This window comes from Oenanthe melanoleuca, chromosome 5 (genome assembly GCF_029582105.1).
Source record: "Oenanthe melanoleuca isolate GR-GAL-2019-014 chromosome 5, OMel1.0, whole genome shotgun sequence".
Lineage (NCBI taxonomy): Eukaryota > Metazoa > Chordata > Aves > Passeriformes > Muscicapidae > Oenanthe > Oenanthe melanoleuca.
In genome coordinates this window covers 39,396,320-39,467,086 of record NC_079339.1, presented here as the reverse complement: position 1 = coordinate 39,467,086, position 70,767 = coordinate 39,396,320, and the positions used below count along the sequence as shown (strand labels likewise).

Here is a 70,767-nt window from a genome sequence, read left to right as displayed (position 1 = left end):
AAACAAGATGGCTGTCTATGCATTACTGTTGGGAGGAGGTGACAGCTGCCTTTGTGCATCTGACAAAATGAGTGCCTCCTTTGGGTTTTCTGTGCGCCTATGACTCATTCCTGTAGCAATCCCTGTTACTCTTCCTATTATTTTAGTAGTGCTGTGGGAGTCCTTCTGTACTCTTTACGGAGCAAGCCAGTCCTGACTACACTGGGCTTCCTTTGTAAACAGGCAATTCATTTCCAAACCTTCTCCTAAGAGTGCAGCTCCAGTGTGAAACAGTAGTCACAGACTGCAGAGTTATTTCTGTAAGTTACCCACCTCCAGTGTTGAACCAGGAAATGAGAATTAGTCCCTCCTGGGGACACAGTGCCCTTATTGCACTGTATGAGAAGAAGTCTGATTTCTTTTTGAAAAAAATGGAACAACTAAAGCCACCTGAATCCCTCTCTCTGGAAGAAATTCTGACAGAGACTTGGAAATGGCAGCTACAGTATTCGTTGAAATTACTGAAAGCAAACGGTAATGAGGACCAGCTGGAAAGAATGAAACCTTCCACATGGCTATATGTGCCATCTATACTTGCTCAGATTATATGGCTGTAGCCTGAAAATAAAGATCCCTTACAAGCACCCTTATGTTCCATGCTATTGCTACAGTATGGATTTTTTTAATGCCCCTCAGAGTGCCTTGAGATACGACACAAGGCTGCCTTCCCACAGCATGAGCATGTTGATGTTGATGTTACTGCAGCTCCTAAGAATTAGTGGCTCTCTTGCTGCCAGAGCAGACTTCTCCTCAGGGTCAGCAGCACATGATGCCTTTATTCAAACATTTGTGTAATACTGCAGGTCTTGAACACAGTTGTCTTCCATCTGCATCTGCTTTAAAATATAACACTATGTAAACATGATGTTCCTCTGGCTTTTGAATGGCAAGGCCCAGCACTGTATTGAAAGATCTTCAGGGCAAAACTGAAGCCTCCCCTTAAACCTGTCCAGCTGTGCCTGGGCCTCCTTTGCCTGGAGAAAGTGCCTCAGTCATGATCTGCCATTTGATCTGCTGATTCATTTCAGCATCTTGGACTTAAGGGAGCAGTCAAGGACAAAGAGCAAGGAAGGGTTCACTGCATGGCCTCCAGTGCCATAATGTGACAGAAGTTGACTTTTTGAATAGTTTCTAATCTATGAATTTCTGGGTTTTTTTTTCCAAAACCGCTTGATACCTAAGCTGTTCCCTGGGGTGTGTAGTAAAGTCATCCATAACTACTATGTCGTACTTTGAGAGAGATGCAAAGCTAGGAATGTAATTTGATTGAGTTTTTCTTACTTGCTGTGCCAAATATTTGTAAATACTTAGGAAGTTCAACAAACCATACTGGATTAACTATCTTTAAATTGTTAGAGTTCATACCTAACTCACAGAGACACCACAGCAAAATTGAGCTGAGAAACAGTTTGAAGGATGATGGATTCATGGTATCCTTTCCATAGCAAGAAAGAAGCATATCAATACTTGCCAGAAGGACTCAAAATGGGAAGTGAGAACTGTTTAGAGGAGGGAATAGACAATACAATAAAACAAAACCTTCCTCATGGGGTGAGAGGGCAGTTGGGCTTTCAAATCCAAAGGCAGTTCCTCTTTCTGCCAGGAATTAAATATATTTTTTATATTCAGTTATGCCTTTATGTATGTCTTCTGGGCTCTGAGGAGGAGGAGACCATGGTTGTGATTATTAGTTTGGTTATGCTTTGCAGCATTAATTGGTTATCTTTGGAGTTTGATCTTTCTTCTTAATATCCTGACCTGTCAGAAAGAGCCAGAGCTACCGAGCATAGAGGAATCAGCACCAGGGGACAGCAAGGGCTGGTGGGCCCCTGGGGATGGGGTGTAGGGAACTTCAGGGAAAGCCACAGGGTATCAGGGCATAGCCTGCCAGCCCAGGCCCACCCCACTACCCCAGCCCAGGGCACCAAGGCAGCCCTGGGCATTGGGCACCTCCCTGGGGACGGGGGCAGGTGTAGGCTGAGCTGCCATGTCAGCTTCCTCGTGGAAGTTGGAGACCAGCGTCCTGTGATGTTGCTGGTTAGGGCCTGAAATGGGGTCCTGGGCTGTGGGCAGGGTGATGGGAGGCCCATGTGAGGGTATTGGGACCCTGGCAGTCAGGAATGAAACACTGTGAACTGTTTAAAAACAGCATCAGAAATTCCGTACCATTTTTCTAGTGTTGGGTCACCAAGTGGCTGAGGCTGGATCTGGACTCCATGAGCATGTTTTCACTCTTGCTTTAACCTCAGGGAGCTTGATCTGAGTTAGTTAAATCTTCTATGCACCAGTTCTGTGTGACTTCATTGTCAATCCAAAAGGAATATGGCCTCTTCTAAGATTTCCTGTCGTAAATAAAATGTGCTCCTGGCACCCTTCCAGTAGAAAGCGCCTGTGCTTGGTGCTACCACCAAGCAGTATCATACAGAGGTGCTCCAAATTAGATAAGAGACCTAATTTGGGCCAGGAAATAAATGTATCTGTGTGCAGTGCATACATTTAAAATAGAGGCTAAGGAGCTCAGCTGAGAGCACTACGTTAACATGACTGCATTGCTTTGGGTACTAAGGTTGACTCGGACCTCTCTTAATGGCACCATGTGATGGACACCCCACAGATGCTTCAGTTTATATTTCTAGCTGCCTGCATCCCTCAGGTGGTCTAAAGGCTTCTGATGCAGAAGAAAGATTCCTTGCTGAGTCACCCCTTTTTCCTTCATGGTTTCGCAGCTCTGGTCCCATGTGGGGACACTGGGGGCTGACAGAGGTTCTTTAGCAGTAGCACCCCAGTGGATCACTGCTATGGAAACAGCCAGGAATTTTGTGTATGACATCTGGAGATCTTCCAAAGCGGTAGCTCTAACTATATTCAGGCCAGGCCATGCACATATTTGTAATGTTTCCAGTATCTTCTGCCCAAGTGCCATGTGCCAGTCTGAAATTGTTCGGGCTCCTGTTTTGACAAGAGAAGGCTTAACCAGTTGCAAACTAATAATAGCCAAAATTTAACTGTCAGCATTAAAAAATATATATACACATAAAAAAAATTAACTGCTAGTAGAAGAATGTAAAAAATGGAGCATGTCAGTAAAATATTTTGGCATTTCATTGGTATAAATACCCAGACTCCCTAAGCACTTTCAATACATAATCCAGATTTACTGCCTTTTCGTGATGGCTGAAGTGGTAGATTCTTTAAAGCTTGACATGGCTGACCATAGGCATGAATCCTACAAATCCAGAGTTACAATTTTATGGTCTGTGTGAAAACTTTTCACCAAGTGCGTTAGAGATTTACTGAGGTCCTCAATGTTTGAAATGTTTTTGTGAAGAAAATTAAAATGTCAGTTAAAAATGTGAAAATAACCGATAAATTCTTGTTGGTTTTTGAAGGTCAAAGGAAAAAAATCTGTTGGTTTGCATCTAAAATAAAAGCCCTCCCTCAAAGGAAAATAATTTTCCCCCTCATCTTCTCTGCTATCTTTATAGTTGATTCAACTTGAGGAGGGTTACCAGGCTAAGAACGTTAAACATGGAGAATAAAAAATATCAAAGCTTCATACAGCCAGGAAAATGCAATGTCCTGTAGTGACAGGACAAAATTCCCCTGTTTGCTCTTCCCCAGTGAAAATGTTGATGCTTTCATTCACACAGTTCTCAGCTTCCTAGACTACTGCATAAAGTTAGCTAGTAATTGGATGGAAACCCTCTACCTCTATTCAAGAGAGCATAACAGCTCTCACAGAGCATAACAGTCATCACCTTTCAGTATCAAGAAGACCTGAACTGGTGATTTACACAGAAACCACATCTATATCCTTCTAGTGCAAGGAACCATATTTCAGACTTGACTCAGCTCATCACCTCCCACCTTCATAGCCTCAGATTCATGCTGAGACTGACTGCAGAATGATGAAAATAGCAAGACAAGGCATTTCATGTTCTATTTCTGATCTGTAAAGAAAAGCAAAGAATGAGAAATGTCAGGAGTAAAGCCAGCCTTAGGAGATAACCTCTTTCTAGACAAAAGAGATTTGAAAGTGCAACCGTCTTTATTTTAATGCCTTTCTGAATAAAACCTCTGGATCTCTTGATGCATAGGCCACCACTAATGTGATCAAATCATACTCAGACTGTCTGTGGGTTTCTAAAGTACCTATCACTGCCACAGCTAGGTGACAGATTACAAGAATTAGAAGAGACATCGCTGCAGTTCCATTTATACTGTATTTTCTGTCCCCCCTAAGGCATTTTAAGATGGATTCTCTGCTCTCTGCTAAATTTGCTTTGCACTGGTTATGGAGCATAGAGAGAACTCAAACAGGCAGGAGATTCCCACAGGAAAATTCCCTCAGTACGAGAGGTCCGTGCCAGTTCTATAGCTGTGTCTTCTCTGCTGCACGTCCATCTACTCTCAGCAGGAATAGGATGAAACAAAATGCTGTATTACAACAGATCTTTCTCTTGTATAAGGTCCATTATCTTGTTTGCACTGGTGGTGTAAACTGGAGTATGTGATTTATTGTTATAGCTTCCAGTTGGATAAGACCACTAAGATTTGGACATCTGCCTCTCCAGCATGCATTAGTCAAGGGTCAAGGTCTCTCACATTCTGTTTGCAGGAAAGCCATGGGGAAAGACACCCACTGTCTGTTTGGCAAATGACTTCACAGAAAAGGATTACTGCATGCAGACCATGTATTGGTCTCAGCCTGAGGTCAGACTGAGCTGTTACTTCACTGGAGAACATGACAAGATGTTCTCATGGCTTAAGGTTTTCTGGCTCAGAAGATCTTTTTGCCTCTGAGGATGGCAAAACAAAATTTAAGGGCTTCCTTACCTCAACTGCTCACAGGAAAACCATTCTTTCTTTTCTTCTTTTCTCTTGCCTAGGTTTTCACACAAACAGAACACAGATACTTTTTCCTGCCTGTTGTTCGTAATCTCCTCCTGTTCCCATAAACTTCTCTAAACCAAGCCAGCCAGCCTACTCATTGGAGAGGGTTAGTTTCACTTTCCAGTGTTACCTGCATTTATAATGTCCCTGCTATGCTTTATAGAATCATCATGGAATCATAGAATTGATTTGGGTTGGAAGGGACCTTAAAAATAATCTAATTCCAACCCCCCTTTATTAACTAATAAATTTATTAATTTATCTTGCCTTTCACTGCTATGGGCAGTGATGCCTTCCACTAGACCAGGTTGTTCTGCTAGGGACTGGGCATCCACATCTTCTCGGGGCAACCTGTTCCCTTGCCCCACTACTCTCTTTGGAAAAAGTTTCTTCCTTATAGCCAATCTAAACCTATCCTCTTGCACTTTAAAACTGTTGCCCCTTGTCCTGTCACTACATTCCTTTGTAAAATGTCCCCCTCCATTCTTCTTGGAGGCCCTTTCAGGTACTGAAAGCAGCATGAAGGTGCAGTTAAAATTTCTCAGGTTTTATTAGCCTTCTGTTTTTTCCCACCTTGCTCCTACTGTGCCCTGCAGCTGGTTAGCTAGAACTTATCCTGTACTTACTGCAGCCAGAAATGCCTCAGGACATTCATTCTCGGCTTCCCAAGTCCAGCTCCTTTCCTTGCATAGCCAGCCATTTCATACAACCAGCTGAGGAAATGTGTTTAACTGCTTCTTAAAACCAGCTTGACTTTTGGCCTTACTAAACCCATTCATTTGCCTTCACAGAGCATCAATATGTTCAGCATTAGAAACCTGACAATCCCTAGCCTAAACGCATGCATGGCTACTTCATACCCATTTGTTCTTGTGCCAGCATTGTCCTTTATCTTTAAATAGCTTTTTTGTCCTCTCCATGTGTTCACTCCCTGAAATATTTATTTATAGATTTCAATTATATACCCCTTCACCAGGCTAAACAAGCCAGGCTCCTTAGTTAATTAAGATCTGGTGAATGATGCAAGGCCAAGCATCATGGATCCCCAAAAGCTGCCTTAGTCAGGCTACATTAAGATTGTCAGGAGTCAAAATGGATACACTAAATTTTTACCAGAGTTGATTCTAGCTGCCCTCCTACTTAATGGCAAGTTTTGTAGTTCAGGCTGTGATCAAGTCTTCACTAGGCAGTCCTCCATTTTGTCTTTAAGGTAAGGCAGATGTGGGCCACCTTTGATGCACTCTGGTCCATCCTTCTTGACATAGCCAAGTGGCTGGGTAATCCACACTACCTTGATCACATTGGGGGCTATTTTTAAAGTAGAATTAAGGAGTGAAAAATAAATGAACCTCAGTTGCTTGCTTGTTCTAAACATGCCCAGACAGACACAGGAAATGTATGAGAGGCAACAGTACTGCATCAGCTCTGGGAGATGGGCTGGAGGAGTTAACAGGGCTTTTCCATCTCTCTACTGCAGGACTGTTGCAATTCATCATTTCTATAGCACCATAAATTATATGGCACTTTGCAAGCACAGAGGCAGTTCTTGCTTCCCTGAAGTAGCATGACTCTCAAGACAGGGTGCCTGGCTGAAGCGTGCTCTCCCCTAGAAAGGCTTCCACTATGAATACCATGCCTACAGGACTATGTGACAATACTGCCCCATTGTGCCATCAGGAGTGGGAGTAAAAAAGCTGGGGAAAGCAGAGGGCTTTTTTCCTAACTCCCCCATATCACAGCTGGAGTTCTCATCTCTCCATGGCCTGTTTTAGCATTGCCCGGATGGAGAATAGGCTTTTTGGGGCTTTGATGCAGTCTGGCTGTCCTCCAGCAATATCCACAGTACTCCCTCCCCTCCCATATGCTCTCCATTAATATCCTCCTGTCTGCTGAATAAGGAAAGAATAACTCTCCCAGCCCCAGCCAGAGCCCCTGAGCCAGGGGAGTTCATCAGTCAGACTGGTTTCTCCTGAACCCAGATTAGGCCTCGTTAATGGGCCAGGAGGGGATTTTATTTTGCCTTTCAGCTTGTGGCTGCACTGAGCCAGGAGTAGAGTCAAGTTACTGTGTCCGGGAATCTCAGCTATTCCAAGAGTAGGAGCAAGTGAGCTGCTGACTCAGGAGGTTTCCTAGTGTTTTCAAGCAGAGCTCAGTCCTGTCAAAGCAAACTGAACTGTTGGCCTTGCCTTCTTCTAGCCTCAGGACAGGCATTAACAAAAGTCACAGTTGACTGGAAGAAGCTGGGGAATTGATCTGGAGCAGGACTGTGGCTCATACTTTTTCCTGGCATGAACACAGGTCGTTGCAAAGCCTCATATTAGTTCTTTACCCTTTTTCACTCCTCTCCTTGGAGGGCTATTTAGTATAGTAGATATCCACAAGCTATGAGGCAGCTCAGTTTTATTTGCATCGTTTTTCTAAAAGAGAAGATAAAATCAGAGGGAGAAACAGACTTATGAGACAAAATGTTTCATTTCATAATCAGTGTTAAAGGGTCAAGAATCCCTGCCACCCTGATCTTTGCTGTCACCCAGAGACCACCTTGCTTCTATGTCATGCTTTTTTCTTTGAGGTCATGTTAGTCTTTATTTCTCCACTGCCTAGTATGTAAAAGGCAGTTTTGTGGAAGCTGGTATTTATAAAACAGAAGGTTTCTCCTGCCTGCAGCTATTGGCATGTCTATCCCAGCCACATGGCCTAAGACTAGGATCTGATACAGGGACAAAGGAAGATAAGAACTTCTCTTACTTGGCTTCAGTCTTGAGGATATGAAGGTTCCCTCTTTGAGCAGCTAAGGAGCTCTTGGCTTGTGGCCTAAATACCACCTGTTTCTGCAGTATGGCCAGATGGGTAGGACACCTCTCTTAACTAGCATCTGACAGGTGTTTCCCTATGTAAGGAGAATTTTCAGCTACCTTTTTGAAGGACTTACTGTCCCTTTAGAGGTGCCCAGCACCCCAACAGTGACAAACTGCAGACAAGGCTCCAGCCCACTTCCCTTTGGCATGCTGTTTGTTTTAGGTCAGGAGCTCTGGCAGAGGTTCACAGATGGTGCCTGGGACTTGTGATGGCAACAGGGAAGCAAACAGGGAGGAAGAGCATGCTCCAGGACATTTTATTTTCTAGAAAAATTACAAATGCTGATTTTTCTCCATAATTTAACACACCATTTGGATTAGGATAGAGTCCCATCTACAGAATTTGTCCATTGAACAATGATCCAAAGAAATCGAAGTGTCTTCCTCCAAAATCTTTGCATCAGAGGGGACTGAATTGTTTCATTTCAGCTAACCAGGGTATGATCAGGTATGAGGGACTGGAATACAGTAGAAATGAACTGCAGAAAGCAATACCTGTAAGAACAGATTTCATTTTGCCTGCTTGCTACTCATGAGACAGTGATCCCTGTAAAAAAAGGCAGGACAAACCTGCTCTGATAAATATGACCAGATGAAATAACTTATTTCATAGTCTGTCATCTAGTTCAGTGAGTCACATGTGGTATCTCTAGAAAGTTGGTAACACCCTAGAAATCTGTAACTTAATACATATTTAACTGAGGTCTTGTCTCATATTTAATAGCAACTCCAACTGAGCTTGCATAACAATCTAGAGAAGGGTGGGGACTGCCAACATAGGCTTGAATAGAGCACTAATAACCCTTTAGTATCCATGATGCCTAAGAAAAAATCAGCAGAGCATTTGTGTTTGTAGCCAAGGCTTATTTGCAAAGCGATAGAAATGTGATTACCTATGCTACCGTTGTATAGGCTGAAAGGCTGGAATCCAGGCTGAGAGGAGAGTCTCAGAGTGGTGGGAGGGATACCCTGAGCAGGATGGCTTCCATGTGAGGGTAACATTCAGAAGAACTGTGAGCTCCAAATGACCAGCTCAGAGACAAAGATTGTCTTGAGGGTTTCAGGATAAACACAGCTAAGCTATGAGGATGCTTTATCTTCTCAGAGAGAGCCCAAATGCTGCAGTGTTTCAGGCAGCCAGGGCAGCATTTGCTGTGTAATGTGAAGTATTAAGGCACACAGGGGCTTCATGGTGTTTCCTGCTGATCTGCAAAGAATCAGTGTGATGTCTTGTAGTGCCAGGATCTGGATTAAGGAGAGGAGTTCCCCAGTGGGCATAACCTAACTGCTGTCCTACCTGGGGCACATGGCTGAAAGGCTATGGGGAAACCCTGAAATATCACACTGTATGTGTGATCTACATGATCTCTATGACCCTTCCAATAAAAGAAATAAATGTATCTGCCCCATCTCTGTCTTCTAGAGAGTACCATACCCTCTTCTCTAACTATTCACCTGAAGAAACATACATACTCTCCAAGTTCTCCAACTGGCCCCAGCTCTGCAGACAAAATAGTACAGCATGTAAGGACTGTATCCATGTGCACATGGACTGCCCTTCCCTCTGGATGGCTTCTCCCCCATGTACAGAGGTGACTGCTGGTGAGGCACTCATCCAGCTGCTTCAGGTGATGTACATGTGCCCACTTGAGTCTCTGCTGGAAAATCTCATGCCTTCTGAAGGGTTGTTCACACCCATCCATATACATTCCCAGGTAAACAGCATGACAGCACATTAACACAGCTATGACCTATGATAATGGCAGTGAAACATGAAAGCTTCTCTCCTCATCCTTGTTTTTCTGGTTTGAAAGACCAGGGTGTGACTCCCTGAGTGGAGGAAAGAGGGGTAGGTGCTCCTGTCAGTTTAGCAGCACTGGCAAGGCAGCTGCACTGCAACTGCATGTATGCAACTCAGGAGCTTCAGGTTACTTCTGACTCGAGGAGGCATTTTTTGTCATTGGTAATTGTTACTTCCTTACACAAAGCAAACAAAAATACCCGCTGCACCAGCACAATCACCTGCTGTGGTTTACCCAGGGGGAAGGGAGTGGGCAGTATGGCCTGGCTGATGCAAGAGAGTGCTCCGTGCTACTCCATGTTGCTTTGTTCCTTTTGGGAGATTAGAGGCATGCGAAATGTTTCAGACAGTACCTTAGTCAGTTTTCCTCTCTCATATGTGTACACCCCACACTAATCATAGGAGCTGTCTGAGATAAATGGAAGTGCTTATAGGTATGTGACTTGAAGTGCACAGGAGAGGGACATGCATATGTCCCTTCCCTCCCAGACCAGCTGGGAGGGTGGATGGAAGGGGCTGAGAGTGATGAAGGAGAATGACCCACTGAATATGACAGGGATCCAGTGCCCCGAGCGTTTTGCAAATGGCTTCCTTCGTCTGAGCACAATGAGCTTGTGAAGCGAAAGGAGGCAAATGCCTTTTGCAGAAGAGCAGGGATTTTTTTCTCCTTATTGCAGGCAGGACCAGCTGCGTTCCAAACCCGTGACTGCAGCAGCCATGACCCCTCCGAAAGGAAATCTGAGCCCGCGAGCAGTTGTGCTTGGGGAGGGCCGTGCTCTCACGTTTCTGTTTTGTTTTGTTTTGGAGCCTCGGATAAGTAGTGGGCTTGCTTTTTCCCTTCGTTTCTTTTCTTACTTTCTTTCTCTCTCTCTTTTTTTTTTTTTTTTTTTTTTTTTCTCTCTGAATGTATTTCCACAGCCTCAAGGAAGGAATTAAAAAAAAAAAAAAAAAAAGAAAAAAAGTAAAGAAAAGAAAAAAAAAAAGGTTCTGGCATGGGAACAAGTATGTTTCAAATTACAGAAAGGATGTGAAAGGTTCAAGAATTTGAGCCCTGACTCCGCCTGTGTCTGTCTCCACCCCCCAGCTCCCACCCCCATCCCCCCAGAGAGTAGCTGGCATTGTGGCTCCTCCGCTGTGCCACACAATGAGCTGGGAGCGGGCACATCCCGCTGGGCGGTGCTGGCACCGGCACCGGCACCGGCACCGGCACCGGGCACAGGCTGCCCTTGGCAGCCCCGCACCCTGCCCTGCCTTTCCGAGGCTTTCCACCACCCTCTTCCCAGCTCGCAGTTCCGAGCTCGGGTTTTTTGTCTCCTAGGGTGTGCATGTGTGCGTGTGGTTTAGCTACATCCCAGGAATGTGCCGAGGTCCCACTTCTGAGGGCGGAGCGCCCTCTGCTCGCTGGGGAGGAGGGAAAAGCAGGCCAAGGTGCATCTCCAGGGTGGAGGAGCAGGTTTCCTGCTGCGCTAAGGCGTGGAGAGCTGCCCGCGGGAGCCTGTGCATGGACACGTCCGTGCCCTGGCGGTGACTCGGGGCAGCGCCGAGCGCTCTGCGGCGCCTCCCCTCGAGCGGCGCTCGCTGCTGACCGCGCCCCGCGCAGCTGCTCCCCGCAGGGACACGGAGATGGGCTGCGGAGAGCCGCTGCCCAAGAGGACGGTGGAAATGGCGTGATCTTCTCTTGCAGGGGGAGATCATGATTAGATCCAGGCTCAGTTCCTTACGGAGGATCATATCCCAAAGATTTTCTCCATTATATGACCACTGTATCCTGCGACCCCAGACAGAAATACAGACCACCATGGAATGCACATACTTGGTTCCCTAAAGGGAGATCCAGTGAATAAGGTTACATGGCAGAACATTATTTTCTTGTCCTCCTGTAAGTTGATCAGGTACCATAAGGTACCTTTCCATAGGGCTGTGAAAGCCAGCATATTTGTCCCTTGAGAGCTGCACAGGTAATTGCATGTCAGTGAGGTAACTAAGGTCTTCATGAAATGTCTGGAAGAGAGAGGGCTACCAGAGCAATCTGTCAGGTCTGTAGCATGTATCTGGCTGCCATCTCAGCAGCCTACAAGAAAGAGGGTAGCAAGGAATGAGCTATGGTTTGATTGAATTTTCTGTTGGGCCAAATTCAGAATGAAATCTTTTTTTGGTTGGGCTCTCTGGATTAAGAAACTATGCAAGAGCTTCAGTATTGTTGACAGATAAGGACTCATCCACTTAGGATGAACAACTATAACATAAATCTTCAGGAGCTGAAATGTCTATTATGATCTTGACCTTTACCAGTGCCTTGTAAAAACCATTAGCACCAGTCAATTAACTCGAATCTGCTGCTTCATGCTGAAAAAATTAAATTTTGTCCTTGCAAATTTTCACTCCATCATCTCTTCAGATTCTGTAACTTTGCTATCACAGATTCAGGTGAGGAGCCTGAAGCATCTTAGTTGCACTGACCAGTACCTCATACTTGGCATGCTCCCAGTCCTATGATGCTTGGTTTTGTGCATGGCTGCAAGGCACCCTTTTGCATAGGGCACATGTCCACTGATACCCACTGAACACTCCTTATATGGATGGGAGGCTACTGGAACAAAGAACTATTGATCTAATTTTAAAAGGGGAAGACTAGGATCAATGTACCCACTTTGGCAGCCTGTGAGATTTCTCCTTTGCAACTAAAAGCCTGTAGGCCAGTTCAACTAGACAGATCAAAGGTCTTCACTGTGAACAAGCTGAGATAGTTTGTCATAAAAATTGGTCTTTATACTTACTCTAAGATTTCCAAAGATTCTAATTAGTGATGTCTTTATAATGTTGTTCTAAGTGTTGTGGTGGTGCCTAGGAAATTAGTCTGAATTGGATCTCTTTCTGCTGGATGGGATTCATTACAAAAAGATTATTTTCCTTGCAAAACACCCAAAGGTTCATCTAAACTGGCTAACACATTAAACACCCTGGTGTGCGTGTTGTGTTTTCAAAACATATTACTTAAACAGTGTTTTTTCTTTCTAATATTGAAGAGCTCTGACAATGTCACTTGGCTGTGTCACTCTCAGAAGCTATGGAAGATATGTAGTGTATAGCCAGCTTTTTACACTGTCTAATTTTGTGCTGGCAGGCTGAATTCCTAAGGTATGTTAGATGAGTCTCAGAGCTGCCTTAATTTATGCTGGCCAAACCATTTCCTTCTGCGCCATTTCACAGGTGCAGGATCAGCAGAGCAATTCATGTTCTATTCCCCGACCGCCCCTGCTCAGTGTCTCACCAGAGTTTATCTGTGAATTCTCAGCAAGGGGACAAATGCTGCCACCAAGCTTAGAAAAGCTTTCTTGATCTGAGAATGCTCAGAGATCTGCACAATACGAACTGCAACTACACCCCTCTACCACACTGCTTGCATGTGACCAAAATCTTCACTCTCAATTTTAGTTGTATCAGGCCACATAGTAGGACAAAATGTTGAATCTAGTTCCTTCCTAGAGATTCAATCTCTTTTGATTTTGCATTCAGCACAATAGGTATTTTTTATTTAACAGGCCCTTCTGGAATGAAAATGTGGTCTCAAACTCTTCAGCTGAAAGAAACCATCCAATCTCCCTGCAGGTTTTTCCTGGTATAAAGGTACAATCTAGCTGCCACATTGTTGTTGCTCTGGAGTTTAAGTGGACACTCAAATAAGTAAAAGTGACACCTGCTGCAGGCCAGTTCCCATCTCTATTTGATTATGTTGTTTTCTTACAGAAGATTTTTGATGTCTGTAGCTAATCTAGAAACTTAAGTGCAATAATTGAACAAATCAGTTTAGCTGGGCATCTGATTCTGTGCAAACCTAAGTGGAATAGTAATGCGTGACTAATGCACAACAGCACTTTGCATAAGATAAAGATCCATGTGTAACATATGCAAGCCCAAGACACTGGGACGAAAACACTAAAGATACCGAACAGGATATATGTACTACTCCTCTACTCCAAAGTCCACCTTTTTCCTGTACAACAAACAGTCCTGTAAGGACAGTGAAGCAGGATCTTCACTCTCTGTCATCAGGTACCCTGAGATCCCATTGTTCCCTCTTCCTTGTTTTCCACTCTGGAAACACGTGAGAAACTTGTCAGTCCTTATCCAGCTTAACTGACCATAGATCATCTGCCTGCTGATAAGCCAGGAGGCTCATTTCAAAGGAAAATCTTGGATGCTGCAAATCTTGTTTTCTGTTATGTAACAATAATTGTGTGTCATGCAAAAAATCCTCCTTTTTTGTTGTAAATATAAAATAATTAGATGTTCACAACTCTGTGGCCTTAATTCTGAGTCTGCATATGTTGATATTTCATTTTATGCCTCTTAGGCTGAAAAAAAGATTCAAAAAAGGATTTATTGGGACTGAGGGGGAGAGAGAGGCACAGATATTTTTTAATGGCACAGCCAGGGAATGGTGAACATTTGGTCAACAGACTTGGAGCCACTGAAGAACATCCTAGGACAAGACCTGTTTTAAGCAACAGCCCCAGAAATGCAGAATATCTACACTCAGGTCTGTGGATCAGCTGCAGTAACTTCAGTGAGTCCAAGAGATACTAAGACTGTCTGGCAGCAGTGAGACATCACCCATGTGGGCCAACAGGCAATGGCAGAGTTGTCACAGCAGTAGGGACCAGTTGTCAGGTATCTTCAGTTCCTCAAGCACAGCCCCACTGAGAACAGCCAAAACATGCCACAGCCACTGCTGACCACCAGCCTCTGGAGCAGGGTGCTGGAGGAACGTCGTACAACAGTTAAAGTGATGCTTCTGCTGGTAGTTCTTCACAGGAAAGCAGCAATGAGGGAGTTGTGGGAAGAGCTTGGGTCAGACCCTGCCTGCATCCAGTTCTGGGCTCCACAGCACAAGAAGGACATGGACCTGTTGGAGCAAGTCCAAAAGAAGGCCACCAAGTTAATTAGAGGGATGGAGCACCTCTCCTTTGAAGAAAGCCTAAAAGAATTGTGACTGCTCAGCTTGGAAAAGAGAAGGCATCACGGTGACCCAATTGTGGCCTTCCATTATCTGAAGGGAATCTACCAGAAGGCTAAAGAGAGACATTTTGTAAGATTATGTAGTGATGGACAAGGGGGAATGGCGTCAAACTGAGAGAGAATAGGTTCAGATTAGACATTAACAAAAAAATTCTTTGCTGTGAAGGTGGTGAGACACTGGAATAGGTTGCCCAGAGCAGTTGTGCATGCTCCATCTACAGAAGTGTTTAAGGCCGGGTTGAATACAGCTCTAAACAACCTGATCTAGTGGAAGGTGTGCCTGTCCAGGCCGGGGGTTGGAAGCAGACGGTGATTAGCTCGTTTCCAGCGCAGGCCGTTCCCGGCTCCGGGAAGCAGGCTCCGCAGGGCCGGGCTGTGCTGGCACCTGGCGGCCGGCGCGGGCACTGCCGGGCCCAGCGGGGCCTGCGGGCCGGCTCGGGGAGCGCCAGCGCCAGTCCTGCCTTCGGGTACGCTCCGGTGCTGCTTAGCCGTGGGTACAGCTGATTTTCCTCCAAGCGGCTGTGTTTTGGATTTGTGCTGAACACAGGGTTGATAACAGAGAGGTGTTTTTGTTGTTGCTGGGCAGGGTTTACACAGAGCCAAGGCCTTTTCTGCTTTCTGCGCTGCTAAGCTGGTGAGGAAGCTGGGAGTGCAGGGGATACTGGGAGGAGACACAGCCAGGACAGCCAACCTCCGCTGACCACAGGGATATTCCACACTGTGTGACATCATGCTCAGTATAGAAAGTGGGGAGAAGCAGGAGGAGGAGAGGGATGTTTGGGGTGATGGTGTTTCCGTTGTCTTGGTGACTTCCCAAGTCACCATCGTGTGTGATGGGGCCCTGCTCTCCTGGAGATGGCTCAACACCTGCCTGCTATGGGAAGCAGAGAATTAATTCCTTGTTTTGCTTGCTTACATGTGCGGCTTTTGTTTTCCCTATTAAACTGTCTTTATTTCAACCCACAAGTTTTCTAGCTCTTTACCCTTCCATTCTCTCTGACTGTGCTAGTGGGGGAGTCAGCAAGTTGCTGCTTGGGACTTGATTGCTGGCTGGAGTCCACACCAACCCTAACCACAAAATCTTCTGTGAAAATGTACCTCAGTGTTTAGCAATAGTCAAGAAACACTAATGGCTTTTCAGGAATGATTAGGAAAAAAACAGAAAACCCCACAGTCTTATACCCCTGCATGTGCAAACTGGCCAGCATTACAAATGCTATTCTGATTCTTCAACTCAAATCCCCACAAATTCCGTAGGTGAAGGTGGCACTGACTGCAATCACAAGGCAGTTCTGGGAGAGTCACAGGCATTAGAGGACACAGACCTGCTGGGGTATTGAGTTAAAGCCTTCTAAAGGTGACTACTGAGCAGACATTACCAGTGCCATCATGCCAACAGTCATCTTTACCATCTTGATTGGGCACTGGTGCCACCTGAGCTCTATCAAAGGTTTCAAGATATTTCAAAGATTTTTTTTCTACATGGGAATTCCATTGGGAAAGAGAGACTTATCATATTGCAGCTAGCTTCTTTCCTTTCCACTGAAAGCTGGTCTTCCCAAAGTGGCCAAACTCTCACTCTTCTCATTCTTTCTGCAAGGTGAATATTACCATTTCACATGTCACAGTGCTAAAATGCATCAAGATACTAGATAAGGGGTATATATCTGTATCTATTTTTTCCCTTATATCAACTCTACCACATTAATGACACTAGATTAAGTCTTTTCTGGCCACTGGTTTTCAACAGTTTTATCTGCTTACTGCTTAACCACTGTAAGTTCTGTAAGTTGTGCCTGAAGTGCTTGGGAATCCCATGTAACCTCTGATTCAAGACTAACCAGGCTAAAGCACATCTAGCATCTGAGCATGGATGCTTTTAGTATGGCACCACTATATGTGAAGGAATCCAACAAATTAATTTCCTTCTCTTTGAAAACATTAGGAGGCTAAGAGCAAACTGACCCATTGCTTCTATCTTTAAAACTAGGCTATAGCATAGTTAAACCCATTAGTATGTGATGAGGGATGGGAATATTTGGGCATGATTAACAGGGCTTTCAGCTGATGAGTCACATGTCAGAACTGACTGAAAATCTAGGGGGACTTTTGGGTCCAATGACAAGCAGTTTAGCCTGCAGCAACTGACAACCTCTTAGGAGTTTGCTGCTGAATGCTCAGGCTCTCAGAACTTGGACATGATTGCTACAGGCACTAAGGAAGAGGCACTTTCAAGAGAATGAAAAGTTCTGTAGTTTGAAGGTGGGTTTCCAGGGAAAAGTAGGTCTCCTAAGAAGAGGAATCAGAGAGAAGGAAAAAAAACAAGAGTCCCTGAGGATGGAGGCAAAGTTTTGACAGCACAGATATGCTGTCTTTGCAAATCTTACTCTGGCTGCAGGGGGGATAGTGATGAGCTGATGCTTCTCATCTTAGGTTTAGGATGAATGAAAATGCCATTCAGCTCTGAGATTCCTGCAGGATTCTCATGGCAAGTTTATCAAATTGGAAAATAGGACTTGTAGTTTGATTCAACAGAACTTCTAAGCATACAAGGTTTGTTTACCTTTTACTTGTGTAAGTAATGGACTATCCAAAGGCATGTGTCCCTTCACATCCTAGGATGTACAAGGTTAGGTTTATTTGGTGTCAAGCCAAATTAAATAAAGAAAGACAAACCAGGAGTCATTCACCTGTAATCCACAACTATTGTCTGATTCCAGTCTAGATGTGCACTAGTTCACCAATTTGGACTCAGTTCAGTGGGATGCTTTGTTGATTAGAGAAGTGCTAATTTTAAGCAGAAAAATCCTCCATATGAGAATGGGGCCTGGCTGTCTTTTAATAGGTGAGCAGATGGCCTGGTGCATGGAGGAAGAGAGACAGAAAAAGTTCAGAATGGTGGTGGGAAGGCATTTTAAGCCATTAGTATTAGTATTAGTATTAGTATTAGTATTAGTATTAGTATTAGTATTAGTATTAGTATTAGTATTATTTTTGTAAAAGAACTTAATGTCTGGCTGACCATTGCTACTGATCCCATGTGGATCAGTACTGATCCCACAGTGGTTTTGGCAGGAAGACAACTGTCTACTCCATTGTACAGGCAAGGGTTTAGATGCCTATTTTTCACTTTCCTGTAGCATAAGAATCTATCAAGACTCTGTGTACCCTATACAAACAGTTGGTGTCTGTGATATTCTAAAGTTGTTCCATTATCACTGATGCTATCTAAAGTATTTATTGGGTGTTATGGCATTTCTGTTGGTCTTATTCTAGGCTCAACTTTTGCTATGAGTGAATTTTGCCTTTTAGCCTTAACAATCACAGAATAGTCTGAGTGGGAAGGGACCCAGAAGCACCATGATGTCACCAGCAAAGCTGGCTGGTGGCTGTGCTGCAGAAGGAGGTTTCCCTAGAGCAGTACCCTACCAGAAGAACATTCTGGCCATGCTTTCAGAGGCACACCTACATCATGGCTTTCCAGAAGGCTGCCACAGGCATCTTTATGTTTCCATCCTTATCAATATTCCCAAAGAAGTTCTCCAAGTTGTAGGTTGTGCTCTTTCAAAGCGTTCTGTTGGAAGCAGAGATAAAACACGGGCGTGACCATGAGACAGCCGCTGATACCTGCCTCCAGTTCTCCTCTTATTCTTCCATCAACCTCCCTTAATCAGCCCATCGCTGAGAGATATGAGTTCTCACTCCTTGTGCAGTCAGCCTTTTGTCAGAACAAAGACCTTTTGTTCAGGTTAATTCCATTCTTTTCAGTTATACCTCCTTCTTCCCCAACCTTGAAACAAGACTCAGTAGCAAACCTGGCTTTTTTTTCCTTATAATTGCATATGCTTATTTGGTCCTCATCCCAGCAGCCACTGCTTGGCTAGGCTGTCTAATCAAGATAAGTTCTGTCCCCCAGATCTTTGATCACTTTAGTTACTCTTCTTTGAATTCTGCTTCTGTTTGAATGAGGATACCTGAATACCATAATGGCTATTAAAAACTGCAAAGCATGGTAGTGCAAGTGTCACTAGCTGTGAAGCACAGTAGCATTGTTTGATGTGAGCTAACAGCCCAAGCTTTTGCTTAAGTTCATCTGAAACCTTATCCACAGCTAATTCTCACCCAATTAGCTGAAAATCTGCACAGCAGTTAAGAAACACAGTGAAGCTGGTAGTGCAAAAGTGTTTTAGCTCAGCAAGGCTCAGTTGCTTGCGTTGGCTTCCAGAAAGGAGGACAGCACCATCTGCTGCTATCCATGGAAACTGCAGACCTTGAAAAGCTGAGTAATGTCTATTTCAGCTTATCCTTGTAATACCATATCCTACTTTTATGAGGCACATTAATTTTGATGCTAAAGCAAAACTGTCAGAGAAGTGTTTTATTAAAGTTAGCTACTGGGGTGGGCTTGGGATGAGGATGGACACTCTTTTGGATCATACCTGAAATCAATCAATTTGTTTTACACAGTGAGCAAGTATCTATTCATGTTCCTTATTTTTTCCCCCTCAGTGCTCTAAGATCCCGAGGTAATAGCTTCTCCAGAAGATCAAAGGCTTTGCTCAGTCAGTCTGTGTGTACTGAGAACATTGTGATTCTCTTTGTGCATTTACTTTTCTGAGGGAACTTGGCTGAATTTCTCACTTGAAAGAAAACTTACCCCTTTGTGCCTCCAACCCTCCAAGTGTGTGCAGCATGTGTACTGCGTACAGGGAGCTAAGGACACAATTCAGTAGCCCACCTGAATAATTTCCATGGGATTTGGATGCTGTTTGGGATCTTGGTGATAAAGTCTTTTACCTTACTGTAGATGACATCTAGTTCAGGATGCATTTGACACGCTAAATCCAGCAACTTGATGAAAGTTTCATTTACCAACTCATTGAGCTACATAGGGCAAGGAAAGTGCAGTCAGTATGGACACCCAGAGAACAACAAAGTCCTTGTTGTGTTCATAAATACATTAGCCATTCTCTCCTAAGGATGGTGCCTTCTGCTATCTCTGCTCTTCACTTTCAGGAAACCCCTGGAGACCCAACTGTAAATAAGTTCTCATCTTTCTCTTTTTCCATGTCTGAGACAGAAAAAGATCTACTCATTTGTGTAGAAATTAGCTTAATGCAAGGTAGGTGTTCATAAGCAAATGTCTACACCAAAGACCTCTTATTTTTGGCAATTCAAGTGATTCCTGTTCGTCCCTGAGACTGTCCTAGATGGGTCTCCTCTCCATTCTATTAAAATGCAGACTGCAAGTTGAACAGTTAGTGGCCACAATGTGCCATAGAGTTCTGAAAAGTAAAAAATCAAAATCACCCAAGACCTGAAAGGATTAATATCTCCAATGGAACTTTATAGCCCACAAGAAAGACGATCCTCTCTCAGAAGGGGCCAGGTGATGAACAGAATGAACAGAACTTTTGGGGAAGCTCTGCTTCATTTTATAACCCTAAGAAGTTCCAGTCAGCAGAAGAAGCCCTGACAATTTTTTCCTAAGAATTTTCCAACAGGGTAGTGACAGCTCAGCATTTCAGAGCTCATATTGTAAGTTTTATGTTTTAACATATACTGAATGGGCAGTAGTGCAGTGTCCTGATTCAGGCATTTGGAATGTTAGAAAGTAACCTGTCAATGCAAATATTATTGATGCCACTGTAGATTATTTCTCTAAATTTAAGTTATGACAAATTTTACTTTGTGTTGATTGCTCTCTTAAAGGTCATGACTATGATTTTGTTCATATCCGTGATGACAGGGCAATTGTTCATGTATTATGTTAGTTATATACTTAATTGTTGAGAGTTTCAAAGCAGCTCAGGAAATTTATGAACGCTTTTGTTTCTCTCATTGTGAGAGGTTCAAGCACTGTATTTTTCCCTAAAGCGTATTTGTAGTTTTCCAATGCATTCTTACAGTTTCTTTTCGGAAACTTAAGATCTGCTGTTCTGCAGATCTGTCTACAAGCTTTTCATCTACTGTGCAATGACTCTTGGCTGTTAATACCCAAACTCAGTCTTGAACCAGCCTAGGTCTAGCTGGGTTTATTAGCTTTCGTTCAGCTCCAAGAGTCTGATGGATGTGGAGTGGCTCTCTGAAGAAGCCATTGCACTATGGACAGCAGCAGAGTGACTTACTCCTGGGAATGAAGCACAGGAAAGCTTTTAAGGCAGCTGGCTCTCCCCAGGGCTGCCAGCCTGGTTAAAGCCCGTTCCAAAGCTGGTGGACTGCCAGTGCAACCTCAGGAGCAGCACAGCCAAAGCACTATATCTGGCCTAACAAACAGTGCTGGAGTCGGGCAGCACCTGGGGGGAGCCAGCTTAGGCATTTCTGCATGTTTGGCACAGTCAGTCCAGCCCAGAAAAACAACATGCAGGCAGCTGAAATGCAGTGATAGTTTCCTGTGTACTGTGATGCTGAAGATGAGCATGTGCCAACTACTTTGATTCATGATTTCTGAAAATGTTTGTCAGTGTCTGCAAGTTGGAACCCTATAAAGAGTATATTATAAAAAGAATGTAGGGAACAGTCATGCTTAGAAATCTTGTCAGAAGGAATAAACTGTTGTTAAAAATGTGCCTTTCTATTGCTTCACCATTGCTAGTACTGTCAAACCCATGCAAACGTTTCTAGATGTCCTTATTCCAAATTCCTTTTATAGATACACTAATTATTCATTCTTTAGAAGTCGAGATAAACATGCCTCACTGAGGAAAGGGGCAGAAAAAGCTTTTATTTATGTTTTCCCTTAAGTTTCCTGTAAAGGATTAACAACTTTACTAATTTCTCAAAGATTCAAGACAATGTAAGGTCTTTGGCACTATATATTTACAATTACTCAGAACTGAAATGCAAATCTCCCTACATCATAGGTGGAATGAAATCTGTCAGACAGATTAGATGTTTACCTGCAAGCATTTGATTGAGTTACTGTAATATAATTGTAAATTCATGCCATTGACCATTTATCTTATGAAATGCCAGGTAATTTAGACTATTGCAAGGGTGAGGTGAAGAGACAATTGTTAACCCTAAAAAGCATATTCATAGTGAGATTTAGGTTGAAAATTAACTCCTTGCCTCAAAGCTTCTGAAGTATTTCCTTTTAAAGAAATGAATTTCAATAATCTCTTTTAATTTCTCAGAACTTAGCTAAAATTTATTGTTCTTTCCAATTTTATTGATTGTTTAGGTTATTAGTAATAAAACTAACAGGACCATGTCTACTGTAATGCAGTCCTTTACAGCCATACAGCCCGTTTTAGTTTTCCTTTGCAGAATGAGGCCTGACTCCTTGCAGACTGGAAAATAATTCTCTTTGATCTTAATTTATGCAGGAAAAAATCTTTACTCTAGAGGAATGCCTGTTCTTCAGATGATCTCTGCTAAAAATACTTGATACTCTCAGGAAAGAATATGGATGAATATTATTTATTCTGCTTATTTTTAGTTTCTTTCATTAACATAGTAACAAAGAGTCACATGCAGAATGTAACTTGGATACAAACCCTTTACATGAGAATCCAAAACTGCCCATCAACTTTATTTTTAATTGGTTCCAAGTGTGAATATAATGTTTATGTTCCAAGTCCCAAATTTAATTTTTGTAAAAATGCTCTTTCCTTTAATCACACTGCTCCCAAATATGTATGGAGGCCCCTGAGTCCCCTGACAGCTGTAACTACTCCCATGAAGAACCAGTGGATGCATGGGAAGGCCAGGACTGGACTAATATATAGGCAGGTGTCTCCCCCATGTTGGTCTGCAATACAACCCCTGCCCTCACTCAGGACCTTAGGAGCTTTTCTCAGTCTCCTGAGAAACAATAGAGGCAGCACATGAGGTTACAACAATACGTGTCATGCTCCCACCTTGCTACAGAGTATACTAAGATTTGGTCTCTTTGGTTTATTTTTCCTTCCTACCAGCTTTTGAATGTTTGATTTGCGTGTTTGTTTTTTTTTTTTTTTTTTTTTTTTTTTTTTTTTTTTTTTTTTTTTTTGTTTTGTTTTTGTTTTTGTTTTTGTTTTTTTTTTAATAGAAATGCTTTGCTTTCAATGCCTTTAAGCATCCATCTTCTATTCCTTAGACATACTGATGGAGTATCAAAGTACTTCACAGTATCTAGCATCTTAGGCTACCCTGGAGAAAGACAGCTTAGGGGATGAATAGAATTCATCCTCCAGTGGTAATTCACTCCTTGTTCTAGTTCTGATGTTAGAAAATGAAAGGGAATGAAATGTGGTGAAACTACAAACACCTCTCCAGAGCTAGACCAAAGCCAGATTCTGCATGGCACTTGGAAGAGTTGTCAAATACTAGCCTTTTTTTATTAATGACTGTGCATAAATGAAACAAACAGCAAGTGGCAGAACAGTCTTGGAAAGGGGCAGTTCTGGGATCCACTCACCTCCTAAAAATACATAGTGTATGGTCCTGAAGCCTTGAATTTGGAGGGAGATCTGTTCTTTCTGATGGTTGTGACCAGTGCAGTGGCATCTTCTGTGGTCAGGGGATTACTGGCCATCTGTAAAAGAAGAGACATAGATCCAGACATGGTGAGAATCAGGAAGTCATGTCTAGCAGAAGGCAAGTCCTCATCCTCATCCTCAAGGATGACCCTTTCTTCCCATTCTTCAGCAGGCACGTGGAAAAACTGTGGTTCCTTTCAATGGGTTTGTCTGTTAACTCATCATATCTTGTCTTTGTCCCACAAAAGTCAGCAAGACTTCCAAGTCAGGTGGAGTTACCCTCTCAGTTTCTCTCTGTCTTCCAGTGTGAAATTCCATATATCAGGTCCTTTACGTCTGTCATGCAGAAGGATGTGATGTGGATCATATTCAGTCATGTGATGGGGAGAGAGGCTGAGACAATGGGCTGCATTGGAATGTGTATTTGCTAGTAGTACAACCCCTCTGGATGGGGTTGTGCCCCTTGGGACATCTCCCACTTGCTTGGCTCCTCTTGGCAGCACAGCAGATCAGAGCTCAGGCTCTGATCATCTCCCTTGTCAGGCCCTTGTCATCTCCCTGCTACAAGGTCTGGTTATCTGGTGTTACAGGGTTGGCACTGCTGAGTGCCTCTCTTAGTGCATGAACATCATCTCTCCCCCACCTGGGACCTCGTGTGCAGTCCCCATTCCCATGATTAGAAAGAAAAGTTTCTTTGTTAATGTTGACCAGCAGAGGACATGCTCTTGTTTAGGTCCTTTGTGCTTTCAGCTCCTAAGACAATCTGAGTGGCCACAGAGAGAGAGGAATGCCTCTGGGTGAGATAGTGACTTTACCTCAAGCCAGGTTAAGAGCAAAGCATACAGACACATTTATTTATGTAATCTGAAACAGCAGGCCCAAAGGCTGGTGTGGTTGCAGTGATTTAAAAAGACAGGGCTGTCCAGAGACAGGCCTTAATTAACAGCTTCAAAGATGCCCCTCAACCACCATGGTATCGTTTGCAGGCTCTCGGGATGCTGATGTTAGATCTAGCTCAGAATGCAGCTTGTAAGCAAATCTGACTTTTCTGACCTGAATTCCTAGAGTCTGATCTTGGATTAAGAAGGTGTGTTAACTCTCAGTTCTCACCTCTGGAGGAATCTTAGCTGGTTATTCAGTTTTGCCCTTCCAGGGATTATTGACCCCTGTTTTACTAGAAGAGAGTTTTGGCTTCCTTTTGCCAGGGCTTGGTAATACTCCTCTATTTTAGGTAGTGCTGTGGCATTGCTCTGTTGTGGCAATGACAGTTTATCCTGTGCTTGAATAAATTCTTAGCAAATCATTTACATTGTGAAGGAGAAAGGCAGAGAGAGAGAGAGAGTATTTCTTATATTAATAGATACTGACTGTTTCTCTCTCTGTGAAAAATGGCCGGATTCTCCTTGCCACATCTAAAATATCAAGACTCATTCTACTCATGTTTGATTTGCAGAAGAGAGGAATTCAGCTTCACATGATAGCTGTGCCCAGCTGTATGGGTGCCAATGCCAATTCACATGCATCACACACTTCAAGGTGTAAGTTCCACTTAGAGCAGGGTATGTGTGAATTAATTTGTGTCTGCTGTGATACTGGGAGGCATAGGACTTGCTGCCAACACTTGCTTCACATTCTCAGGGAGAATTTCTCATCCAAATTTTCCATGTATGGAAGATTGTATGGAGGCAGATGGTGAATTTAGCTGACTTAAAAATATTCCTTTTAGAAACAAAACAGAAAGAAACAGATTCTGCAGTAATCTCTGCTGCTCCTGCCTCAAGTGAGCTGGAAGGAGAGGAGACATGTAAAACCTTGAAATTTGGAGAGGCATTTTTCTGGACAGGAAGGTCGAAAGTTTTAGTACTGATCTCTGTGTTGCCTGCAGGCTTTTTCAAGACAGGAGCACATTGCCTTGCTCTCGCTTCAGTTTTAATTGTTCCATATTTTAAAGATATGGACTTTTATTAGAAAGAGATAACATATCAGTGGAAATACTGAACCAGAAGAAGGAAGGTGTTAGTGAAATGGAAGGCATTGCATTATTGAGATGCTCAAGGAACACTGGATGCTCACGGCACATGCTTGCGGCCATTATGGTAGCAGGTGTATGGAACATACTGAGGGAAGAAAGGCATTCAGATATTCATGCAAGTCTTTCACAGTGTAGAAACAGCACCTGAGATTACTGGAATACTAATTGTTTTGTTTGCTTTTTCTCTGAAGGGCTACTAGCACACTTGGGTTCTCACTTCGTCTGAACAGACAGATTAGGCACCTTAATTTTTTTCCTTCCTAATCTGTGTCCCTTGCTGCTTACTGTGCAATAGCTAAAACCATTAGGTTTGGGCTACTTGCAAAAAACTGAAGTAGGTCCTAAACAAACAACGATTCCAATCCTAGGGGATTTTAGTAGATTGCAATTTTCTGCTTTATATGCCCTGAGGGACTTCTCTTTCAGCTCCTTCCTCTCTGACAGACTGCTCTGTTACTGTGGTTTCTCACGCTGCATGTGTATTCCCATACATGACTCATAGTTGATAGAGTCACCTGTGGTGATGAGGGTGAGCCTGTGAGCCAGCCAGAAAGTTCTGGATCTGGCTGCCCTGTTTTTGTACTACCCACAAGGTCATGGGGCATTCTTGCTAGAGAAGGAAATGCATGTTCACTGTGCTGACACCATCCAGCTCCCTGGTGCCTGTACTCCTGTGTCCAGTTTTTTGGCCAGGATAGAGTTAATTTTTTCGCAGTAGCTGTGAGGGGGCAGAGCCTGGACACATATGGGCATGTTGAGGTTGTTATTGTCACCACCTCATCTCACTGACAGGGTTGGAAGTACAGGACTCTCACCTCCAAGAGGAAGGTGGGCATGACTTGCAGTCCTGGAAAAGCAGGGGCGCAGAGAGTCCGTCATTCCCTGTTTTGGGATCACACCACATCGAGTCAGTCAGTGACATTTTGTGCATGGAAATCATCCTCTTTTTTGTATAGTTTTGTTATTAATACTGTTGCTGTTATTTTTAATTTTCTTATCTCATTGCTGTTTCCAGTAAATTGTTCCTCTCTCAACCGGTAATCTCAGCCTTTTCTCTCTCACTGGAGCGGTTGGGGTTTTGTCATGGTTGTAGAGAAATGCGGTGGAATTTCTGGCAGTGTTTAATTCCATACCAACCACATCATGGCAAGGGCATGGGTTCAGCAACAGGAAGCTGGAAGGATCACCATCTTTTGCTGGGCTTGGGCACAGGGGTGTGCAGGTTTTGGGGTCAGCCTAGTGGAGCTGGCCCCTCTCTGCCACCAGTGGTCCATTTCCCCTTTCTCTGAGCTGCCGCTTTTCTGGTTTGGTTCTGTAGGTTAGAGCCAGTGAACCCAAGATGCTGCTCTGAGAAAAGAACAAAAATAAAGAAAAAAAGGGAGAGAGCAGTGGCCACATGGAGTGGAACCCAGCTCCATGAGGACCTCAAGCTGCAGCCACTTTGACTGCAGCAAGAGCCCAAGGTGCAGCTGGAATTGCCAAGCATTCCATCCTGCTCCCATAATGTCAGGTGTAGTAGAGGGGCCCCCAGCCTGTTTCAGAATCCTGTCAGGTCCTACCAGGTTTTCTTTTGTCCCTGTTTTTTTTTTGGTTTTTTTTTGGTTTTTTTTTTTGAGTTGGTTAACTGGAAAGTTAATCATGCTTGGTGCTGTCTTTGCAAAGTGTTTGTCTTTATTTGATGGCTAAAATACTCTTTCTTTTGTATGCTCTTTTATTAACGTTGTTGTAGTTCGTACTATTTTTCAATAAATTGTAATTATATCTTATAATCTCTCCTAGTGTTTTCACCATTATTGGAAAGGAGCCAGTGATAGTGTTTAATTTTCATGCTGTATTTGAAACCAGAACATTTTTAGTGCTGTTCCTAAACCATGACATCCTGGCTTTGCAGGAGTAGTAAGTTACTGAGCATCTATCCCAGGAGCTGTCCTCCTTTCTTAGAGAACTCTTTGTGGCTGTGGTTCAGCTCCTTCACTTGTTAATTGCCCTACAGAGAGACAAGTGTGCAGAGGTAATGTGATCTTCCAGCCAGCTGAAGTCAGATGCCATACCAAGGCATCCATGTGAGGAGGGAAAAGAGGGATATCAGATACATTGAAATCTTCAGTGCATGGGACGCCAGCAGCACAGGGATTGTGGCACTGCGTGTCCCCAGACAGGCATATAACATCACAGTGATTATCTTCCCAAAACAGCAAAAGCAATAGGACTTTGTGTTGTGGAAACTTCTCTCATAAAGCTCATGTCTGGCCTGCAACACATCCTGCAATTCTGTTCCTGTCCCAGTTTCACTCCTACCATTGTCCCTTGACCAAGAGCTCTTTCTAGTATCAGATCTAGGCCTTGCTTTAGGGCAGCTTCTGAAGGTACCAAATGATTAAGGGGCTTTGAGATAGGAACTGTCCAGAGAAGTCAAAACTCTTCAGTAAAAATATTTACTGAAGAATTGCAAACTTTAATGAAGTTGTGTTCTCTTACACAGTTCTGAAGCTTTGTTTCTTAGCCACACACACAGAGCTGTCCTGAAAAAATGTTGATGCAGTTCATCCAGCACTGTGTCCTCTCAGCCTCTCTTATTTCTGAACTAAGCACTTAACAGAATTATGCCAAGAAATCATGTGGGCATTGCCAAGTGAATCATGCCAAGTGAGGGCTGCAAATGACCTTGGATTTCAGGTAACTCACTATTAATGACTCAGCAAAGTATGGTGCAGTCTCCTCTCCAAAGTTGTTTAGTGGGGAAGAAAAGTATGTTAACAATGCACTGATCTCTCCTCTGGTGATGGGGTCTGAAGAAAGATGTGCTTTTAGGTGAAACCTCCAGTGCATCACAGTCCATATCTGGCTGTAGAAGCTGGTGGTGGGTTGACCTTGGCTAAACACCAGATGCTCACCAAGCCTGTCACTCCCCTCCTCTGCAGAATGGGGGAGAAAATAAGACAGAAAAAAACCCTTTGAATGAAGATAAAGGCAGTTTAATAAGGCAAAAGAAAAGGTCATACACTAAAGCAAAGGATAATAATAGATTTATTCTCTATTTCCCATCACTAGATGATGTCCAGACACTTCCCAGAAAGTCAGGCTTTAGTACACATGGTGTTGTATAGTGGTGTATACCCATAGTGGTCCAGAAGACAAACATTGTAATAACAAATGTGCTGCTGCTTCCCATCCTCCCTTCCCTTTACCCCTGCCTTTCTCTTAGCTTTTATTGCTGAGGAGATGTCATATGGAATAGAATATCCCTTTGGTGAGTTTGTATCAGCTGTCCTGGCTATGTTCCCTCCCAAGATCGTGCCCACCACCAGCCTAGTGGTGAAGGGAGGGTTGGGGAGAGGGGTGCTGAAAGGATAGTGCTTGATGCTTTGGGAGCCAAAATTTTCCTGCATTTATCAACACCCTTCTAGCTACCAATACAAACCACAGAACTATGAGGGCTGCTATGGGAAAAATTCCATCTCAGCCAGACCCGACAGGGAAGTTAGTCACTATTCTACTTTGCTCTATGGAGTGGAATTACCCAAAGATGTTTGAGATGCTCCAGAAATTAACTAAGTTCCTCTTGAGGAACTGGTTTTCAGAGATGCTGGAAATTCAGCAGGTCAAATATTTAATCACTAAAAGTCTAGATTTCCACTGTTAATCTGGGTTCCCATCAGAGACATAGCTGAGAAATTGATTTTACCCATAGTCTGAGTAATATTTTCAGGGTGAGAGACTGGAATGAAACATATATTACTTCACTTCTACTGCCATCAGTGTTTGTGCACATACAGCCCGCTAAGAGCTGAAAAACATTGAGGTAGGGCAAATTATCCAAAAGCAAACTGGCAATGGCTTCAGCTCTTGATGTGTCTAGGTGCTTATTAGAGATGTTTTGGAAGAAAAGAAGGGAGTATAAGAAGGATGAGTTCAAGGAATTTATTGGTTTTACTGTCTTCCTAGTGCCCAAGATACCAAGGGAATAACACAAGACAAGCAATATGAAAAATATTGCCAGACAGTAGTAGGTTATAGGTGTATTTAACCCTGTATCCTTTCTAACACAAATGAAGCCCTAGAGTCATCAGTTTCACATAGATCTTTGTCTTCAGTGAACCAAGAGGCATTTCACCAAGAATCTTTTCTTTGGGTGTAATAGAGATCCCATGGCCTATCAATATGCATTTTGTATATTCCAGTTTCAAACTGAAGGAACATTTCCACCAGTTCATGTCTGAACAGTTTGCATTATTCCCTTAATCTATTTAGAAAAGTTTCTCCATGTCATATTGGAGAATGAAATTTCCTGACCAAAATATATTTTCTGTTGGCTAAGCATAAACTAGAATGACTTAGTTATGGTGATTACTGTCACATCCGCTAACAAAGATAACAGTTCTGGACTCAACAAACTGCCACTATATGCTCACTTCTGCTTTTCAGAAGCTTGTACATTTTGGTTAAAATTGGTTTTCTTTCAGAAGATTGAACTTTATGAGCAATAATTTTGACTACAAACTATGCCAGATCAGGTACCAGTTATTGAAAAATTCTCTCACAACCTCTCTCCTATGCATATACCTCCTTCCTATGCACTTGTCATCCAGCTCTAATTGTGTAATGGTTGTGTTGGACTGGGAAGACAAAAAGGTAAACAAAGACATACCAAAAAATACTGTAAAATTCACAAGGAGGGTAGTTTCCTTAGTTCATTGTTAAGACACTGGACATGTCCTCCAAACTTCAGGGAGCATTGTGGGTCTTGAGCAGAGATCAGGGGATGTGACAGAGCCATGGCAGTGGGAAGTGGCATACAAAAGAGATGTTTTCCTGGATGAATTTTGAATGGTTAGGACTCTGTTGCTTTGTGCCAGCCTGGAGACCCAGGTTCAGGTCCCAGCTTCAATTCAGGCATCATGAGCCTGTCCATGAATTTATCTCTTTCCTATGCAGAACCCAGAGTGGAATATGAGTCCCTCCAGCCCCATCTGTGGCCCTGTAGCAATTACAAGTCACTGCTTTTATGGCCTTCATCCCCTTACTCTTTACTTCCCTTTAGAGCTCCAGGCTATTAACCTGCAATTTTGTACCCTTGCTGGGTGTCACCTAGCACTGATGTGGAATGTGGAGCAGTTTACTGTTCATTCAGATCTGTGTCTGGAAAAGACTGGCCAGCTGGCATCCACATCACCACACTTCAACCAGCTCTGCAGCTGCATCTCTTTTATTAAGACCCTTTGCTTCTGCCAGATTTTATTTGTCAAATGATGGTTTTACTTGCATTACTCTAGTGTGAGAAAGACAAAAGGAAGAGTAAAAATAGGCTTAAATCCCATGTAAAGAAGTCATGAGACAAGTCATGTGCCCAGTACATTAGTCAGTCCCACAGTGTGTGGATTGAGCCTTCTGAGTTAGATTCAGAAGTGATTTTGGCACTTCATAAATTGCATTATGTGCTATTTAAATATAGAAAAAACAAGCCTAGAGGAGTTGTCCCTTATATGTCCATGCCTTACAGTAATTGCATAATTTAACAAATAATTGCATCTATAATAACAAAGGAAAATAAGAAATAACTTGTAATGACTAAGTGATAGGCCAAAGAAGATTTAGAACTTTGAGAGGAACTGTTACACTAAGCTAGGAAGTCAGGCCAAAGAGCTGTGAGCAGCCCTGGCACCTGACTCTGCTGTGTACGAGTAGAGCCTGAGAGCAGCAGGTTCAGAAAACCCTGCCCCATGCCCTGTCTGTCCTTCTGGGCAATGAAGAGCTCAAAGACGATCTGGTCTCCAAAAATGCTGAGCTCTGCCATCTCTTATGGGCATTAGGGGCTGCAAGGTGGAGTGTCCTGGAAGCTGGTACTGCCAAGTACTCTAATGATTAATTTTGTTTTTTCCAAGCTGCTCCCAGGTGGCAGCTCGCGTCTCTGGCCACTGGTACCTTGCATCCCTGCTGGCCACCCTTCTTCTCATTGCTGCCTGGCCTAGGGAGAGAAGCCTTCCCAACTGGTGATCAGCCTGGTACAACCACAGTCTCTCTCAGCTGCTGCTGATTTTTCTTTGGCTATTTCTGACAATTTCTGGAGTGAGTTTTCCACTAAGTAAACCCTGCACCTGCATCCTTCTCAGACTCATTCTCTGTGTCACCACCAGTGAGTCACAGGTTCATTTGCTTTTTCTCTTCTGTAAATGAAGAGTTCACAGCCACATCCTAAATCCTGTTTGTTTCTCACACACACTAAAAGTGCAGCTGCTTGGAGTCAAAACATCTCCAGGAGGAATGGTGCCACTTGAAGGATCTGGGTTTTGATTTATGCTGTTTATAAACAGGAAAATTCTATGTCTTGCTTGCAGGGGCTGTCCTGGTGTTGTGAGAAAGCCCTGCAGAGCCTGTGGTTGACATGTGCTGCCACACCATGCTTATGTGACCTCACCTGCACCTTCTGACTCCGAAGGGTGATATTGAGTGCCCAGAAACCCCATTGTTCTGGGATCCAGTCAGCTTAGAATAACTGAGAATAGGTATGGTTTTAGCTGTGGACCTTCCCCCTTCCTCCCTCAAATGTATCAAAGAGTCATGCCAGGCTGCTGCTAAGTGTTCTTGTCTCCTTTAAGTTCATATTCCAGTTTGTGCAATTTCATGATAAAGCCAGACTGTGGCAGTTACAGTGTTAAATGAGATGAGGATAGGAATGTATTCACCTTTTTAGTTTGGAACAGTTCAGACTTCCCTACTGCCAAATTCCCAGTATGTTCAGTAATAAAGTGTGGCTTGTAAACATGTCAGCACTTAATGGGGCCTTGAACCAAGTACTCACTCATTCCACCAACTGCTGTTGGTGCCAAAAGTGCTTCAGTGCTTATTATTTTTACATCTCTTTTATGATGACTTTGTGATATTTCCTAAGGTGCCAAAACCAAAACTGTAACAGAAGAGGCTTTCTGATAAAGGTTGAGCAGAACTAATTAATACACTTAGAAATATTCCCATTTTCCCAAGAATAGGATAATTTTAGTGGCTTTATTCCCTTAAGTTCTACATAGACCTCTCAAACAGTCCAGTCATTAGAGACCGTGAAAGGATTATATGTGGATAAAGAACCAAATACCACAAAACCCAGTGGAAGGCTTGACCCTGAAGTGGATGACCACTGCCAGCTTTGATTTTATTGCCAAAGTTTGTAAATATTTTTCTAGTGTAGGTCAAACTGTGGCAATTTGGCCATAGTTGCTTGCTTGTTTGTAGCATCAGCAAACATTCTTCTCTGATTTCAGTCAGATTATTTTGATATGGGTTTGGTCTGCAGATCTTGTCTTAGATCTTTCCTTTAAAGGAACAGGCTGGTTTTAAATGACCCAGTCATGAGCTCTTCCTCTGGAGAACATCCTCATTCTCTGACCAGAAACCAATGATGGATTGGTTACTGGAACAGGAGACAGGAGACCACAGTCTAGTGTTTTACCATCTGTGGGATTGGAGACAAGTCCCTGCTTCTGTGGTATTTTATGAAAGCGGATTTGAAAAAGAGTGGTAGGATTATTATTTATATACATTACATCATCTCAGATCCTAGATGTGGACCCTCATTGTGCCAATTACTGATGGGAGAAATGTGTCTTAATGTCTTCACAAACAACTCGATCTGAAAGAACCAATCAGGTTCTGGAAAAATGGCTGTGATGATTTTAGGAGAAATGGGTGTTAATGTCCTAGAAATGGGTCTTAATGTCTTCATGAATATCAAGCTGCATTTTTTGCAGAATCCAGATAATTTGAGATTCTAAACATTAGGGCAATATGTAGTAGGTACTTCAGGAAGTCTGTACCTTCCTAATACCTCAGCTAATGGGGGAAGGAAGAGGGCAATGTGTGACCAGGAGTTTAGGATAAAAGGAGGCTATGTCGTCCAAAAACTTGAGAGGATATGGCCTAGTGGATTCTATCCCTTTACTCGAATAAAGTTGCAAGGTTCTTCTATTCTCTTTTGTGGGCACTGGCTTTTCACAGTGTGATTTTCTACACATCACCAAGTGTTTAATTTAATTATGACCCATGAGATGGCATCTGGTCACCATCAAGGGGACATTTTGGCAGCACCCATCAGTGCAAAAGGCAGGGATTACAAGAATCTTGACTTCGTTGCAAGTACCCATCTTAGAGTTTGAAAGGATTACACTTTAGAAATGTATTTGGTGTAAAGAAGTTGGAGTGTGCTCAACTCAATCTGTTTGCCTTTGAATGTTGAAAACATTTGAGTGTGGAGTCAAGCGAACATTGAAATTCTGGACTTCAACCAGGACTTCACTTTTCATATGTAACTGTCTGGTTTCAGCATGTGATGGATCTCAACTTGCAAACTCCAGAGTACTCATAGGTGATTTTTTGTGATTTTTTTGAGTAATTTTGCAATGTGATGTGATGACCTCTCAGCAGCAGCGAGTGAGGGCACGCTCCTACTCCATTGTCTCCCCCACCCCATCGCCGCTGCTTTGCAAAACCTTGGCTATTATCAGTGGTGTTCGAAAAGCCTGTGTAACAACTGGAGCAAATGGTGGTTTCCCAAGGGGAAGAAAAAAAAAAAAATTGTCCTGTTTGTATTTCTGGAGAACAGGGGGTGACCCCTTTTTGTTTGAAACTACAGATTTCAGGGTGGCAGGGCCGTAAAGCAACCGTCACTCAGCGCAGGGTCACAGCACGGCTGCCGGGTCCTTCCCTGGGCCCCGAGCCCCGGCCGCGCTCCTGCCCCACACCGGGCCAGGCAGGGCCCCACCCCGCCCGGGGCTGTCCCACACGAGCCGCGGCCTCCCGGGAGCGGCGCTCGGGGAGGGCCAGGCCCGAGCCGGCTGCGGGCCCCTGCGGCCGGACGCGGTGAGTGCCACGCCGTGAGGCCGTAGCTGAGGCGGGGCCGGCGCGGCGGCGGGGCCGGGCTGGGGGCGGTGGAGGCCGGGCCGGGCGGCATGATCGGCACCGTGCTCTGCTATGTGCTGCTGCCGGCGGCGCGGCTCCTCCAGGCCCTCCGAGGTAACCCGGCCCCGGGCGGGCGGCGGCGCGGGCAGGGGGAGCTGGCGGGGGTGGCCCGGAGGGGCGGGGATGTCCCTCGCCGTCCCCCGCCCGGCCTGAGGAGGGTGCGGCCGGCGGCCGGGGTCGGCCCGGCTGCCCCGGAGCTCCCCGAGGCGCCGGCCCTGGGCCGGTGGGGCCTGAGGTGAGGCCTGCTGTGCCGGGCCGGGGCTGCTGGCCCCGGCAGCGCGGGGAGCTGCGTGTTCGAGGGAGCAGCTGCCAGCTGTTGTGCTGCAGAGGCAGACTGCGCTTTGCGCAGGGGCTCTAGCTCCTGCCCCCAGCCTGCTCTCCAGGCTTGGGGAGATCCTTGCAGATGGGCTGCTCAGAAACCTGTGATCCCCCAAGGACCTGCAGGTGACTTCGTGGATGGACTTATGTTTTGTGTGCATCACTATTTCACTTAGTTTTCCTAGATCCTGCTGCTGCTTCGCAGTCCCTGCTTACTGAGCTCATTTAAAGCCACCTTCAGCCTGATCCTGTCCCTAGGCCTGTAACAACTACTGGACTGGCACGCTGTCTTCTTTCATAGTGAGCAGAGAGCTTATTCCTCTTTTTTTCCTTATTCCTCTCAAATTCAGCTCCTTTTGTTTATCAACAGACTCATCGTGCCTGGCCAGTGGCATGTGCAAACATTGCCTTGGTGCGCTGGTGTCTCTGATACTAATGAACTTAATTACAAACTGACAGAGACTAGTATGGCTCCTAAAGCTCCTTTTCTAACACATACAGACAACTTTGATACAAAAGATATAGTGAAACTATACATGGATGTTGCTGACTCCTGTATGTTACTGCTGTGGCTGACTGACAGGGATGCAGGGAAAAAAAGTGATTTGTAAACAACGGAAATTTCTAGTTAACAGTAGGGATGAGTGTCTGTGCAGAATTCACAGCAAAATGTAAACGCCATCTCTTGTATAGATGCAAGTGAAAGGAGATGTCTTTTTCTGCTTTACCACACAAATATTAGTATATTCAATATTACATTTAAAGCAGTTTGAAGTGGTTTTATTTTTTTGCCACGTCAGTCATCAGGTAATCTGTAATTCTTACCAGGACCTCTTGTGTGCATGTACTCTCTCTAATAAGGCATATATTGGTCCCTCTGTGTCTTCATTTTTCCATCTCTTAGTAACAGAATGGTTTTTCTTCTACAGCACATTCTTGTGATATATTTTATTTTAGCTGACCTCTATTTCTTAGTCAGTCCCTGGAGAGAAATTTGCTCCAAGTGATGGTCTAGAAGACTTGGCTTCTTAGTCCATGCACCTAATCAGCTAACCTTTAGAGAACTGTGCCTTTACATATGTTGCTGAGAGCTGATAAAGCCATTGCTATTGTGTGCAGTTTGTGACTTGGACTAGTATAACTGGACTTGGATTGTGGCTTAGCATTCTGGAGGAGGCAAGGGAAGTTATTTAGATTTAACTGTTTTTTCTCATAGAAGTAATTTCCTTGGGTTGCTATACCGAATGCTTGTATTGCACAGAGTTACAGCAAATGCATTGAAATAAGGAAAGAATGAGTAAGAAAGCATTTCTGGCTGTCTTATTTTGATTTTGTTTTTAAATGACAGATGCTTTCTCTACCTGTCAAAAGAATGTGCTTCTGGCAAAGAGCCCGTCCACCCAGATAGAAGGTGTCTTTGCTGCAACCACAGGAAGATTGGTCCCAGAAGAGCAAGAAGCCCTTCTCCAGCAGTGGCTGAAGGAAGAAGTAGAGAATTTGCCAGCCAGTGAGAGTGTTCCAGCAGCAAGAAAAGTATCAGTTACACTCAGTAGTGCCTGGTTAGAAGGTTCAGAGCTATTGATGACCAGCCTCAGTGACCTGAATACATCTCCAGAAGTCACCCAGTGTGCTGATCAGCAGCTCTCGGAGCTAAACGCCTTGGCTTCTTCAGAATTGCAAGATCATGCAGTGGCTGAACTGGCAAGATTACCAGCAGAGGAAACAGTGACTGTAGCAGGCAGTGCCCCTTGGGCAGCTGTGGTGCCACAGACAGATCACCAGACAGCTGGCTGTGCTGATATCAATGTGGAAGTGCTGAATGATGACCCAGCTGTGCTGGCCTGGAGTTTAGCATGTGATGCAGAGACAGTGCCACCTGTGCTCCCAGGCCAGCCCATTCAGGATGCAGTGCAGTTTTATCCTGTCCCAACAGAGCTGCCCTACCATGGTCAGTGATGGCTCTGAACCTAATGTTTGGTTTGGGATTGGCATTTGTAGCGAATGTGGTCAGACTATTGTCTGAGCTTGCTGTCAATAAGACGGTGATTGTCCCTGTGGAATTGATAGGATCTGCTAGTGAAAACTGTAAAGTGAGTTTTTGCTGAGGAGGGGCTGGTCACAGCTAGTGGTTTCTGTGCTGTTAGACTATGGTCTGAATATCAATACATGTTCCTTACTGTTCTCAAATGTTGGTTTTGTACTCTAAAAAGCACCAAAAAGTAGGTCTGGTATCAGTATGCTTGACTCTGGTCATGTGTTATCCCTACAGAATGCTATCCAAAGATATCCAGAAACAGCATCTGAAAACCAGAGTGGATGGGGGTTTGCTCAGAGGCCTAGTTTATCCTAGTTTAGGGAATGAGAATTTTTTGGGTCCCCGGAGAACGAAAGTATCAACAAAGTACCCAGTGTAACTTTGCTTTTTGTCTCTTGCTTATAGAGATCTTATGGAGAGACTGGGAGGATCTTTCTGTCCAGCCCTGTGTCTTAGAGCAGGTCTCAAAAAACACTTCTCTCTTTGAATTTCGAGTCATGTCTTACAACATCCTTGCCCAGGACCTGGTGGAGCAGGGCCTTGATCTCTATGTACACTGTCATCCAGACATCCTGAACTGGAACTACCGCCTTCCAAACCTTTTGCAGGAGATCCAGCATTGGGATCCTGACGTAAGTATGACTGAGCCCTCCCTGTATCAGTGTCACCAGAATTTGAATTCCTTGTTTGGTCTAACAGTATTAAGAAAAGAAAAAGATGGGGGCAAGTCCTAGGAAGATACTACCTGCTTGGTAACTGGACACTGATTGCTGTGAGAGTGAGAACTTTCATAGACTGTGTTTTTGGTGTCTGTCTTGCTTTGATTGTAGAAACTAGTCATACTTTGATAGCAGGGCTTAATTTCTATAAACAGCAGAAATAGAGGAAAAAGGACCAGTTTTCTAAGGCAGCACAGGAGGGGAAGCCTGCATAGAAGAGGACTCCATGAATTTCTCTATTTTTTGAGTCCTCTTTGTGGGATGAAGGATCTTTTATCTCATCAGTGGAAAACTGAATGATACACTAATGTGACCCAGAAAGTTAGTGCTTTTCATCTGAAAAGTAGAGGACAGAGTTGCAGTAATGACAATTCTGTTTGGAGGGTTGGCATATGAGTGTGCTTTTCCACTTTCTTCCTTCCCCAAAACAAGCTAACTAGCAAATACTTGTGGAGCAAGTAAGGTCTTTGCCTTCCTTCCAGGTTCTGTGTCTCCAGGAGGTGCAAGAGAACCATTACTGGGAGCAACTGGAACCAACGTTCAAGGAGATGGGTATGTCCTACTTTTGTGAGTCTGGACATCCAGCTCATGGGACTGGCCAAGCAATGCTTTCTGCTTAACATCTTCAAAGTACTCAGTTTCAAGAGACCTCTTTCTGTTTGCCAGGTGGCTGCTGGCCCTTCTGAACTATCTGCCTAGACTTTTATCCTTTCTTTTGCAATTTATGTTTCTGAGTTGAAAGATCAGAGTAACAAAACAGAGGGCCCTAGAAGGACAAGGAGAGAGAAAATACCGCCAATGACTAACAATAAAGGGTGATTATTAGAACAGAATTTGCTATATTGCTGTACCCAAATGTAGTAGGAACCTTTTCTATACAGACTTGCTGAGCCTAGGGTAGTGACTGGATAAACCTTTTAATAGGTGATGGTTTCTTTTCAGGGTTTGCATGCTTCTATAAACGGAGAACTGGGACAAAGACAGATGGATGTGCAGTGTGCTACAAGCACAGCAGGTTCCAGCTGATCAGCCTCAGCCCTGTGGAATACTTCCGGCCTGGCCTGGACGTCCTCAACCGGGATAATGTGGGCTTGGTGCTGCTGCTGCAGCCTGTGCTCCCAGAGGAACTAGGGCTGAAGGCAGTCAGCCCTTTGTGTGTGGCCAACACTCATGTGTTGTTCAATCCCCGTCGAGGAGATATCAAACTGGCCCAGGTGGCCTTGCTGCTAGCAGAGATTGACAAAATTGCAAGAACTACTGAAGGCAGCTACTATCCTGTCATCTTGTGTGGAGACCTGAACTCTGTACCTGATTCTCCACTGTACAAATTCATCCGAAATGGTGAACTTTCCTACCATGGAATGCCAGCCTGGAAGGTAGTTTCCAGCCAGAGTTGGGATTGGATAGCACTTTCTTGTATGTTGCTAGAGAAATGCATGGCTGCATTCTTTCTCTTGTGAGGAGATAGTTTTAATACTGAATTTAGTTATTCAGCAGTCTTCCCCAGTGTCTCCAGCACTGCAGGGGAAAGAAGCAGACAAGTGTGTGCATGTTGTTTCCACCACTGCTCTTTTGGTTTCTCTAGAGCAGACTTGTGATAATAGACCACTTAATTGAAAGTATTTTTTCCCTTTCCTATTGAGTTTTTATGCCTGAGTGACTCAAAGTGTAGGGAAATGCAACTCCACCAAGACTTACTGAAACTTTATGTGGACATTTGTTCCAAAAGAAGTTTGAAGTGGGTGCTTATGCTATAGTCTCTTGTGGTTATGTCTTACTGTGTATTTGTGATCTGTATATGGTTGGTGTTCAAGCTAAATCATCACTTCAATAAGATGCCTGTAAAGTATCGTCAGGTGACTTTCAGCTAATTGTATCTGTCCCCTGCAGCTGAAGGTTTATTATACCTGCACCATATTCTGAATAGCTTAGTTTAGTTCAAGCCTTTCTTTGAGGACATTCTCCTGTCTTGCTCTTGGCAAGTGTGTATGTGTGCATTGTCTATGGCTTCCACATCTGCTCTGTGTCACTGATGGTTGCTCTCCTTGTCTGCCCTTTTTGCAGGTGTCTGGTCAGGAGCACTTTTCCCAACAATTGTATCCGCGGAAACTGCAGGCCCCGCTGTGGCCAAGCTCCCTGGGTGTAACAGACAAGTGCCAGTATGTCGCCCTGTGCCAGCCAAAGAAACTTGGTGAGCTCCAGTATGCACTGACAACATGAGTCTGCTGAGGATGGGCAGTTTCTTGGCCTTGCTGTCTCTCTGAGTAGCTTGGGCATGTACTGCAAGAGGCACTTGACAAAGATTCTTTCCTTCTACTTCATATATGAATTAAATACAATTTTTTCCAGAACCTATTGCTGTAGCCTCATTTCTTCCATTTTCTTTCTCTAGTCAGGAGCTGAATGTTCCTCTACCAGTAAAAATTGCTTTATGTATCTCTTTCATATTCCTACTTATGTTTTTGTGCAGTTGTAAACTATGTTTAACAGGCACAGCTTTCATCTACAACTGTTTGGGGTGTGGTTTTGGATATTATTTGCAAACCACTGTAAATAAATAATTTCTAAGACCCAGTTACAATTATGTCTGTTCCCTGCATCCGTAGAGGATTAAAAAAATGGAGCCCACTCAATAGCTTTGTTAAAATCTTGGATATAGAACTTATATTCAGCCTGATTTCCAGAAATGTTTTTCTCAGCAGACATGGCCTGGAGTTGCACTGGAGTTGTTTTGCTTGAAAGTCCCTTGAAGTTTTGGTGTCTCAGAGAGAATGTTCTTACTTTGTGCTGACCATAACTGTAGCATTTGAGGGACAGCAATGGCTGTGCTCTGTTCTTCTACTTTTATACGTCTGTTCTGTTCTACATGTAGGTTATTAGGTGATTTCTATTCTCATAGTATCATAGTGCTTGGGCACAAAAGCCTCTCAAACCAAAGAGGTCTAAGAGGCCCAAAGATCTAAAATATATGTAGGTGTTCCCTGGAGATGTGACTTTGCTGCAGTTACTTTCTTCTTTTAACTTGCACTTTTCTCGGCAGGGAGACGTGAATACAGCCGTGACTTCCTGCTGCAGTTCCGCTTTTGTGATGTTGCCTGTGAACGACCACCACAGCTGGTCCTCTTGGAAGGTGTGACAGATGCTAAACCAGGTATTAATGGGAGACTTTCCAACTTGTCACTCTCCTAGCTCAATGGAGCCTCCCCCCTGGGGACAGACTGAGGGAGTTTGGACTGGAGAAGAGAAGGCTTCACTGGGGCCTCTTTGTGGCCTTCCAGTACTTAAAGGGAGCTTATAAATAAAGAGGGAGAGTGACTGTTTACAGAGGCATATAGTGATGGGACAAGGGGAAATGGTTTTAAACTTCCTAAAATTCTTTACATAGAGGATACTAAGGCATTGTGCCAGGTTCCCAGAGAAGTTGTGGATGCCACATCCGTGGAAAATCTTCAAGGTCAGGTTGTATGGGGCCCTGGGCAGCCTGATATAGTGGGTGACATCCTTGCCCATGGGATGGAGGGATGGACCTAGATGATCTTTAAGGTCCCTTCCAACCCAGGCTGTTCTATAGCTATGATTCTGTGATTTCAAGGAAAACATGAGGTAATGCTACAGCTTGTGTTTCCTTTGGATATTTTCCTTTTAAGATGTTCGTGACTGGAAGCTATGTGCTCTTCTTGGGCAAAAAGATTCATTTGGTTTCAGGAGAAGCTTCTCAGATTTGGGATGAGCAGCCTGTTCTGGGATATGTGTAGGTCTGGCTGGAATCTCTTTGCTCCTTTGCAGACCGCCCTGCACATTGGCCCAAGCCTGCTGCCATGGTGAAAGACTGTGATCCCCAGCCATTCATCCCAAGGTAACTTGGTGCACCTTCAGTGGCCCCAGTCTTCAAACTCAGCCTTGTTTTCCTGAGCACTAAAAATCTGGCTGATGCAAAGACTGATGTAAATGAGAGAATGAAAGACAGGAGGGCTATCTGGGAGAGCTAAATCCATCCAGGATTGTCCCAGCAGCTGGGTGCTCTCTGTCAGCATTGTGTTGGTGAATGAAGGGCATAGGCATATATAGGACTGGGTATTGAAGACAAAGGAAACTCACAATCTGTCTTGCTTTGGTGTAAGTGGAGTGAATAGTTCTCAAAGATTTTATATGCTCACAAGTAAGAGTAGTTTAAACAGTTGCATCAGCAAGGGAACATTCAGCTGTGACTGCAGTACTGAAAAGGCATAATTCTCTTTCCTTCTTGGTAAACAGTGACTGTTTATGTGCAGGTGTTCAGGTGTTATCCAGCATGGCCTCAACCTGACCTCTGTCTACAGCCACTTCTTGCCACACCGGGGACGCCCAGAGGTCACGACGATGCCCATGGGGCTTGGAGCCACTGTGGATTACATTTTCTACTCAGCAGAGCCTGTGGAGGACAAGGCGGGTGAGTGCAGCAGTGCAGGGCTTATCCCTGTGACATTGGAAGAGGACTCTGAGACTGACCAGATGGAAAGTGCATTGCATTAAGCTGGTGGATCTACAGGATGTCTCTTTGAAATAATACACAAGATGGAAATAACATTTGATTATGTACCATGAGGAGACACAGTTTATCTTTGCTGTGAAAAATTGAGGTTGCTTAGGTTCATGTAGACTTTCGAGTAAGCTAGACCAGAATTGATTATTTTCTTCTGTATAAATATCTTACTTGTGCTCCTGGTAACAGGTGGTGCTGGGTCCTGAGTGCAAGGCTTGGACTTCTGGTCTCTCTGAGACCACATGCTGTTCTTGGAAGGAGGTGACTCTGGTTCCCTTACAGTGGCATGTTCTCTCTGCTGCTGGAAACAGGAGTTCTGTTGATGAAAGACTGCATGTAAATGCACCCAGGAGCTCTCTTGGAGCTGATTTGGGTCATGTCAGAATCAAGTTTGGGGAACATTCCTGGAGGTTAGGAATGAAGAGATTAATTCCTCCTTGGGGGAGAATCTGAAGCTAGTCCGTAAAAGGAACTTCTCATGTGAGCAACTACCTGGTGAATTTGAACTTGCTTCCTATGTCTGCAAGTATATGAAACCATGAACAGCAGTATTGTAGGATGCTCACTGCTTTCACATCTAGGCTCAAAGGTGCATGTAGTGTTTATGCAGGCTGTCTTCATTTATCAGGGAAAGAACAAGAAAGGATTGACAAGCATCCCTCTGTGAGTGTGCAGAATTAACCTGCAGTGTCAGTCTCTGGCTGATGTTTCTTTTCATTTTCTTTGTCAGGTCGCAGGCTGTACAAGGATGGAGCCCTGAAGCTGCTTGGCCGTCTTTCTCTTCTCTCTGAAGATGTCCTCTTGATGGCAAATGGCTTACCAAATCCTTTTTGTTCATCTGATCATCTCTGCCTGCTGGCTAGCTTTGGCTTGGAGATCTCCAGCCTCTGAGGGAGTTAGTGTTGGTTCCCTTTCCCCAATGAAAAGCTGTTCTTGATACAGCAGTTAAGGCTCTGGATTGCACAACCTGCTTGCAAGAAAACCCTTTTCCTTGTCATGCCCTAAAAGTCCTTTTCTCACCTCACACCCTCACTAAAAGCAGGGATGGGAGAGTTAGAGCTCTTATTGCATTGATATTTTCTGCATCTCTGCAAACCTGAACTGTGTTCCCAGTGGGCTGCCAGATGTTTTCAGGCATTAGCATCTCTTAAAGGGATCCTTGTTTCACTGCCTTGTTTAGGAAGTGTTTTTGTGCTGCAGGAACCAACATAACTCCCATGTTTGTTTGTCCCTGTGTGAGATTTTCAAGGAGCGGAAAAAAGAGGGGCAATGCTCTCTGCTTTTGGTTAGTTTAATTGCTACCAAGGAGCATGGGATGTATATGCCAATACTCTTTCACACCAAAACAATAGTTCTTTTAATTTCTCAGTAGTAGTTCAGTACTTTCAGGGCTAGTTGTTGCTTTGCCTTTTAGATTGGATCTGCTTACTGCTTATAAATGTCTTTTACTTAATGATCTGTAAGGGCTGACTTGCTGACAGAAAGGTTTGTGTGGTGTAACAGTTTTTACAAGAAACTGCTTGCTGTGACTGATGGACCAGGGAATGGGATTGCCAGGAATAGAGCCAGGGGTCCTACAGAGCCACCCACAGCAGCTCTAGAGCAAAAGACTAGAGGCCTTGGGGATGGCTTCTTTCCTTTCTAGCAGTCTCAGAATGGTACCTAATTTGTAATTTTTAGCAAAAATATTTAGGATCATCCCAGTGAATATCCTGTGGAAATAACTACCTTGTAAGGCATGACAACACTAGAAGGCTAACTGTGATAACTGTGGTTATCCCAAAAGAGAGATGAAAATGGAAGGCATGTGAGAGTCAGCAGAGCCATCAGATGGAAGAGCTGTTCTTGTCACTTGCCCTGTTCTTTTTCTCTGTGCACTCCCTATTGCATTCAGCCTGCCAGGGGTCAGTAGCCAACCTGTAGCATCCATTTGTGCCAGACTGAAGGTTATGCTGCATCCTTCTTCTGGACCCAGCCATGTTTAGGTGTAGATAGAACCCTTAGGATCAACTCCTGTCTCTTGACATGTGTTGGGAGGAAGGGGAAGGCTGTGTAACTTGGAGCCAGACTGCAGTCACTTGGATCCCAGCGTACCTTTGGTGTCCTGTTGGTGTGCTTTTGTAAGCGATGGCTTGGCCAGTACAAAAGCAGTCAAGCTGCACCTGTTCCTAGAGTAAATTCTCCAGTTCAGCCTGACATTTGGTGCTCAGTTTTTCCCTAAGAGATGGAACCAATATTGGCAGAAACATCATCAATCTTCTGTTCACAAACAAGGCAGGAAATCCGGTCCCACCTCAGGTTTTTGCCTGAGGAAGGTATGGGAGACTTGAAACATTGTTTGTTCTTCATGGTCTGTATTGAGGGACTTTGATATTTTAAATGTTACTTTCTTTATTGAAAAATAAAATCCTGCTAATTTAAGAAAATATCACAAGTAACTGTGGCACCTTGTATTTTTGGCAGTTGTACCTCTGAAGACTTCTGGACAAGGCTTTGCTGGCTGCAAGGTGAAAGAGGGCAAATTTGCTACATAAGGGAGTAATGAGCGTTGAAGAGAGGGAAGAAATAAGCCTTGTTTAATCTCCCTAAAACCCAGAGGTGGCCTCTTTGGCGTTGGGTTTGTCTTGCCTTCTCCATTCCTCACCTCACCCCCCCACCCCTAAAAAAAGATTTGCTTTCAGGAACCTTTGCCCTCCTCCTTAAGAAAGCAATACTGCTGATCTTTTACAGCTCACTTCTGTAAACTACAAAAACAATGTGGGGGCGAGGGAGGGGGAGTTGTGTTCTGTGCCCTTATGAGTGTGTAAGGACTGCATATTCCCCTCTTGCCCTGCCAGATGGTATGGTATTTGTCTGCTGATGTGTGGATGGCTTTTGCTACCATTTGTGAGTTTTTGTAAGTGAACAGCAGTCTTGGGGGATGTGAATTATTTTGCCAGTAGGTAATAGTTCTGGCATGGCACTGGTACATGGGGAGGGGTGGATGCAGAGGTGTGGCATTTATATGACTATGTTTATCTCAATTTCTGCAAATACTCTTACTCTGATTTTGTAAGTGGTTGTATTTATAAAGAGAGGGAAGGAAAGGGTGAACTGAGAGCTTTGCTTTCTATCTGGCTCAGAAAGAGGTTGCCAGAAGGCAGCCTGGTTGCAAATGACTCCCTCCTGCTGTTAACATTGTAATAGGAACCTTAGAAGACACTAAAGGTTTAACAACAACCAACCAAAAGCATCACAAAAAATTCTGTGACACATGATGTTGGCACTTAGAACTTTAGCTTTCTGCTTCTATTGTAATTGCTGGTTGAGTCTGAGGTCAGTTGGTGAGGAAGTGTTTATATGTGTGTGTGTTTGTGTGTGTGTGTATGTGTGTATGAAAGCTGCCATAAGAGACCCATGAGGTGTGTACCATACACCAGGAGATGAACTAGTTGTCCCTGCACTGCCTGAAGCATCCTGCCAGTCCTGTGATATAACTCAGCTGGGGGACCTGTGTTCCAGTATCACAAGTGTTTTTTCCATTTTATGTAAATCAAAACCTTGACTTGTGGGCAAATTGCGTGGAAGCATCTCAGGGAGGTTTTAAGGTTCCAGCTATACTTTGCTGGAAATGTAATACAGATCAAACTAATGCTTTCCCTTTCCATGCATGAAATAATATGGTATGCACTTGGAATTGTTGAGTTTTTGAATACTGGATATGGAGTCACATTCAGAGAAACCACAGGACAATGTTTACAAGTCCCCTTATTCTTCTTTCTGGAGGTTATGGTGCTCCCAGACTGACTCAAAGCCCTGTGCCCTGAGCCAGCAAGTGCCTTGTTGGGCACTTATAAGTGAAACTATGGCAGAAATGCAGGACCATTGCTAGTGACTGCATAGAGACACAAAGGCACAGTTGAAGACTTGATCTCTGTGTTTATCTCTTGTATGGATTCTTATGGAGGTGGTCTGTTTCAGGAAAACAAGGACCCCTGTGTTCTAGAACACTTTGGAGTTAATATCACATGGATCTTGGAGACCTGTGAATGCCACTTGGCTGTGTGGGATTATAGGAGAGGTTTGGAGGTGGGGTGGGTAGAAAGTTCCTAACTAAAATTGTAACTAGCATATAGATGTTGGGGGAAAATAATGTGTTTTGTGATGCTTTAGGATTAACACCCACAGATAAAATCAGAGCCTGTGGTAATGAGCATTGTAATGGGATTCAGAGCTGAGACTCCAGATGTAGCTCTTAGAACTGCTTCTGGACCTAAATGCATGATGAGTTGTCATTAACACAGTTTTCTGATGGATTACAGAGCAGTCTGTAAATGGTTATGAAAGTAGAACAGCAGTATCTGCAATGCTCACAAAGGGACGGTGTCACAGAGGTAATTAACAGCTACATCACCTTAGTAGTGATGTAGAGTTCAGGGAGGCTGGTGCTGTTTAGGGGAAGTGATGCCAGAGACCACTGGCAGTGTGTGTACGTTTCCTGTGAGCAGCCTCCTAAGCTGCAGGAGCGTGCAGCTGTAGAGGCAATCAAGTATTTGACAAAGTATCTTTGCTAAAAAAAAGCTTAGTTTGCACCACAGCTGCTAGGCTGTATTAGTTATGCTGTTTAGTTAGAAATTGGACTTCCTTCATTTTCTCAGTTTTAAGTTCGTTGCTTCAGGAGGTTGCCCTTCATAATCAGTTTTCCCAATTACATGGGATGGGAGGACTGGTAAACAATATAATTGTTCTAGCTTCTTTCCTGTTCTTAATAAATGAAAGTTGGCTGCTGTTTGAGGTCTTCTTTCTCCATGCTTTTATCTTATGAGCTCTCTCTCCAGCAGCTGTTTTCCCATGACTGCTCTGTCCAGTTATGTTTCTGAGTTACTGATGTTTATTTTTTCTGCAGCTGTATTTCTTCAGTTAAAAGTTACGGGTGGAATTCTCTAGGGCTAAATTTTATTATAAATGCAACATTTAAATGGTGTCAAGATGTAAGACAGTGGGTTTCCTCACCCTTGAAGAATTAAGTGGGAGGAGTGGGAGCTCTGAAACTAACACTTAGATGGGAGTAACACTTGTTATATAAAACAAAAAACTCCAAGTTTCAGATTTATTGTTAGTGCTCTGTACACCACCTGCTTTGTGAAAGCAGAACTCAAGAACACTTGACCTTAGTTTCTCTTCTCTGAGGAGTCTCCAAGAGGTCCTAAGAAGTTCAGTATCTCAGCAGATCAAGGTATGAGTCCTGCTCTTAACGGTGTGTTGATGATGGTATTACTACAGTCCAATATCTGCTCCCATTGCCACCAACTCAGTATTGAACATTTATTGGATGTACTGTTTAGAAATTTGCATGGGTCATCCAAATGCAGGTGAACCCTTACCTAAAGGGGGAGCACACAAGTGTTAGTGGGATACCATCACCTTTCAGGCTTCCTGCTGTGTAGACTAATTGAATTGCTGGCTGTGACCTGCTTCTTACCAGACTGTAGCTGCCTGGCCTGTAGTGCTTCCCATAGCACTGTCATGCTGAAATGCAGGTGCTGAATTGAATATACTGCATTGTGTTTCTAAGTATGATACTGAGTTTCTGAAGAGAACTCACCTGTTACAATGATAACCAAGATGACAGATTTAACAGCTGGCATGCCTCTGACTCCTTTTGTCAGCTGTAAATGTTCAGCTTCTCCTGTCAAGGCAAGTTGTCCTTCAGCTTCCACTGAAAATGTCATTCTAGTCTTGAAGCTATTTTTATTTTTATTTATTAAAAAAATTATTTATTTTCTTTCAGATTTAGAATGTACATTGTTGTGCTCTTATATAATAGCTGGAAAATTTTTTTGAACTTTGATAAGATAAATACAGCAGCTTTCAAGGCCAGAGTTTGGCAAATGGGAGAAGGACTAGGCTAGAAACTGGCTTGTGCTACAACAAAAGATGTATTTGTTCCATCCAGTCTTTAATTTATCCATACCAAAAAAAAAAACAACCCAAAACTTGGCTTCAAGCCTTAGCAATTTTATTCAGTTTTTTGTTCTTTTCTTTCTGGATGCAAAGCCTTCTACTTATATAAATTCAGTTATTGGCCAGTGGAGCTGGCCACAGCTGGAACTGCTCTTGAACTGGGAGTAGATCAATGCAGTAGTTATTCTGTAGTTATTCCTCTCCTCCTTTCCTCTCTTAAAATGAGATTAGAGATAGGATGGCACTCACTCTTTGCCAAAATAAAAGTATAATCCAGGAAAGCAAACCTGGCTAGTTAATTTAGTTCTGTAATGGCCTGCTATCCACAGCATGTCATATGCCTTTGCCTCCCATAATCCTGCAGTGTTTGCATGGATGGTACTCTTAAGGCTCAGATCTCACTCTCACATGAATGAACTTCTGTGTGCTTTTAGACATGTGAGAGCCTTTAATCTTGGGCCTCTCAGTGTAAAAACTAACAGGATTTTTTTTTGTTTGGTTGGTTTTTTGTTTTGTTTTGGTTTTGGTTTTTTTGTTTTTTTGGGTTTTTTTTGTTTTTTGTTTTCTGCTTCAACGCGTTGTTTATCCTCCCCACAATAAAGATTTCCCACTTAAGGTCCAAGCAGCATAATCTCTAACTGACTTGAAAACCTAAAAGTGTGGGAAAAACCAGTAGCAGGGGAAAAGCCTGATGTAAGAAGGAGCAGAAGGTTTGTGGCCACTTCACTGTTTTGCTGTTCTCACTCCACTGTCTAGCAATGACCCTGATCTATAAATCCATAGGGGATAGAGGAGTTACTGATTTAAAGCAAAATCTGTAAGACATGGACCACAGAGTGTTTTCAAGCAAGCATCTGAAGTAGATATTTAGAACTGTGCAATTACTTCCCCTCAGGGCAGAAGCTTTTAATATAATTAACTTGGCTAAGATGGACTATTACATGTGCCTTTCTCTTTGGAGTAACAGGTCAGAGAATGTTTATTCCTTTCCTATATACACTGTAGGCTTGCCTACATCCTGGCCCTGGTCCCAGCTATTACTCATTTCCTTAGAGAGAAGGGGTATGTTATGCCTGAAAGATGATAGCCTGAATAAAGTTGGATCCCCTTGCTGGGGATCCTTGCACTGAATCTTGCAGCTGACTGTCCTTTATTAACCCAGCATTTGTCTTGAGAAGTCCTGGTGAGGTCATTAGTCTGGAAGGTCGCTAAACACAGACTTTGAGTAGAATTGCTTTCAGGCCAGGAAGGGAGACTGAATTGTACATTGAAGAGTTGAGCAGTGCAAGAAGAGCTTTGTATTAACCCTTACAGTATTGTTTGTTACAGTATTGTAAGACTGAAATTTTTGATGCTGCCTGCACTTAATTTTTTTTCCCCATCCAGCCTGACTGATAGCAATTCAAGACGAAAATGTGAATTCTGATCTTTGCTAAACAGCCACATATATACTTACTCTGGTAACTGCCTCTCTGCACAGCCATACTCACCTGTTCAGATGATTAAAGGAGGATGAGGATTCTTCCATGTCCATTAGTGTAGCAAGTAAATGACATCTTTGGATAATTTGCCTGTTACCATCACTCAAGGCTGTCCCTTTGAGTTCTCAGCTGACATATAATGGGAAAGTTTAGAGCAGAAAGAAGGACAGTACAGACAACTTGTTTTCTCTGCACAAGCTGAGAGCAGTACAGAGGGAATTTTATTGTCTTAAGTGTCAAAGGAAGCAGGAAGAAGTATCAACATGAGGGCCATGGGAAGTGCAGTAAAAACTAAATCTAAATAAAAATTCTGTGTTGGCTACATAAGAAACAGAACCACACTGATTAATTACAAAAAGACACACATGATACTGTTCTTAAAGAAAGAAACTTTCAATTTCTTAGTTCTGAGCTGTACCAGTGATAAAGATGTAAATGATTTTGGAGCACCCTATCAGTGCTGGAGTAGAATACTGATGCGCATGGAAGGGGACTGCTCTGGTCCCACTAGCACCATCTCAACCCTGACCTGGAGGAAAACTCTGCTCTGCAGAGATCATGGGGGATTCAGCAGCCTTCTGGGCCTAAACAGAGTTGCTCTTGAGCAGAAAGGGCCAGGGCACCACTGAAGAAGAGTGGTTGTGATACAAGTAAACAACTGCTCAGAAGACACACAAAAATTAATTAAATTCCCCTAAGGAGTTCAGCTTGGCTGTAGAGGGGTCATCTCCAGCTTGCTCTGGGAGAGCAAACATCAAGCCAGAATAGCACTTGCTTTATTAAGTAAAATTATAAATCCATAATGCAGGTCTAAATGTTGTCAGGACAACAGTGCAAGGCCACTGGAATGTGTGGTGTTATTTCAGCTTCCCTTGCACACACAGTACACCTGGGACACCCTCTGCCTATACCTACTGTTCAAGCATCAGGACCACTTGAAATACTTCACTCAGAAGAAACAGGTAGCTAAAGCAACCACTCAAAGTGATTAGCCAAAGCCACTGGAGCAAGGTCAAGCCAATCTAATCCAGACTCTTGCCCTTTGGCAAACGGAAGCTTCTGTTCGTTACGGTTTCTTTAACTCTGAATTTTTAAGGACAGTCATGTTCCAGTCTATAGAACACCACACATGAGCCTACCTTAGGGAGGGCAGGCACCTGATTAAGGCTTTCACCTGAAATACTTAAAATTCATTGTGTTAAGCAGATTTGAAAACAGCAATACAACTACTATACGAACACATGTACAGTTCTGGAGTCATTTATTCTTATAGAATCTACGTTCTGACCCATACCCTGGCCCACAGGTAAAATAGTAACTGAAAAAAAAACCACTCCACTCCCACCTAAAACACTTGCTAACACACCTCACGTTCTTAATGACTCCTTTAGCTTCTACCAGTTAAAAAAAAAAGGCTAGTGTGTCACACTGATGGACACCCAACCCTGCTCTTTAATATACAAAGTTTGTATCAGAGTGATGCTGTAGCACAAAATTTTGCTCACTAATGAATCTGCCCATTAAAAATCTCCTGTTGGCCAGGTATCAAGGGACTTATCTACCTACATAAAAGTATAAAGAGGGGCTCTTATTTCAAAGTTTGCATTACATTTAGAATAGTTTTGCCAGTAATAGGTCAGCATTTGTTGAAGTCTTTCAAAGCTCACCTCAGCTTTACATACAACTCAGGCAGTGTCTATCCATTCCTAGTGTATGAACAAGGCTCCTTTCCAGAGTTCACAGGACTTGTACTGCAGAACAGACATCAGGTGACACCTACTGAACACTGAAATTTACATCACAGAGCTACATGAGCGACCCTATTAATATTTAATATTAAAAAATTAATAGGACTCCTTGAGACCCATCTTCCTTGTTCTGCAGGCACTAAAGGAGTATGAGTTACATTGTCCTTCCTCCTCTGTAGCTCTAAAGCCTGCAGAAGTGAAAAAGACTCTCATCACCAACCTTTTTTCCTTATGGTTAAAGGCAGACAGACCAGAAACCAGAGCAAGTAGATGGGGGAGGAAAGAAGTTAAGTGCTAAAGTTTGTCTTGCACTGTACCCTAAGGTTTCTTACAGCATAAAGCTAGATTGCATTAATCCTCTCTGACATGGAAGAATGTAGTCTTGTTTGTTAGGAAGGAAACAAAGCTTTGTATTGAAGTGATTCATCCTGTTACAAATATGGGGGGAGCAAGAGCAAGAAGGGGAGAACTCTATGGTCCTTTTCCAGTTTCTTGTACCATCTGCTAAACTGGAGATACAGAAACAGTAAGGAGCAGGAGTTCTACAGCAGGAATTCTACAACACAGAGAAACACAGTAGAAGTATAGTAACCCTAGCCAAGTGCATTTGTCTCTTCCTGTGTCCACCTTGAGAAGTTAATCAATGTTTGATACAAGCAAAGAATTAAATACTTCCTAACATATATAATTGTACAACTAAATCTTGAAAGAGGATGTTCTTATCTAGCTGCAGCTGAGGATTAAGAGACCTTGAACTCTACCTGTCATTCATATCTTAAACATCCATTTCCTTTGGTTTTCTAAGCTACTGGCCTCAGTTACATCCTGCAGGAAAGCACTTAATTACAAAGTCAAACAAGCATTTTGTTTTAAGCCATTCTGCCTTGATGATCTAACACTGCTGAACGCCCCTGTTGCCCTGCTCTCAAGAAAACATTAACTTGCAGCTGACCCCTCATTTGTCTCATCTGTTGTAAAGTCTTCCTCCTACCCCCACATTTCCCCTTTCCATCTAAAAAAGCTCAGGTCTGTCCAGTTATTCCATGTTCTCTGTACTAAATAGTAATTACTCTCAAAAGCTCTCCAGTTACTCTGAAATAACTAACCAGTCGATTAAACAAAGTTATGGTGAAGATGCATTCTAGGCATCTTTTATAATTTTTAAAAAATTCTGGATTTCATCCACTTTAATAAAACCTGACAGCCAGTTTTCCCTTGCTGACTGCTGCTTGTATTTATCCTATGATTCACAGTGGCATCTGAACTTTCAGTCTGCTGCATAGCAAACATTATGCAAAGGCAGTTTGTGGCTTCCGAGTGGCCCATGTTATTTACGAGTAACTGTGGTGCCTTTACAGCTAACGTCATCGTTAGCATCCAGGCACTAAATATGGTAATTTACAGCCACACAAAAATGACCAGAGGACACATTCAATTAGGTGCTTGGCTCACTGCTGCTGTTGACTTCAATTGTTGCATGTAGCTGGAATATAAGGAAGTGGACAGGTGTTGCACTGCACTGTGGAAACTGGCATCCTCCTCTGGATTAACCTTCTCTTGGCTCAGCAGCAAGTTCTGACACCTTCTTACAGATTTTCCTCCTGGCTATGTTTTCAGCACAGCAGAAAACAGACTACAAATAGAGATTGGAAGGACTGACTGCAGTGGTATGGATATACCTTGCAAGTTACATCACAGTTAAGGATGTACAATTAGGAACCTGTAAGGCGTGAGTTAAATAGCTTGTGGGTGGTGCTTCGAGGATTAACTGCTTTAACTAGGCAGAAGAGCTGATTTGTTTGGGGTTAAGAATCCATTCTCTGCCACCAAAATAGCTCTACTCATTATGAGGATGTGGCACAGGAATACTGCAACAAAGAAAGTAGTAGAGCTAAGCTCCATCGTGTTTCCAACAAAGAAAGGAAAGAATAAGCCCGGTTCTAACAAAATTAAATATGTGGTATTTCAGAAAGTTTAGCTCCTTATCAGTGCTGTGATAAAACAAGACTTTTTCTCTCCAGGATACTCCCACTTTCAATCTCAGTTTTTGCATCCCCTAGTTCCATGCTGTTCTAACTTCTGGAAATCCCACTGTTTTCATGCCCTAGGCCTCAAACAGAGAGGTCTGACAACACTCCAGATTTCTGACATGCATTACACTGCTTAATCAGCTGTACAACACTCCCCCAAAAGAAGAATAGGAAGTCAAGGCCACAAGTGGCAGAAAGAACCAGCCCAGTCCTTTGGGGAAGGTTAGTGTAAGCAGTGCTGTTAAATACTGCAGCTATCCAAAGAGCCAGAACACAAGCACAGCTCTGGCACTGGGGTGGGGAACTGCTTTCAGGAGGCTCCAGGGTGAGCTGTCAGGAAAGCAGCTGCAATTTCCTCCAGCAGACTTCTCACAAACAGGTGTATATAACTCTGTTACTAACACTACAGGGAGGAAGGAGCAAGAGCCTTGTGGAAAGGAAAAAATGCTTGTAAAACCTTTTCACATTACATCCTTCTTGAACTATTTACTCTTAAAACTTGTACCTCAGTGACTGAAGTGCCTGCCACAAGCTTTCTGAGTAGCAGCCACTAGAAGCTGATAGAGAGAATGCTGATGAAGAGACAATAGGAAGTTCAGGTTTTCCACCAGCCCCCATCTGCCCCATCTCCATTGCTGGAATAATTGAGGTCTCTGTGCCTGTTTTCATGTAGCAGTGGTATACGCATATCCTGATCCACTCAATCACCAAAGGACGTACAGCAACAGTTCACCACCATTCCACTGTGTACCCCTTCAGAGACAATGAAGTGCTTTGAAACAGCCAGGACTAAACATACTAGATGTGTTTTTTCTGGATGAGAAGACTTTGTATGGTCAATAAATCAGGCTGAGCAAATTCAGACCTATCTCTCACAAGAGAGATGATGATAAACAAAGTGTTCATAATGACAAAACCAGGAGTTTTTGTACAAGATTCAGGGGCCATCCAATTCCAGCATCACTTCTCCCACAGCCCTGCAGGCCTTGCAGGGGTTGAAGACTTCTGTGCAGACAGGAAAGAAGTACTGTTGACAAGAATGTTTCATCTACTTGCTGTCAAGGCAAAGATAGCAAGTCCACTGACCCCACTCACTTAATATTCTTCCTGAAGCAAACACCCAGTAATGTACAGATCTTTTTCCTTTTCTTTTTTTTTTTTTTTCTTTTTCTTTTTTTTTTTAAAAATACTTAAGTGAATTAAGATGGTCACCTCTCCCAGAAACAGGCAGGCGAATCCTCTGGGACCCATGGGATCCAGCTCTGGGACTGGCCCACTAGTAAGTACCTGGGAAAATCAGCACTCTTTTGCTCCCACTCCCCTGTCCCATTTGTCAGAATCACTGCAGGTGGATCCAGGTCCCAACTGTGGCCAGCAAAAAGTCCATGGAGCCAGGCACACAAGGCACAGCTCTCTTCACACCCGGATCTGGTACCCGTTGAGGTCTGGCATGGCTTTGGAATCAGCAGGCTTCTTCTCACCAGATGGCCTGTGAGCAAAGAGGGTAACAACTCTTCAGAAACTGTTCTCAGTCAGGTGATGCTGCACATAGAGATGGCAGCACAGGAAAAGATACACAGAGCTTCAGATTGGTCCTGTGCTACTGAGGACAGGACTATTCTGCAGCCTCCAGTAATTCTCCCCATGATCTCAACAGAACAGAATAAAAGTTAGGAAGTAGGAGGTCCACTCTGGAACTCCAGGTTATTATCAGGAAAATACTCGTGCAGACAGCAGAGTAATTTTTGGAATCTCTTTGAGGCACAAGTCTGTGAGACACCAGAGCTCAGACCCATGCATAAGATTAAAAGTCTGCTACCAACATCACTGTCTGTTTGAGCTGCCTTCCTCCTCCCTGCCAAAACAGGCAAGCAAAAAAAACCCAGCTGTCCCCTCAATTCCCTAAGCAATGATAAACTCACAGTGGTACTGACTAGGGAAGAATGCTGTTGCAGGTCAGAGAAATATACACTTCTAAAGAAACCCAGTAGGACATGAGAAGGATCCAAATCCAAACAGCAATGTGGAGTCTGAGTAAAACAGATGTTTTAGATAGGTCTCCTGCCCAGCAGCCCCACTCACCGTCGGTCCCCTCGGCTGTTTCGCCTATGGGGGCTGGCCTGACCTCTTTGTGGGGAGGAGACATCTTTCTTTCTGTCCTTGGTGGGAGATGGTGGTCCAGTTCCTTTCCCAATCTGCCAGAAAAATGAAATTAAGAGCTATATGAGCAGAAAACCAATATGAGTAATAGCAAAACCCACAAAAATTAACAATGATTTATTATATGGGAAAAAAAAGACAAAAAGACAAGACAAGTGCATCGAAAATGCAAAAGCCAGAAAAAACAAGTTACAGTGACAGCTATGGCTCCAAGGACTGTATACAGTCCAACTTAATCACAGCTGCAGCACTGCATGAGCATCCATTAGGAGACCAGCCTGTATATAGTGGGGTGGTATTCAGCAAGAAAGAGGCCCCAGCCTCCGATTCACTTTCTACTCCACACATCTAGGAGAGTTTCCTGTCACTTCATTCCCTCAGAACAGCAGCAGCCAGGCAAGACACTGAGTGTGGCCATGAGTTCCTCCATCCTTGCTGCTTACCTTCAGCCTCATATCACGGGCGTGTCTCTCAAGCTCTTTGCGGAAGTCTTCACGGCTCAGCTTGTCTAGATCCAGGATGGAGCGCTTCCACTCGATCTGCTCCACACTGTGTGGGTCGTGGGACACACAGTGGCCCAGCTTCACCTTTTTCAGCGTGTGCCAGCAGCGGCGATAGGCCTCCTCAAAGTCAAAGATGAGCTCGCTCAGTGTGCGGAAGACAGGTGCTTTGTACATCAGCTCCTCGCGTCGGCTGATGCCCAGTGCCCCATAGCGGCCGCCAAAGTTCACCCCCAGCACGATGTGTCGGAAGTAGTTCCCTGAGAAGTGGGTTTTGAAGCTGATGGGAAAACGGTCCAGTGTGGTCATGTTGTTGGTGAGGTAACTGACAGCAGCCGCTACTCAGGAAATAACCATTGTAACAGTTTCCTGACAAGACACGTCCTACCTGCTCCAGACCCTCCCAGCCTGCTTAGCAGACTCCCCATTGATTCAGGCATCACATAGGCAGGATTTGTTCACCAGGTCAAGAGACCAGCTCATTGCAGGATGCCCTAATTTCATCTGGCTTATAGGGAAAACAGACTTGACCTCTTCAAGGAGACAATCAACAAAGAGAAGTTATTTTTGAGGCAGTTCTCTGATGCAAAAGTTGCAATGCTAGCACCTTAAGTGTACTGTATTCCAAAGCTCCCAAACTGTTAACACTGCAGCATTATTTCTCGGTTTGTTTTAATCTGTTTCCCTAGCTATTGTTTCATACACCTTCGGGATAAAAACTCATCAACCTCCACTTTTGAACCATTCACTCACTATCTGTGCCCCTCCAAGTGCATGAAGAACCTATAGCCCAAATACCACAAACTAAACCTGGAAGATAGCTAGGAAAGATGTGTATTTAAAGATAACACACTTCTAGAACTAATAAAGGTATTGCCTAAGCTAGTAAATGACATACACCGTAATTAGAAGTTGGGGAGGACCTGTAAGTTATTTTAATGCAGAACACATGCAGGCAGTAGGGGAACAATGCTATCCACAAAGGATTTCCTGACCTAAATGTAGTGTTTTTGCTCCTCATTAGATGTTCTTTTATTTTTTACAATCTTATACGGGTGACCAGGGCAGCAGCACCCTTCTTGGTGAAGGAGAAGCAACTCCAAAGGACTAGTTCTGATACTTTAGAGAATTGCTTGGATTTGGATTTTATTGGTGGGGTTTTGTGGGAGAACTGGGGAGGAAAAAAAGAGGAATGTGGGTTGGTGCTGGTATTATCACTACCCTCAAAGCATCACAAGCAAGAGAGCAGAGCAGAAACACAAGGATGGGCAGACATGCACAACTCCAAGAGGAAAGGATACATTCCCAGGATCACAGCTTCCAGGCATTTAATTGGCAGGGCCTCTTTGGTCATTTCTTTGGCCAGGTCCATCAGCCTGCAGAGTGGGACAAGGGAAAGATGAGGACGAAAGTTAGAGGGCTTTTGCTATGCAATGTGGCCAGTTCAGCCCTTTTGCACTATATTTGTAAGGTAGGTTTCCAGGAGAGAGGGTGGCCCACAGAGGATAGGGAACAGAACAAAGTATCTTCTTTAAGAAGATATTAAATCCAAACCAGGTCTCTGCCACATGCTGTTGTTGCTTCCAAGGAATTCACTTCAGTGGGTTGCAGCAAAACTGCTTACTGGCCAGCCTGGGTTCTCAGGGACATCACAGCACCAATGTGTCCACAAGTAAAACCCTCAAATGACCAAAAGCCAGCAGGGTTTGCCACACAAGGCTCAAGACTATAAAGCCTTCTTCTCTGGCATTAACCCTAGTCTCTGTTCAGTGAGTACCATGGAGGAGACATTGGACTGGTTACAAAACAAGGCATTAGACTTACATAAACCTATGGACTAGACCAACAGTAAGAAGCCAGTCTTGGGAGATTCTCCATATGTTCTTCAAGTGAGTCAATGAACATCAGGTGCTTATTGCCAGGAACTTCTGGGACACAGCAGTTCCCAAAATCTGCGATGAGGAGAATACCCTTTCTCGTTCAAAGTGTGAGTCACCAAAAGCTTAGTGAGCCTGGATTCTGCAGAGGCACTCACAGGAGCTATTAAGTCAGATCTGTAAAGATACTTGGCTTTCACAAAGCTTTTGTAGACCAGGACCTAATTTCAGATTCCCTCAGAAGTTCATATAATTACATTCCAATTAGAAGCAGGCAGAATATGCACATTTTTGCAATACATTATCTTTGGTTTACTGGATTTACTGATTCATGACAAGAAAGCCCCTACTCTCTTTCTTGAGGAAGACCAGACACAGCTTTGCCCAGCTATGCCCCAGGTAACAGACAACAAAGTTACCCAAGGCAGCATGCAGCTGCAGTACTGAAAGCCCTGAGTGCCACTAGACCCTGGGCATGGGATGGAGAAAAAGCAGTGTGTATAGCAGGACTCCAACAACAAAGAAAGGATTAAATGCTATAGAGGCTGCCAGCACTTACCCAGTCAGAGGTCTGCTCTTCTTAATCTCAAAGAATTGTGTCCCAGTGTGATTGTACCTGGAAGCAAGAAGTTAAGGGCTTGGCAGCTTGAAAAGTAGAGTTTGAAGAAAACCTGTGTGAAGGACTTTCACATTATTTACTATTCTCACAGCAAAGTCATGATCCCACAAATGTAGCAGCATCCTGCATTTTCTCCCATTTATAATTCCTCCTTACTTCCACTGTATTTCCTTGTCAATTCTTCTCTTCCTCATACCCACATACAGGTTTCCACTCCAATTCCCAAAGATTCATGCTGACAGCACATGCTCTGCTCAGCTTTCCAATTATCAGGGCAGAATAGTTTGATAAATCTCTTCCTGCTCCAATCTGCACATAATAATGGAGCAATGAAACATTCATGGTACTTTATTCCAAGATTGACAGGGATCCAATCCAGAGCACAACCACCCTGGATGGGTGAAAGATGCCAAAAGGTCAGCCTTCTTACCTTGAATTAGAACTGAAGCCAGAGCTAGATCTGTATCTCATCAATGAGATTAGACTGTGTTTGCATGGCATATTGCTCTCCAGCACAACAGGAATGGAGAACTCTCTTTCCCAGAACACAGCCACACAGGCAGCTCTGCATATAAAGGGGCAGCAGATACACAAAAGCAGGGTGGCTGAGTGTTGTTTAGATAGAGGAGTGATTGAGGAGGATGACCTGAGAAGGTTTGCCCAGCACCACAACTCACCCACCCTTAACAATGAGGTGGTGCAGTTTGTAGTATATCAGACACCTGGCTGTCAGGATCTCAGATATGTGTGTTTTTTAATGAAATATCACTGTAAAGCCCCTGACCTAGAAGAGTGGGTAGTGGGGAAAGGCCTTTGACAACATGCCCATTTGTTACATGCAATGAACACAACCAGAAGGTAACTTGGGCAAAAAAGGAAAAGAAATGGAGCAGCAAAAAAAACATCGTCCCAAGTCCAGCTTCCTCTTTTCAGGGAACAAGTGTCGCTTCTCCTCCAGCTACAACAGAAGGAGTTTTTCTGTTTGCCACAGGGAAAGAAAGTCCTCTTGCTCTTTCTTCCAGGGTTATCACACCAGTGAGTAGGGTAATAGCAAAGGATACTGAAGCTCCCTGATGTAGCGCTGTACAGCTTCCAGGCGCTCAGGGATGGGGGTGGACGGCTGGAACACAGGCACACTTGGTATGGGAATCTGAAATGAGGAGCAGAACATAAATCACTACTTCCAAGGTCCTTCACTGCTTCCTGGCATTTCAGATGAGTTGGCACTGACTAGGACATAGGCTTGACAGCATGACTCCCTGCCCTGCAGTGTCTGGTGTTTTGAATTACATGGTCAGAGAATGACTTCTGGATGTTCACCGTTCAGACTGCTGTCCCATTCTGAGGCCTCAGCCTTATGGGTCCAGTCAGATTTTCCTCACCATTTTCACTATTTGCTCCACAGGGGATAACTGTAGTCTTGTCAGCAGCTGAGAAAATGTGTCTAAGTAAAGAGAAGGGACCTGTCCACAGGACAGATAAAAAGAAGACACAAGTTTGGGATGACTGGCAGGCTTTGAGAAGCAGCCTAATATTTTCTCTCGGAAGGATAGCTCATGCCTTGCATGCACCTTGTTAATATCAGACTGCATCTTTTCTCAGCTGTTTGGCTTTTAACATTTCAGTTCCTCCTCAGACTTCCCCAGAGCTGGCCTATCCACAGCTATGAAAGAGTGAGTCAGAGCCTTTTCTTCCTTTGAGCCTTCCACTCTGCTGTGGACAACTGCCTCTGCTGGACATGGTTTTGTAGCCAGTGGTACTTAGTGTGCCCTTCACACATATTTCTGTGGCCATTCTTTTTCATATACCTCCTTCTTCTGTCCTGTGTTGGTACAAGTGACCAACAGATCTGGTGAACAAGATCAGGCACCTGAGCAGCTGAAAGCTGAGCCAGCAAGCATGGGTAGTTTTCAGCCAGATCAGTTCCCTGTGCTGGCTTGCCACACGGTTGCACTCTGCCTGTGCTCCCCCACGGTACAAGGACTAGAGACTGCTGAACCTTGGGATGGGCTGGTGCTGCCTCCCCCATCAAGCAGAGGCAGTGGCTGCCTCATTCACAAGGGGCAGCACAGGCACGGTGGAAGCAGATGTGAAACTGGGTTTGTTCAGCTGCAGCAGGAGCAGGGAAGGCTCCAGAGAGTGGCACAGGAATGGAGCCATCTCTGGAAATGCATGAGCTGAGTCAGTTTGGATGCTGTGAGGTGACACACTGACTCACAGGAAATAATTTCCAGGCAGAAACAAGGAAAGAGGTAAAAATCAGGGCAGGCTGACTATTTAACTTTGTTTCATTTCTTCAGCATGGAGGCTTTCATGATTTTGAGGAGACAGACAGATTAAGTGCGTGTTGACAGCACAGACTAATGATTCTGGGTAGTTCCTCCTCCCTTTACTAGTATAAACCCCCAGATCTCCTTTTCCTGAAAGGACTGTGTAACACTGAGGCAGCACAATGGCAATCAGTTCAGCAGGGGACTAGTTAATGTGGAAGAGCCTCCTGCACCTCAAGTAATTAAACTGATGAAAGTACACTGTGCTCTCTCCCAGATCTGGGCCTGCAGCCCAGACTGGGCTACAGTTTCTTTTTGCATCAAGTCTATAGCATTTTAATAGGGCAATAGAAGCAGAAGGAAAGGAATAAGGTCTCCATCCCTCAATTCCACACTGACAGGATGAGAGATCCTTACACTTTTTTATTCCCCAGCATCATACACTGCACATCTCAAAAGAGCTATAAATATTAGGTATTTTCACAGTCCTTCAGAAAGCAGAGAGGAATTTATTTTTAACAAAAAAGATAGGCAATCAGATCTATTTTGACTTCCCTTTAGCTATTCTGAAAGCTGGAGAGAAAGCAAGGAAGAGAGCCCAGATTTCCTAAAGTATATAACCTCTGCCAGGCTCAGCAGACCAAATGAACACACCCTTGATCCTTCATCACTTGTGTGGAGCAGCTGCATCACCCCACTCCTAGATTCATGTACCCTGGCAGGCTGTCTATATGCATGGGACTGGGAATAGATGCATTTTAGAAAGGGGATCCTAAGAAGAACCAATATTTTCATACACTAAGTGGGCCATGCTGTGTGAGAGGCAGATGGGAGCGAGGCACAGGCAAAGCTCCACCCTTATCGGAATCACAGAGGCGCTCTTCTGGCCAGCCTGGTTTAGCAACAGTTTCTTTTATGGCACTTATGTGTATCCAAGCATCTCCCCACTCTTCCTTCTGCAAATAACACAGGAGCAATATCAGCCTTGCTTGAGAGCCTAAATGAAAAAAACAGATTATTTTTTTCTGGTTCTCTCAGTCTGAATCCATTAGATGCAACTCTTCCTGTCTTTGCCCTCATAACCATCTCATTTAAAATCCATAATTTCTTTATGAGCCAAGCACACATCACTTTGTACTTCCAGCAAGGAGCCATTTGATGGTTCCAGCAGCTTGAAGCAAGGCAATACCCCACCCTGTTGCTGGAAAGAACACAACCTACAGGAGAGTGGCACTCCCAAGCCTGCTCACTTGATGCCCACTCACCCCAAGTCTCCTGAAATGAAAGAGGGACTAGGGGAGCTCTCAGACCCCAGTGAGAGACACAGCCCCTCAAGCTGATCTGTAAACATGTGTCTAATCACAGCCTCCTGCAGCCATCATTTTATTGTATTTTAGTTTATTGACCACTTTTTTGAGAGTTATTTCCCCCAACACCCAATGACGGCTACAATCCATGGCCAAAATTTTGGAGTAGGAAAGTCACTGTCCCATTCCCAACGCCTAAAAAGGACAATTCACCCTACAGTACATGGAGAGAACCTGGCTTTTCAAAGGAGCTAGCCTTGCAGAGTACACTTACTGCCCTCATTCTCATCTGTTGCACCAGCCTTTCAAAAAAACTTGATGGCAAGGAGACAGGTGGCAATAAGCAGCCAAAGAAAAGAAAATAAAAAAATACATCCCTACAGGGGAGAAGGAGCTAAGGAAACAGAGCTTGCAGTTTCCTGAATTCCAGTGTCCTCCCAGCTGTATGCTCAGTGAGTTTGGGAATGGGATCTCAGATGGCAGAGTGCTGAATAAGTTTATAGATCTATTTCCCAGGGGTGCTAGCAGATGCACAAAACCCCTCAACAACCCCCAAAACAAAACAGCCAAATTTTGCCTCTTATTGCAAGAGCTCAGACCACTTGTGTTCCCTAACTGTAACCCTCTTGGATGAAGACTATACAGTGAGAACAGTGGAAGCTCTTCACATAAGATCAAAACAAGGGACTGAACACTGTACTATCCCCCCTGTCATATACTGGAGTCTTGTTTGTCAGCTTCTTTCTTCCATTTCCCTCACCTTTTTTGGCCAAATAAGTCCTTATGGTTCGGAAATTAGGTAGTGTGTATTTTGACTGATCTGAAACATGTTTTCAGCCTTCACCTAGGCTCAGGACAAAGTCAGAGGAAAGGAAGGAAATCTGAAAAGGAAGGAAAAGTCTAATGGAGTTAGAATAGGGGTTGTAATCAGGACTCAGGATTTGTTCCAGTTGCTGCCACAGATGCCTATGACTCTTTACTGCACAAAGGATGTTGCATCACATGGTTCTCCAGAATTCCTCATGGAAAGCAGTATGGATTGTCTGTGCACCATATAATAGCATGTTCTTCCATACTTCAAATTACCTTCCCAAGGAGGTAAGTCCTTGCTAAAAAAGCCTGAGATGAAAAAGCTCAGTTTTTTTGTATCTGAATTTTCTCTACTAGAGTGATGGGAAGACTCTTACAACCCACCAGTGGAGTGATATACCAAATGTTTGCAGTGTCTTTTGTTCACAGTATGACAATAAAAGGGAGAGATTTTTCTCCAGCTGAGATGCAATACAGATAGCAACAATCACAAGAATTCACATTCAAATGTTTCAGTACAGCACAAAGCTCAGTGAGATTGTCAGTGGTTCCTCTTTTCGTAGAGTTCTCTGCAGCAAGGCCAGGAACATGCTCGGAAATCACATCTGACCCTACGCCAGCAATAAGCTCTGCAAGTGTTTGCTAACTCCTCTTAAAACACTTGGCATCAAAAGTCTTTTTTGACAGATACAGTTGTGTTCCAGAATGCCTTCTGGTGTGGGAGACTGTACCCAAATCTAATTTCTTCAGGTTCAAAGGCTCAACTCCGCCTGTCTCAATCTCCCACCTCAAGAATTTGTACTCGTCTAAATTTAACTCTCCTCATCTTTTCATCATTTATCCAGTCTTTAGGCACTGCCCATTCCCCCTCCCTCTCCAGACTGCTCCCACATCAGCTACCTGAAGTCCGTTTCCCAGCAAGGCCGCAGAAGAAGAGGGTTCTGCTGGCGCCCCAGGCAGGGCAGAGACCCGCAGACACGCTCAGACTCCGAGTTAGAGCGTGGCTTTGCTTCCGGCACGAGCAGTCCCGGGGCCCGTTATTCCCAGGGATCACTCCCGAGCCGGGGAGACCGGGCTCCTAAGGGGCCAGGCGGGCGCCTCCTCCCAGCGGGATGCCGCCGTCTCCCCGTTCCCTTCGCCCGCCCCGTTCCGCCGGGACCCCGAGCCGCGCCAGCCCCGGGCTGGGGGGTCTCACCTTGGGCAGGTCGGCGGCGCCCCGGATCCTCTGCGCCACCCGGTCCCCGTCGGGGTGGATCCTGCCCACATGCCGCCACATCCGCTCCCAGGTGGGCTCATCCACGGGCAGCCCGCCGCGGTTGACGAAGAAGGGGACGCCGCCGTCGCGAAGATCCTCGTCGCCCTCCTCCTCCTGCTGCTCCTCGTCCCGCGGCGCCGCCGCCTCGCCGTTCGGGGGCTGCCCGGCCGCCGCGGCCCCGCCGCCTCCCGGCATCGGCATCGCCGCGCCCGCACTCAGCGCCTGCCGCCCGCCGCCGGGCCGCCGGGGGCCGCGCCCCGCATGGCCGGCGCTCCGGGCACGGGGCGTCACCGCCCCCGCCGCGCCCCCGGGGATATCAGAGCGGAGGGCTCGCCGCGAGAAGGGCAGAGAGAGCCGGGCGGGGCGGTGCCGGGTGCCGCATCAGGCCGCCGCCGGGCGGGGGAGGCGCCGGCGGCCCGAGCGCCCGCGGCAGTGACGGCGGGCACCGCGCGGGGCGGGGCGGGGCTGCCCGGGGCGCCCCCGCCGCGCCGCCTCCCGGGCGGGTCTGCGTGAGGGAACAAAGCCGCGCGGGGCGGGGCCGGGCAGGGCCGGTGCCGCTCCCTCCGCCCGCTCCGCCCTGGGCCGGGCCTCAGCCAGCGCCCACAGCCCACCGCCGGGCTGCCGCTGCCCTCGGGCGATAAGCGGATACGGGCGATAAGGGGGGCGGCTGCGGCCGGCGATAAGGGGGCGAGGCGGGAGCGTGGGAGCCGGCCCTGGGGCTGGGCTGGGCTGGGGTGGGGTCACGGAGCGGTGCTGAAGGGTCGCCGTGAGGGGCAGGGGCGGGCGAGCGGGCTCTGCGCTCGGGCTGCGGGGCGGCCCCGCAGCGATAAAGCACTGCTGGGAGCCAGGGCAGGTACCCGTGTTGACATAGCTGTGAGGAGAGGAAGAGCTGGGATGAGCTTTCCAGGTAGGAAGCAGTGTTGGGTGGAGAGCGTATTTGGATGCTCCTGTGGCCCAAACAAATGGTGAAGAACGGGCTCTTGTGGAACCGCGCCGCTTATCTAGGGCTGTGCTGCATACAGCCCGACCCCCTCAAGGGAGGGGCCCGCCAGGAAAGAAGCAAAATACACCGCACCTAAGGTCTGGAGATGCACCCTAAGTGAAACACCGAGTGTTTTGCTCTGCTACATCGTCTGGTTTTGTTTCAGCTCTCTTGTAGTGCTGAGAAGTGTGAGCTCCCACGGGAGGTTCTCCACATGCTGCAGGAGATTTGTAAGCCTGTTCTCCAGTGTGTACCTGCTACACTGGCTGTGTCCTCACCTGTAAGAGCCAGGCTGTGCCTCGCCACAGACAGGACTAGTGGCTGTGTTTTCTCATCATCCTTTAGTATTAATTCATGTTGAAACCTCTAACGCAGAAGTATTATGTAATTTAAACACCAAGTACTTAAATGTGCACAAATTACACCAATAAATGGGTACAGATTACCGGGTCAACTGCTGAGGAACCCTCTGAAGGGCATCTCAAAATACTTGCATTTAGCACCCCAAACAAAAGGCTGCGGTTCAGCATCAGAGTGGGGAAATGAGGGGAAATACATGCTGGTTGCCATGGAATTTGATGTGCCCTGAGAACAGGGTTAGCAGGTTACAGAGCTGGGTAGAGGATTTCAGAGAGAAATTCCACTTCTTCTGTAGTGCTCTGCAGGCTGTTGCTCACATGGGATCATTTCTGAAGGCAAAATACTTGAACACAGTTTTCTGTTGAATTCGACGTTGCCCGAAATGCTGAAAGGTTGATTTTTTTTTTTTTTTTTTTAAAGGGAAATTAGGCTAAATGTATATCCCTGCTTCTGCCTTCCAAACAAATCACCAGCATCACTTCATACAGGCTACATTAACTTCTGTGATACTAAAACATATAAGTCACTGAATAAGGATTTATTTTGAATGGGGACCTTAAGCACTGCAGATTTATCACCTCTGTAAGGTTTTTATTGTTTTTATCACCTTTGCCTTCTACTTATGAGCAACTGGTGGTTGGTTGAAATTGACACCTTATATCTAAAGAGGCAGCAAAGCCTGGGACAGGAATTACTCTACAGCCCCTGAATGGACACATTTTACAAGAACAGTTCATAACCTCCCATATCCTCAGTCCCTTCTGCCCCCGTGGTCCTCAGTCTCTCTAGAGACATGGGACTGTGAGTGTGCCAGTCAAGCAATGGCACAAGGACATCACCTGCATTTTGCTTGAGGGGCAAAGTTATCTCCAGTAACAACACAGCAGAAAAGACACAGTGCAAAGACTTTAAATGCTTCTTTCAGAGCTCTATTGCCTCACCTGGCTGAAATTAGGCACAGCTGTCCATAGAGGCAGGGATGCTTGTTTTGATTCTGAGCTCCAGCACTAATCCATGGCTGTTAGTTCATATTGCCTCATAGTTCCTCCTGTTAGAGTAAAATGCTAATAACCCTGACTTGCAGCCAGAGATTTTGTAAAAATTAGTTAGCATTTTTGGCATATTAACAACTATTCTTTCTTAAAAGAAAAATAGTCATAATAGAAGTGAAATACAATTCTTGTATGTTTCATGTCTTAAAATATATTCTCAAATTTCAATTGGAGGAAATACAGCTGATAAGTATCAGCAGACCTAAAAATAAGCTTATCAGGTGATTTGTTTCACTTTGTATTGGATAGTTATTAGGCAGCATCCCTCCCTTCTGACCATCACTCAAACAATTGGTCCATAGCAGGGGATCTGCATTTCAAGGCAATGCCATGGCACTAAGCTTTGCACAGCTGAAAAAGGACAGAGCAGAGCCCTGCCAAGTGAGCCAGTCCCTGCAGTGGGAAGGGGAAGCAACTGAGGTGAGAGCAGAGGACAGAGACTTCACTTTCCCTCTGCACAGCTTGTGCTCTGTGCCATGGGTGCTGCTGTAATGCTCATTAAACACTGCCTTTCATTTCTGGCAGCACATGGCTGTGGCTAGGATGATGAGGGACCAGAAGGCATGCAATTGCTGTTTAATGACAAGGTAAATTGTTCATTTACCTGTGCTTTGTAGAGGAAGACTGTGCAAATGCTCTGTGTGTGTATCAAACCTGAGAATGGTTTAAATGGGTGAAACTTCATTAAGACAGAGTTAAGTTTTGCTGTTAGTGAGAAATAAATAACATTGATAAATGCTTGAAATCTAGGCAGAACTTATTGGAATAAATAAGTTATTTTTTAAGATATAAGATATTTGGTAAAAGTATGCAAGTGGTGTATGTGTATATATACATATATACCACTTGAGAAATAAATTATTTTCTCTGTTTTTCTGTATGAAGTGGGAGTTTTGTCTCTATTAGAGAGGATCCAGAATTAGCTCCTGTGAACATGGAATACATGGATACTGAGTGATAGTCTTCTAGAGTCTTTTATAATGTCTTCTAGATTTTAATTAATATTTAATTCTTTTTACTTCTGACAGTAATTTGTTTTTATGCTGTCATTTTAGTTTTGTTTTTATTTTTTTTTTATTTTTTTTTTTTTAGTTTTCAAATACAATGTCTTTGTGATCTTCTATAAGACTAATTAAAACATTTAGCAGAGATTTCTTCTTCTTAATGGCAATTTTAGGCCAGTGTTTAATTGCATTTTCTTAGCGTGAACTGAAACATCACAATGTTCTTAACGGTTTTTTCCAAACTGCATGATTCTGTAGAACACTGAATGTTGCTTAGAGCATGAGTAGGGCTTGTGCTGTCTTTATCCAACTTGGCCTAACTTTTTGTGATCTAAGGTTCTCTGTGGCACCAACTTCCTTTTTTTGTAATTGTTTTGGACTGGATTTCCTTTTTTGTATTCCTGAAAGAGCTCTGTGAAAAGCCTCGTGACAAATCAACATATTTCTGAATTTATTTCCCAGAGCTTTGAGGCTATTATCTAACCTTGTTGGGTTTCTTTCAGTGTTTTAAACATATAAATTCTATTTAATTCTGTGTGTGTTTGGAATGCTTCTTTCAAAGGCACCTGTAGTTTTTCTAAATTGATTTTTCAGAACTTTTCCTCTGAGTTATTCAGTCTCTTTGTATCACAGTGGATAGCCTGCAACAAATTAGGTAAACTACCTTTTGAAAGTGTTTGATTTGTTTCCTGTTCCCCTTCCATTCCTCTTTCCTTTCCCTTCCTTTTTCTAAACTTTTCAGTTAAAGGGTTGAAACTCATTGTCTAAATGGTGTTTATTTCTGTGTTTAGTTTTCTCCAGCTCACAGTGCTCCCTTTAGCCTATCCATACAATGTCTTCACATGCAGTGAAATTCTCTGCTGTGCAGAAAGCCCTGCTCAGGTCACTGTGCTGCTGAGTTGTTTGCATGTGCTGAGGTAGATCTTTGCTCCCAGCACAAATTCTACCTTTGCCCCTGAATTTGTTCTTGCCTTGGCTCTAATCAGGACTACCTGTGCAGACAACAGCAAAGCTTTTGTTCCTTGATTGCAGCACGTGTAATGTTTGGTGAGTCTGGGAGATCAATTGGCATAGCAGTGCCAGAAAAGCCAGGTTGTGTTGGCAGCTAAGAATGACTTCAACAGAGACTGATTTAATGACTCCACACATTTTTCTCTTCAGGTGCAGCCATTCTGATTTCTTTTCATATGTAGGTCACACCTAAGAGAGAGGAGACTTAGATCAAATCAAGCTTTAAAATGTCAGCCAATACTTATAAGACCTCTGTATTTATCATAGAATCCTAGGATGGTTTGGGTTGGAAGTGATCTTAAAGATCATCTAGTTCAACTCCTCTGCCATGGACAGGGTACCTTCCACTAGATCAGGTTGTTCAGAGCCCCATCCAGCTCTGGTCTTGAACACTTCCAAGGGTGGGGCATCCACAACTTCTCTGGCAACCTGTTTCAGTGCCTCACCACTCTCACAGAAAATAATTTTTTTTCTAATGTCTGATGTAAACCTACCCTCTATCAGTTTGAAACCATTCCCCTCATCCTGTCACTACACACACTTGTAAAAAGCCCTCTCCAGATCTCTTGTAGCTGCCCCAGCTTTGAGTGCTGAAAGTGGGTGTACAGGAAAGACCAGAGGCTGATATGATTTCACATCAAACTTCACTGAAAGGAATATGGCTATAAATATAACAGGTATAAAGCCCTGTACTTAGCTGGTAAGCAAAAGGCCTTTTTTTCCTGAAGGGAGTGTGGAACACAAATGGAAAAAAAAATGTACCTGTTTTTAAGTTCATTAACTTCTCCAGTGAGCTTTTGGACAAAAGTAGAATTTTATAATAAAATTATTAATTTTCTTTTATCTATCTGATATTATTTTCAAGAGATGGAGAGGAAACAGGTTCCTATCCCACAAAACTTTTTCGTGTTCTACACTGATACAGAACAGACACTTGTGAAAGATTGAACTGGAAACAGAATAATTAATATACCAACAGACGAGGTTCAAATCTCAACAATGCTTTGTGTGAAATAGAAATCTAAATGTAACATTCCTCACATCCAAACAAGTGTGCTGAGCTTGGTCTAGCATGTGAACCTTTCTTGTAGAGGTTACAGTGAGCATTCAGCTGTAAATGCAAAACACACTACTCCTGTACTAGCCAGGTCAGGAACTCATGGGGAGCCTTAGGTTTAATTCCCTGTGCCAAGTCTCGTGCGTGCTGTTTGAACTTCTGTCTTATCATTAATGCTGCAGATTGTCATTCTGGAATTGGTGCCTCTCCCTTTTCTCAGAAAATCCTCCTTGAACTTGAGTAACCTTTCTCAGCAGAAATTTATTTTTCTTCAAGACATGTCAATAAAGTGGCACTTTCCAAGAGTAAAGGTATTTTCTTAAGACATTTTTTGTCATTTTCCAATTTTCCAAGTCAAATTCATCCTGATCAATTTTCTCTTCACAGCTTAGTCCTCAGTGTCTCCAGTTCTAACTTTATCATTTAGTAGTAATAGTTTTGGTTTTTTTTTTTTTTTTTTAATTATCCTGATGCCTAAAATAAAATTATTGCAGGAAAGCAACGTTCAAGTGCTGCATGGGTTTTAGAGTTCTGCATGCATTCCCTCCTTTCTGGTTCTCAATTCTGTCTGCACTTCCCTAGTTTCCTTATGTGCCTGCAACATCTTTGCAAAACATGGAAGGGCTATTCTTCTCACTCTTCAAATGGAGAAAAGAGACGGAGAACCAGCAAGTGCTTTTATTGTTGATGAGAATACACCTGAGCAGGCAGTGTGATCCCTGACCTCAAGAGCCAGGCCAGCACCTCCATGCAGTGACACCTTGATGCACCCGCACTGACTGGCTCACACAGGCTCAGCAGGGCTGTGCCATGTGTGTTTCCTGGCTCGGGAATCTGCAGCTCAGAGCACTCTGCATTGTTCTCTGCTGTGAACTGCAAACATGTCCATGATCCCACAGGCAGACAGTGACAGACCAGAGACATAATGTGAGTTTTCTCCCAAGCAGCAAGCCAACCTTCTTTATTATGGTTTCTAGGCTACATAAATTGTAAGTGACTAAAAACCCTGTGCATGTGAAAAGATTTCAATATTTTGTTTGAAAGTAGGTTAATTCCTATAGCAAAGTATGTTTGGGGGGCTGGAGAGGACTAATTGCAAAAGGATTAGTATGCTAAAGAAGTAGTTTATTTTCACTGTTGGAAATGTTTTATTGATGTTACAGTAGAAATGCACAGATCAGTAGGACTATACTGATCTGCTCTGTTATGTCATAGACTGAAAAGAATATAGGAATTTGTTAAAATTCTGATACATTGAGGAATGTATTAGAAGAATATGAATAAAAAGTTTCATTTAAAAAAAGGGTCTATCACTGTTAACAACTGGCGCATTGTTTTTGTCAGTGTTAATCTCCTGGTTCTTGATTTCCCCTCCTTACTTTTCCCTGTTACTGTTTCACAATCTTATCATATCTTCCCTGGTTTGCTGAAACCTGCTAATCTAGTAATTATACTTTCACATTCAGTTTTGCATTGCATTTTTTAGGTATCATGTGAAATGTGCTTGATGCCACACAGTGGCATCTGTTTATACAGGGGAGAGAATTTATCATTGCAGGTTTTGCAGGTAGGGTTGGGGTTCCATGAAAGTTAAGGTACAGTGCAAAGAGGTGAACTAATTTTTTAAAACTGTCTGTAAACTAAAAGGTACCTT

General features: G+C 44.1%; 2 protein-coding genes across 4 annotated transcripts; one reads left to right on the top strand and one right to left on the bottom strand.

Moving 5' to 3' along the window:
- The first annotated feature begins 33,829 nt into the window (after nucleotides 1-33,829).
- ANGEL1 (angel homolog 1) lies at nucleotides 33,830-44,331 on the top strand. Of its 3 annotated transcripts, none has more exons than XM_056494236.1 (10): nucleotides 33,830-33,954; nucleotides 35,720-36,319; nucleotides 36,812-37,038; nucleotides 37,608-37,677; nucleotides 38,068-38,501; nucleotides 39,190-39,316; nucleotides 40,166-40,276; nucleotides 40,912-40,981; nucleotides 41,397-41,554; nucleotides 42,378-44,331. In XM_056494236.1, exons 2-10 carry the CDS (start codon nucleotides 35,953-35,955, stop codon nucleotides 42,536-42,538), a joined length of 1,725 nt encoding a protein of 574 aa, XP_056350211.1. In that variant the 5' UTR covers nucleotides 33,830-33,954; nucleotides 35,720-35,952; the 3' UTR covers nucleotides 42,539-44,331. The 3 variants fall into 3 exon arrangements, with proteins under 3 accessions (XP_056350211.1, XP_056350210.1, XP_056350212.1); XM_056494235.1 differs by lacking the exon at nucleotides 33,830-33,954 and adding an exon at nucleotides 33,999-34,107; XM_056494237.1 differs by lacking the exon at nucleotides 33,830-33,954 and adding an exon at nucleotides 34,388-34,497.
- Nucleotides 44,332-49,251: 4,920 nt separating this feature from the next.
- Nucleotides 49,252-64,104, bottom strand: VASH1 (vasohibin 1). The gene is made up of 7 exons (XM_056493006.1): nucleotides 63,588-64,104; nucleotides 59,067-59,155; nucleotides 57,946-58,002; nucleotides 56,811-56,885; nucleotides 55,453-55,834; nucleotides 54,932-55,044; nucleotides 49,252-54,338 (listed from the first exon to the last, which is right to left on the bottom strand). The coding sequence occupies exons 1-7, from the start codon at nucleotides 63,846-63,848 to the stop codon at nucleotides 54,266-54,268; spliced, it is 1,050 nt and encodes a 349-aa protein (XP_056348981.1). The 5' UTR covers nucleotides 63,849-64,104; the 3' UTR covers nucleotides 49,252-54,265.
- Between the last annotated feature and the right edge of the window lie 6,663 nt (nucleotides 64,105-70,767).

Excerpts from the sequence above, each read along its gene's own strand:
- VASH1 (XM_056493006.1), bottom strand. The coding sequence starts at position 63,848 with ATGCCGATGCCGGGAGGCGGCGGGGCCGCGGCGGCCGGGCAGCCCCCG. Across the intron at positions 55,835-56,810 it reads GAAGCTGTGATCCTGGGAAT|TTACCTCACCAACAACATGA; the intron begins GTATCCTTTCCT and ends GGCTGCTGTCAG. Across the intron at positions 55,045-55,452 it reads CCCGTGATATGAGGCTGAAG|ATTGGGAAAGGAACTGGACC; the intron begins GTAAGCAGCAAG and ends TTTTTCTGGCAG.
- ANGEL1 (XM_056494235.1), top strand. The coding sequence starts at position 34,044 with ATGATCGGCACCGTGCTCTGCTATGTGCTGCTGCCGGCGGCGCGGCTC. Across the intron at positions 39,317-40,165 it reads GTGCCAGCCAAAGAAACTTG|GGAGACGTGAATACAGCCGT; the intron begins GTGAGCTCCAGT and ends TTTTCTCGGCAG. Across the intron at positions 40,982-41,396 it reads CCCCAGCCATTCATCCCAAG|GTGTTCAGGTGTTATCCAGC; the intron begins GTAACTTGGTGC and ends GTTTATGTGCAG.